At 40.1% G+C, this 72,089-nt stretch overlaps 2 protein-coding genes and 1 long non-coding RNA gene across 3 annotated transcripts; 1 reads left to right on the top strand and 2 right to left on the bottom strand.

Annotated features, from left to right (window-relative positions):
* The first annotated feature begins 18,081 nt into the window (after positions 1–18,081).
* On the top strand, positions 18,082–24,950 carry errfi1a (ERBB receptor feedback inhibitor 1a). Its single transcript, XM_017686216.2, has 4 exons — positions 18,082–18,249; positions 22,457–22,658; positions 22,868–22,947; positions 23,141–24,950. Exons 2-4 carry the CDS (start codon positions 22,507–22,509, stop codon positions 24,283–24,285), a joined length of 1,377 nt encoding a protein of 458 aa, XP_017541705.1. The 5' UTR covers positions 18,082–18,249; positions 22,457–22,506; the 3' UTR covers positions 24,286–24,950.
* A 5,470-nt stretch (positions 24,951–30,420) lies between these two features.
* LOC108413608 lies at positions 30,421–32,293 on the bottom strand. Its single transcript, XR_001856784.1, has 3 exons — positions 32,261–32,293; positions 31,766–31,987; positions 30,421–31,207 (listed from the first exon to the last, which is right to left on the bottom strand). It is a non-coding gene; the product is annotated as an uncharacterized LOC108413608 (long non-coding RNA).
* A 5,493-nt stretch (positions 32,294–37,786) lies between these two features.
* LOC108413605 (mucin-17) lies at positions 37,787–51,448 on the bottom strand. The gene is made up of 9 exons (XM_017686214.2): positions 44,501–51,448; positions 43,861–43,982; positions 43,709–43,773; positions 43,411–43,610; positions 41,222–41,387; positions 40,076–40,243; positions 39,893–39,966; positions 39,690–39,793; positions 37,787–38,657 (listed from the first exon to the last, which is right to left on the bottom strand). The coding sequence occupies exons 1-9, from the start codon at positions 51,126–51,128 to the stop codon at positions 38,625–38,627; spliced, it is 7,560 nt and encodes a 2,519-aa protein (XP_017541703.2). The 5' UTR covers positions 51,129–51,448; the 3' UTR covers positions 37,787–38,624.
* Between the last annotated feature and the right edge of the window lie 20,641 nt (positions 51,449–72,089).

A 72,089-nucleotide genomic window follows, 5' to 3' on the forward strand; every position in this document is an offset into this window, starting at 1 on the left:
AATAGCACCTATTTCCAGCAATCTTGTTGTTTTTTTTTCTCGTTTGGACTATTAACAGCTAGAAACGTATCCAAATATGGACTTCCTTCCATCTTTGCATATTTCAGCATTTTTCCTCCTTTGTCCTGCTCTTGGCTCTGGACCCTGAAAGTAAGAGGCTTAATTGTACAGGGACATTTCTGATTAGGCAGCAGTGGTTGGGTTTTACAGCCTCCCTGTGCACAGTCCTTTCTCTGGAAAGCAGAAGCAGCAGATACACATGTGTTTACATCTGGACAGCAGTCATCCACACATGCTGACGAGGAAGGTGAGGAGAAACGGTTGGACGGAAATCAGGAAAGATGTTGACATTTCTAGAATTCCACACTTAAATATAAGGATTGTTAATGCTTCTTGGCTGTTTAGAAGTTTAATTAATGGAGTTTTGCCATGTTATTTAATATTATTACACAGTTATACATGGTTAATTACACAGTTAATTAGATTTGATTTACATTAAAAATGTACATTCTGTATCAACAGAATTACTATTCAGTTGTATTTTTTCTGTTTGACTTACAATGACAAAAGCATGGAAAAAATTTAAGCCCCTAACATTCCAGGTTTATTTCAGGCTAAATATTAATTGACTACAGGGATGTTAACTTTAAACTGGTTGCACTTTAAAGGCGTTCATTTATGTGCATCCCATTTGCATCAGTTTACTCAATGAATTACCTATAAGGCTATGTTCACATTATCAGGCTCAAGTCGATTTTTGGCCCTAATGTGACTCAGATCTGATGTTTTCAAAGCTGTGTGGACACACAAATCTATTCATATCCGTCCTAAGCCATTTTCATATGTGGTCCTAGATCGGTTTTGCATCTGATTAATCTTAATCTGACACTCATATCAGAATTCATGTGCTTTTATTTCGCATGCAGCATCATTACTTTGGTGACTATGTGACAATAAAGGCTGCATTCATTCATTCATTCATTCATTCATTCATTCATTCATTCATTAATTTGGTGTTACCATGGCAGCAGCACCGAACAGAAGTTAATGCCTGTAAAACGGTGGAAAAGCAACATCTCACCTTTTTCTCCTTCGTCTGGCTCTAATAATGAAGCTTAGAACTGATCAGAGTTAACTATCTTCTCGGTGATGCTCTTTCTGCTCGGTAGTTTGAGCTGATGATGCTTGCGATTCATTCATGTGATGTTACTGAGCAGGATGTGTGCATGCGGGTCATTTCAGGACGCCGGTTTGTTCATATTAATGACTGATCTGAATCACTTACCTAACCGAATGTGAACCATCATGTCAGGGAGATCGGATTTGAGCAAGAAATTGGATTTGAACAATGAGGCTTGTAATGTGAACATAGCCTAAGGTGCACTCTTGAGCTAAGGCAGTGATCACTGACACTCATGGAGATCAGCCTTCCTGAAGGTTTCAATTCCAACTTCAGTTTAACAGACCTCATTCAATTAATCAAGGATTTTAAAAGGCAATGATTGGATGGATCAGGTGCGATCAATTAGGGTTGGACTCCATAAACAGAAGTAGCAAGAAAGCAAGCAAAATTTATTTATATAGCGCTTTTTACAACAGGTGTTGTCACAAAGCAGCTTTACAGAACAATCAGTATTACAGAGAGAAGAGAAAAGAAGAAAGAAATGGGGGGACCCATCCTCCTATGGTCGACACCGGACAGCAAACATTATTAGTATGAAGTATTATAGTAAAGTGGGAAAAGAAAGAGAGAGATCTGAGGGTGAGGACTGCACAGCGCTGTACAGCAAGAAGCTCAGTGGTGGTCAAACCGGTCCAGAAGGCTGGTGAGCAGCGGCACCAATCAAGGCAGTAGAGGCAACAGCATCAGGCGCACAGGATGGGCAGCTGATCAGCTCGGCAGAGAAAGGAGAAGAAAAAACAGAGTTAGTACTGTAAAGAGTGGCTGTCCACAGATTACAGTAAAACAGAGCAGTGTAGACTCCAGCAGGTCTAGACCTGACAGGGAAGACTAGTCACCAAATGCTTGACTGTACAAATAAATTTTTAGCCTAGACTTAAAGATTGGGGCTGTGTCTGATTCCCGAACATTGGCAGGAAGATTATCCCAGAGCTGGGGGGCTTTGTATGAGAAAGCTCTCCCCCCTGATGTAGCTTTATTTATTCTAGGTACCAGTAGTAAGCCAGCACCTTGTGATCTAAGTAGGCGTGATGGTTCATAGTGGGAGAGGAGCTCACTCAGGTACTGAGGGGCGAGTCCGTTTAGAGCTTTATAGGTCAGTAATAGAATTTTATAATCAATGCGAAATTTAACTGGTAACCAGTGCAGGGCTGATAAAACTGGACTATGGTCAAACTTCCTAGTTCTTGTGAGGACTCTGGCTGCAGCGTTCTGGACTAGCTGAAGCTTGTTAAGGCTTTTGCTGTGACATCCAGACAGCAGGGCATTACAATAATCTAGCCTTGAAGTGATAAATGCATGAACTAGCTTTTCTGCATCCTGTAGAGATAATGAATTTCTTAATTTAGCAATATTGCGGAGATGCAGGAAGGCTGTTCTAGTGATATTAGATATATGTGTGTCGAAGGAGAGATCAGCGTCTATCATGACACCAAGATTTTTAACAGATAGGCTTGATGAAACTGAGAGATTGTTAAGTTTTAGTGTTGAGTTAGACAGTCTGTGTCTGGCTAATTTTGGACCAAGAAGCAGGACCTCTGTTTTATCTGAGTTAAGTAACAGAAAATTATTTGACATCCAATCTTTTATGTCTTTTATACAGTCCTCAATCTTGCCAAGTTTAATTTTATCATCCGGTTTACTTGATATATATAACTGGGTGTCATCTGCATAACAGTGGAAATTTATGCCGTGTTTACTGATAATGGTGCCTAGTGGTAGCATATATATTGTAAATAATATAGGTCCTAAAACAGAGCCTTGTGGAACACCATAAATTACTTTTGCTTACTTAAGTGATGACCATGGACCTAAGATGACTATGCCCAGTGCTAAGCATCAGCCATAGCTGCCTGATCCAAAACTAATTATCCAATATGAGTACCTGACCTCACTGAAGCTCTTGTGGCTGAAAGCAATCAAGTCCTCACTGCAATGCTACAACATCTAGTGTGAAGAAGTAATGAAGTGAAGTAGCCTCCCAAGAAGAATAAAGGCTATTAGAGGAGCCAAATCTCCACATCTATACTCTTGATTTCAGAAACAACAATGTATCAGCTAGTGTCCACAAACTTCTGGACACATAGTGCACCTTTGCCTTTCCTTGGTTCTTTATTTCACCAAGCAACAACACTGTACTCTAGCATAGAATCACCGCACTCTACCCACTTCTGCATAATTGCCTGTAATTCTTGGTTCTTGTCCTGCCAAGGTACATAACACGCCCAGTCAGTCAAAAGCTCATGCGCCTCCCCCTTACTGTCTGGCAATTCTTAAACTCATGAATAGGACTTCAACCCCTAGGCTGTGTCTTCAATGGCTGAGCCAGTGGACAGGTATCTATTATCTGTTTAATTCCCAATGATTTCCAGGAAATCGACCCACTAATAGCAACTGAGGAAATGATTAATAATGGAGGTGGGTGGAAAAGGAGGCTGAGTAAGATTTGTGTAATCATTCCCAATGTTGTAATATGATAATATTTACATTTTCATGAGAGATGACAGCCTGTGGGTCTTGGATTTGTGTCATGTCTCTGTGGCTGAGAAAGAGTAAGGCAGACTGTGTGTGTGTGTGTGTGTGTGTGTGTTGCCTCAAACCATATGGCTGACTCTCAGACATTTCCAGTCCCCCACAGTATTGACTAAACACAGGAATATGAAGCCGCCTGGCTCAGTGACCTGATTTGTCATCGTTCTTACCACAGCTGCTAGTCCTGGCCATATAGCATGGCGGCTAGATTTAGCAAATCAGACTAAATTGTTGAGGAGAGGAATGTAATCACACTTGAACATGTAACTTTAGACACAGCAAGTTTTTAGAACACGACTGTTTGTCCTCATCAAAAAAAGGTTCTCTCTTTCAAGATGAAAGATATGTTTTCTTACACTGACTTGATCTGTCAACCTTCTAAGCTTTGGCCGTATAGTATTTTGGCTGGATTTAGTCTATCAGACTAAATTGTTGGCGAGAGGAGTGCAATCATATTTGAATATGCAATTTTAGTCATAGGTTTGTGTAGACAAACTTTGTGTGTACAGTGTTTTTTCTTGTCCTGATCTAAAAAGGTTTCGTTTTTCTAGGTGTTTTTTCATACATTGACTTGATTTGTCAACCTTCTAAGCTTTGGCCGTATAGTATTTTGGCTGGATTTAGTCTATTAGACTAAATTGTTGGGAAGAGAAATGCAATCATTCAAATATGCAAGTTTCAATTTACAGCATTTGGCAGAGGCTCTTATCCAGAGCTACTAACAATTGGATCATTTTACACAGGTAGGCAAGGGTAGTGTTAGGAGTCTTGCCCAAGGACTCTTATTGGCATAGTGCAGTGTGTTTACCCAGGCAGGGACTGAACCCAGTCTACAGCACTGAAGGCAGAGGGCACTACACCATACCAACCACATACTCGTTCAGTCCTAATAAGTTTGTATAGATGTTTTTACGCCCTAAGTGTTTGTTCTAGTCGTAATCAAATTACTTTTTTTTCCAAGATGAAAAGTTTTCTTGCTCTGACTTGACTTATCATTCTTAGCTCTGTCCATATATATCATTATGATTAGATTTAGTGTATCCAGATGAATATATATATATATATATATATATATATTTAAATATTATTTATATAATATCTAAAAATGATAACGGTTGGGACATAACCTCATTTTTATTTTATTTTTTTTAATTCAGCAATATTACCCCAACTTAATCATATCCATCTCCTCCTACGAGCTAGATCTCTACAAATCACAAGAAACACTGCAAGCGCTAGGAGGATGAATGGTAGCACATGTTTTCTCTAATTCATGTAAAAGCACCACTGCATCTTTTTCACACTGCCAGTGTCATTGCACAGCTGAAGGTGCTTAGAGGAGAATGCTTACTACCAATTCTCTTAAATCAGCTAACAGATGTCTGCCCTGGCTAACATCACACTGACCAATTGAAAGAGAGGGAGGGGCATCCTACCCACCCAGAGAGAGTGAGGCCAACTGTATTCCCTTGGACTCCCAGATACAGATGTATGTGGCATAACCAGTAATCAAACTCGTGATCACCTGTTTATAGGGCCGGCACTTAGACAGCTGTGCCATGTAATTTTTAAACACCAGCTGCCATTTACATTGTGTGAACATTTCACAAGAAATGGACCAATAGAAACGATCCAAAATTGAAAAAAACTTCCATGACAGCTGCACTGTGTAAGATTTGGAGATTTGGAGCCCTCTCTGGTGGAAATGTGTAACTGCACGCAACATATGGAAGAACATTTTGTAATGTGGGTTGTACTGTGGACCCCTCCTCCGAGTGGATGAATCTGATGATTGCATTGCAAATAGTCAAAACTTGGTGAAGGACGTGTTTTTCGAGGATGTGAGTGAATTATCGATCATCATCATCATTGTCGTCATCATCAACATAAATATTGATTTTGCATTTGAGACCTAAACATCGAGCCAGACTTTCTTTTCTGAGTCTGTGTTGTGTGACATTAATACGTAACGACATGGTCCAAATAACTCAGACTTTTAAATGACTATTTCAGGCTTTACAGGGCGACTCACACCCTATTTTGACACCCTATTTCCCCTGACTCAGTAAAGCTACTTCATTTTATTTTAAGAAATAACTTACATAGTGCAGCTGTACTGTACATTAAAGAAGAGAATAGTTTTTGCTTTTTCGCTGTAAAGGTACCATTTTTTAAGATACACTTTGTTCCCACAGCAACAATTCTTAAGGAGACTATAATGGGCAGTGATGATTATATATGATTAGAAGGGGCAGTCGTGGGCTGGAGTTTAGGGAACTGGCCTTGCGACTGTAAAGTCGACGGTTCGATCTGCAGAGCTGACAGTACACGATTGAGATGTCCTTGCACAAGACACCTAATCCCCAACTGCTCCTGCTGTGGATAGGTCTGCGCACTGCTCCGGGCAAGTGTGCTCACTGGCACCTAGTGTGTGTGTGGTGTTTCACTGTATGGATATCTTAAATGCGGAGGTGAAATTTCCCTGTTGTGGGACTTATAAGGGTCACTTAATCTTACCATAACTTAATAATTTACCATAACTTAACATTAAGTTAACTTAAATGTAACATAATTACCACCGTAGTTTTACACGACCTGCCTCTTATATTATATGAACATTTCTTGATGAATGGTTCATCATAACAGTGCTGTGAAAAAGTATCTGCCCCCTCGTGATTTCCTTTAGTGTTGCATATTTATAATTATGAATAGTGTCTATTAGACTAGTGCCTTTAGACTGTTGTTTAGGTGTTCTGTATCAGAGAATTATTAATTTGCCAATTTGTCAAATGACGTGAAAAGTAGTGAAGATATAAAAATATCCAGGCCATTCAGAGTGATTTGGTGTGAAACAATCTAAAGCCTGAATCGTTCACAGTGGTGCTGACGGGAACCAGGTGTTCAAAGAGCTTTAATGCCTCTAAAAGCTCCCTCAAAGAAGGTTATTACATGAAATGTTTACAGTTATGAATATGCTGCTTGACACTTAATTTTTTGAGATTTTTGAGAGAAGCTTTTGGCCTTAAAACACATTCTTTTGAAGTCCATTCATGGCTGAGAGTTACATACAGGGTGCTTTAAGGCAAAATGGTCTAATCACTATTTTACCATGACCTACATTAGAGATGCTGTGGCAGGACCTCAAACAAGGAGTTCATGCTAGAAAACCTACCAGTAGATCTTAAAGGCATTCTAAAAGAAGAGTGGCCAGTTTTTGTGGCTAAAGCTTATAAAACAAGATAATAATTTGAATAACTGTATAATTCTACATTATATTCACATGGGTCAACCACATATTTAATATGCTTTTTAAATAAATGAAAGAAGAATTGAAATTCATATTTAATGAGGGACTCTTGTTTGGCATTTTGTCAAAAGATTTGTGACAAATATGCATTAACAAAGAAAATCAGCAAGGGGCAAATACTTTTTCACTCTACATTAAATGTTAGGGATATGAGGATTGGTTAGAACAGCAATAATATGCAGATTTACACCTAGCCAGTTTGTGTATACATTAAGAATCTACATTTATTATTTGTTACTTTATTCAGTCGTGATCTAAATCTGTTCCAGTCTGTGCTCAGATCAAATGTAGAGTAGCTTGTGCACGCTAATACATTTGCACGCCTTTGTCAGTGTGTAAAATGCGATTACGGGACGTCCCATGAAGAAATTTGACCAGAAATTACCTTCCTGTTCCTCCACTTTGAACACTGACTGATGTTTTTGTCCTGCTAGGATGAGGAAATACCTCTGCAGCATGCTGGCCTTATCTTAAGGTTAGAACTTTGACCTTGCTCTTGGGAATGGCTGGAGTGAGATTACATCAACAGGTGGAGGTTTGCAACCTGGTGACCTCTGCAGGGTGGTGATTCACTCCTTTCCTCAGTGTACTGGACACACCCTTTCTCCTGGAATCTCGCGATGGTGTGCCAGGCTGTCGCGCATGTGTCTATAAGCGTTTTGTGAAGTGTGCCTCAGGGAAATTCCCTCAGGTTCACATCAGGCTCCTAGAAATCACCGGTTGTGAATTCTTGGGTAGTGGAAGTGGCTCAAGTATGCGCTGTTCTCTGGCAGGTTTTACTTTGACTGACGTGATCAAAGCCAGAAAGGACTTTTTGCACCCCTGTTATTACAGAATGTAAACCAGATGTGGCAGCAAGCTCAATTTAGCAGGAACCTTTACAACTTGGCTTGTGCTTTAGGCCTACTGGGTCCATCACCAGCAGATTTTGTTTGGCTGCAGTTTCTATACAATTCTGTTTTCATTTTAAATCAAATATTTGTTTTTTTAAACAAACAAAACTGAAATAAATAAATAAATAAACAAACGAACGAACAAACATCAGTGAGTGTTTACTTGCCCTCAATAAGCAGATCATACTCAGATTTCTGCAGCTATCATTTTATAGCAATTTTCATAGCAATTATTCAAACGGTCATGTAAACATCATAGTCCGATCTAGAAATCTGACTTAGAAATCTGATAACGAGGCTGGATTTCAGCTCAGTAAACAGGTTTCTCAGTGCATGTGATCTCTTACTCTGATTTCTTTCGGGTTTCTCAGTCTGTGCATGTTCAAAACAGACGGTGGTACCAAATAAAAGCAAGCGGCGTCACCGTGAGACACAGCAAAACACTTTTGGAGCGACTGTGAAACCAAATATGAAATAAAGGATTCAAATATTCATTTCTAAATGATTCATATTTTCATATTTTCAGGTTGATCCCATGATGTTTAAAAAAAAAAGTCATGGCAAGTTTGAGTTTTACGTTACGTTTACGTCACGTCGTCTTCTGTGAGTTTATTGGCTGGTTGCTATGCAGAAACTGTCTGACTCATGTAGACCCAGAGTTTCCCCATTATCTGATTACTCAAGAGCATATCAACGGTGTTGATCGGATTACTGACAAAATCTGATTTTCTGCAGTTATCAGATTATTAAGTGAATGTAAACACACTCAGTGCTACTGAAATGAATGTAAATGATGCACAGTGATGGCTGCATAATGCACCCCAGGAGAAAAGAATCACTTATCTAGAGGCAAAATGATTGACTATGGAACAATGTGTCTATTGAGGCCAAACTAATGCTTATAGCTTTAGCCACTAAACAACCAATTTGAAAGAAAAATACCTGAGTGAGAGAGTGATGCTGGTGTCTGTGTATTGTGTGTTTTCAAAAGGTATTTTAGATGCTAACTACTTTAAACGTTATAACTGTTATCTTTCCATATCAACTAGACTATCATACCAATATTATAGAATATACCTTTAACTCTTAAAATCTAAGGCTCAATACACCACCCTAAGGCTTATTATCCCGTAACTACATAAACTACAATCCTGTCAGACAGTCCACGGACTCCATTTCCCAGGAGTCACAGGGAACACACGTGACCAGGGACTCAGTTCAATCCTCCTATCAGCACTCACAATCACCAGAATACTAACGTGGAACACCTGTGAACTGTGTCATATGACTTTTAGGAAATAGTACTTAAGCCTGGGCTTTTAGTAAGGAGGTTGTGAAGTATTGTATCCTTGTGTATTACTGAGCGATTGTTTCATGTTTGACTCTTTGTGTATATTGACCCTTGCCTTGCCTTGCCTTGCCTTGCCTTGCCTTGACTTGCCTTGCCTTCACGTTTCTTGAGCTTTTGCCTTGTCCTTTTGATACTGTCGCCTGTCGTGATTGATCCGTGTTTTGACTTCCTGGACGGTGTTGTGACTACGAGTTTGATTTTCCCTCTGACTAAGATTAAATCTACCTTTTTTCAAGATCTGCGCTCGTCTGAACTCTGTCCTCTCGTAACAAATCCAAACAAGTTGAGTTCTTAATGAGGAAAAAAAAAAAGCCACATATATTCATATTCCAGTTGTTGACAAGTAAAGTAGTCCAGAGTGGTTTGCTGTGAGATCCCTGATTGTACAGAAACATGGCAACCAAGTGTCGCAATGTTGACAATGCAATTACAGCCATTTTATTTGCTATAAAATGTGACCAGTGAACCTACACATGCCCCGAGTTTTATATGTAATGTTGATGATAAAATAGTGGTAAATCTAAAAAAAAAAAAAAAGGTTCTTTGGAGTCTATTGGGCCTTAGAACACCTTTCATGTTCCTCTCTGCCTCAAATGTTTAACCAAAGTACGTTTTAGGCTAAAATCTCATCTCAAACTATTGTAACCTAATATTTCAGGCATGAGGCAGCATATTCATAACAATTGAATGTGATGGCTTTCTGTGGGGGAGCTTTTAGAGGCAATAAACCCTTCAGATGTCTGGTTCCCATCACCACCACTGTAAACAATTCTAAGTTTCTCTAGAGCTGAGCTTTTCAGCATGCGGCAGAAGTTTGAACCCGATGGTGGGTCCAGGCAACTGAAGCAGGCCCAAAATTTTAATATGGACTTCTATAACCTAAGAATAACTCAACCGGTTTGCATTGAACCTTGTTATGTAATAAGCCTAATAAGGATTTTAAAGGGTTAAAATATAGGTGCCAGTAAACGTTCTCCACAGCAGTTCCATAGGAGAACAACTTTTGATTATCTGAAAAGCTCTTCAGTGAAGCTATATATAGAAGGTTCTATACGAAATATAGGTTCTTCTTAGAACAATTCATCCAAGTCAGGAAAAAATTTGGGAACCTTTTTCAAGAGTGTACAATGGAAACAAGTCAGGCTGTAAGAAAACGACAGTGCAGTGAAAACTGTGGCAATGTGCATTTTATTAATAATGCCATCTAATACTATTGCACTGTTTGAAGTTTGCAAACCCGCTCCAACGCATTCATGACATGCACCACAGCTCACTTTCAAACTTGTTTAAATACAACAATATTGGGAACTGAATCGTGGGGCTGAGAGGGTTGTTACATCCCATTCTACAAGTCTGGGACATTATTGTATCGTTTGTAACAAACAAACCAACAAAAGCTGAGATCTTTAGTTACATGTCAGCAAATCCTCAGAAAGTAACATTGTTATGGTTAGATGATGAAACGCAGGCTTGACTGTGGTGTGCACCTTTCACTATCTGTGCCAGGTGTCTTCTCAAGCCTGATGTCCTGCCCACCCCATGTGCGCTGCCTGCCTGTCTGACTTTATAAGGCGCTTCCTTTCTGTATGCGTGTGTGTTTGTGTAGTGACATCATATCACCCAAGGAGTGTGTGTGTGTGTGTGTGTGTGTGTGTGTGTGGCGGGCGGCTGGAGAGCTAGAAGGAAGGATTTAACAGGAGAGAAAAGTTCACGGCCGGGTTTTCTATCAACGTGGGGCAATCTGTGCTTGCATCAGCCCTCTGCTGTTTTTTTCCAACTTGGAAAGATAAATTTATTAGGAGTAATGCAGAATAAAGGCTGCATTGTTTATATGAATCAGCGAGAGAGCAGATATTAATGACATCAGACTTTACATACTGTGCACCCTTCGTTTATTTAATTTCCATTCAAAACAAAATGAAAAAGTTATTTTCAGGAGATATTTAAAGTCAACGTCAAATAAAAAAAGGGAAAAACAAGAGTAAGAAAATGTTTTTTTTTTTTATTATTATTATAAAAATATAGAGTGCATGGAACTCCGAACAGATCTGTAGACCACCAAAGCTGTCATCATCAGATAAACAGTACTTAAAGAAACTCAAGATCCACTGTTGCTTCAGATCTGAAACAAGCCACTTCTGTTTCTGTTTCTGTCCATCTTTCCACTGTGAGAAGAAAACAATGCTGTGGATCTGAAGAAAACTTGGAAATCTAACAAAGAAACTGATGGTTCTCTCAGAACAATGGGCTGGCCACACCAGAGTCCAGACCTCAACATCTTTGAATGTGTTTGGAATGTTTTTGGATCGTGAGAAGCAGAAAATGCAGCCAACTTCTCCGACTGAACTTTACAGGTGTGGAAAAATACGTCTTTGAGAAACTGAAAGCAAGTCTTCCCCAAAAGAATGGAAGCTGTAATATATTTAGCTTTTAAGGCTTCTGTGTAATTTTCCATTAAGTATAAATATTTTCTGCTTTTTATCTGGTGCTGAAAAATGAAAACCTCACTCCCTGCTTTGGACATTGAAAAGACGAAGAGAGGACTCTGACTTTCACACACTACTGCATGTGTGGCAACCATAAAAACTTGACCCCTGTGTTGATTTCATATCGAAACCTTCTGTGTAACACAAGTTCCCTGCAAAGAACATAGTTTCATTTAACTCCATGGAAGATTCCACGCACTCAAAGTAAAGTGCGCCCACGAATACGTGCATAGACACATACAAATGCTCTCCTTCATGCATGCAGACACAGACGCATACTCCTGCCCTGCAATACACACTTATGTACACATATGCACTCACGCATGAGCGTGGCGCAAACTTACATGCCCTCACGTTGATATGCACAGTCATCGCAAACAAGCACATACACATACATACGGCTCACCTCCAACACTCCAGCTCTGCAAACACACAGCCAGAGGCCGACAGACCCTCCATTCACCCTGCTGGCCACAACTGGCCTGAAGGAATGCGAAAAATGTGCTTGAAATTATAAAAGGGGATTAACAAGAGGCCTGCCCCATCAGCGGCCAAATATCTAATGATAAGCCTGTTAGGGTTGGGGGGCCAAGGCCAGGCACGGGGATTTGCAGCACTGTAACAGAAGTACATTTTGTTCTCTCTGTCTTCTCTTTCTCAGCCTCTGTTTGCTTTAGCACTTGGCTTTATGTGGGGCATTGTGACTGCATCCTTGTTCAGCACTCACCTCATGTAGCTGGTTTGTTTGGTTTTTGTACGTCTCTGCAGCTCGTCAGCCCTCTTGCAACCTGCTGCCAAGAGGTTTGAATTGTTTTAATGTGAAACTGCCGACTTCTGTAAACACTAACTACAAGAGCATTATAAATCGCTTGTTTGGCACAACACTGTAATCAGAAGCAGAGGAACGCTGTGCAGATACTGGGGCATTTGTTTAGCTTTATATCTTGGCGCACCTTTGGGAAGCATGCTATGCTTGTATAACATGGTAGGTGAATTCGCTTCTCCTTAAAGGGGAATTGTTCATGTTGATGATGTTGATGTGGTATAATGGCAGTAAATCCAAAACAATACATTTTCTTTGGGCAGTAAATGCAGTTGTATGCAAATATTTGGATACCCCAGGTCAAGTTGTGTCCTCTTGCTTTTCAAAGAGAAAATAAATGATTAAAATATAGTATTTTTCTGCAAATTTCTATGTACGAGATCAACATAGTGGAGAAAAAAATATATATATTAATGTACCATGTGATGGACTGGTGTTCTGTCCAGGGTGTTTCCTGCCTTCCGCCCGAAGACTGCTGGGATAGGCCCCCCCCCCACACACAACCCTGACAGAGAAGCGGCTTAGAAAATGGATAGATGGATTTATGTACCATGTGATGGACTGGTGTTCTGTCCAGGGTGTTTCCTGCCTTATGCCCAGTGAGTGCTGGGATAGGCTCAAGGACACCTTGCAACCCAGGGTCATAAGCGGCTTAGAAGATGGATGAATGAAACATAAAATGTGCAAGAACTTTTACATGGGCCACAATTTGTTCATTTTGCTTTATAACATGTTAAAAACATGTCATTTGACTGGGGTGCCCAAACTTTTGCATACGACCGTCTCTCCCCCACTGTATGTGTTTAAAAAGTACATTTTAGGTCAGAAACAATGCCATCAGACTACATAAACATTTCTTGTAATAACGTTCTGTGAGGGAGCTTTTAGAGGTGGACATCTGGTTCCTATCACCACCACTGTGAACAGTTTTGACTTGGTTTATTGAAAATGGCACATTTACATCTCAAAGTCTAATCATGCAGACATTTTGTTAAACAGATTTCCCTTTTAAAAGTCAGAGTGAACTCAACGTTCTTGCTATCCGTGTTCTAGCTTTTTTTAGTTCTCAGAAAAGCCTGAGGGTAGGATGGCATAGGTAATATTCCAGCCTTTTTTTTTGAATAAACAATCCTGTTCAGAATAAAAATCGCCCACGTACATCTGAGGAGAAGCTAGCAGATGATATGGGTTCTATCTAGCAAACAGACAGATGATAGCGTGGCTCTGAATGTTTGCCGGCTACCCTCGCTTATCAGTCCTGGAGCCATCTCCATGTCTGCCTCCCACTCCTGCTCTCCCTGCCCTTTTCCTCAGGAGCAGTCTTCAAACAGCTCTCGTAGATCCAGCTGTTACTCTGGACGATATCTTCAAACAGGTCTACTGTCTGTGATGCATTTTTCCACCATGGCTCCCAAGTTCTAGTGAGCCTTTTCAAATGAGTTCTAGTGTCTAGGATGCTTGTTCTAACCAAAGCCTTGGTGTGGTTAGCCATGGTGGTGCCTCGAGTTGCTCTGAACACAGAGCTAAGCTAATGGAAGGGAGGGAACGTTTTAATTAGAAGCCTGTTTGACTCAAACGTGGCTGAACTCACTTAAAAATGATGGTTCTTCAAGAACCATGAACATCCTAAAGAGCCTTTTGCATGATTGAACGGTTCTTTAGGTTGATGAAGAATGTGCTATAGATTGTTCTACGTAGAACTTATTTGAAAAGTGTTCTGTATAGCACCAAAAAGGATTCTTTTATTTTGACGAAGTCAGGCTTATAATAGAAAAATACATTTTTGGTGCTGTACAGAACCATTTTCAAAAAGCTTTTGTGTAGAACCATCTACAGTACATTGTCCTCTGAAGGACCCTCTCACGATGCAAAAATCCATTTAAATCGTGCTATGCAGCATGCTGTATGGTTCTATACAGAACCACTGTCTTGTCTAAAGAACCATTTAAATCGTGCTATGCAGCATGCTGTATGGTTCTATACAGAACCACTGTCTTGGCTAAAGAACCATTTAAATCGTGCTATGCAGCATGCTGTATGGTTCTATACAGAACCACGGTCTTTGCTAAAGAACCATTTAAATCGTGCTATGCAGCATGCTGTATGGTTCTATACAGAACCACTGTCTTGCCTAAAGAGCCATTTAAATCATGCTATGCAGCATGCTGTATGGTTCTATACAGAACCACTGTCTTGGCTAAAGAGCCATTTAATTGTGCTATGCAGCATGCTGTATGGTTCTATACAGAACCACTGTCTTGGCTAAAGAACCATTTAAATCGTGCTATGCAGCATGCTGTATGGTTCTATACAGAACCACTGTCTTGCCTAAAGAGCCATTTAATTGTGCTATGCAGCATGCTGTATGGTTCTATACAGAACCACTGTCTTGGCTAAAGAACCATTTAAATCGTGCTATGCAGCATGCTGTATGGTTCTATACAGAACCACTGTCTTTGCTAAAGAACCATTTAAATCGTGCTATGCAGCATGCTGTATGGTTCTATACAGAACCACTGTCTTGCCTAAAGAGCCATTTAATTGTGCTATGCAGCATGCTGTATGGTTCTATACAGAACCACTGTCTTGGCTAAAGAACCATTTAAATCGTGCTATGCAGCATGCTGTATGGTTCTATACAGAACCACTGTCTTTGCTAAAGAACCATTTAAATCGTGCTATGCAGCATGCTGTATGGTTCTATACAGAACCACTGTCTTGGCTAAAGAACCATTTAAATCGTGCTATGCAGCATGCTGTATGGTTCTATACAGAACCACTGTCTTTGCTAAAGAACATCAAAGCATCGCTTATGCTTATGGTGAAAAATCTGCCAGCAGGGTGTTTATCAGGCAGCCATAAGAGTCCAGTGATGGGATGAGAGGTTAATTTGCTCTGCAGACTGGTGAGTGGATGCACACTGCCCCCCTTCATTACATTACATTACATTACATTATGAGATGAGTTAACCATAAAAAACCTGTCAGCTATCAGTCCATCAAGCTAAACTCTTAATTCAGTTGAAAACATGTATGTGTTGTAGGTTCCTTATACAGTGCCATCTGGCTCGTTTCCATGTAGAGGGCAGCCTAAATTAAAACTAAAAAATATGATGCATTTAATGTACGTGATTAAATTACATATGCAAGTATATTAACAGATTTGTCCTTCAGTTTACTTTTAGCAGTAGTTGACTTGATGTAATGCCTTATTCATGTTGAAATGAGAGACAGATTAATAGAGAAAAACAAACAATGCATCAGTTCAAATGTCATTTTAATACAGTAATTCTAATTTTTCTCAGCAGTGTGCCACTCCCCATAAACATCTCTGGTGCTTACCTGGCCATACCATTCTAAAAGTTATATGCCTGGTGTTGTGTAGTGCTAGTCCAGTCTCGGTCTCAAGACCATGAACTTGCGGCCTGGGCCTTTTTTGGACAGAGTTAGGTGGACTCAAATAGTTAGAGTGCAATGCTTCTGTCTGAGTTAACTAGAAGCTAGGAGTATTTACTTTGATAATATTTAGTGAATATTAATGAAATCAGAACAAAATGACAAAACAGTGGGCTTCATTTCACTAATGTGTTCTTGGGAAAGATCCTAAAAAAGTGCACATTAGATTTGTGACGTGTTCTTAAGCGGCAGAACTGTTATGACCTTTGAGCTATTGAGTGTGTGTAGATTCTGTTCTTACCCAAGAACAAATGTGGTTGGTTAGTGTAGTGGTTAACACTTCTGCCTTCTACACTGTAGACTGGGGTTCAATCCCCACCTGGGCAAACACCCTACACTATAACAATAAGACTCCTTGGGCAAGACTCCTAACACCGCCTTGGCCTACCTGTGTAAAATGATCAAATTGTAAGTCGCTCTGGATAAGAGCGTCAGCCAAATGCCATAAATGTAAATCCCAAATAAGAAAACCATGTAAGTGGGTTGTAAGGAGAAATTTCTTCTTAAGAACGGTTGGTGAATGAGGCCCAGTCTTTTCTCTGCATCAGGGGCTCACAAACTTTTGCAACTCGTCACCCACATAAATGACCACAAAAGCTTCCACAGATTTAACTGATTAGATCGTCTTTTTCTGACTCACGTAATGAGGAGGCTGATTTGTTCTGGCTCAATTTGACAGGTTTAGACACCTTTTCTCTATGGTTTAGTCTCGGAGTGATGGTGTAAGTTGTGGAGGTTGAATGTCTCATTTGAAAAGCCTGAGCAGGACAGAGCTGTGGTTACTCATTTTCACTTCTCACCTATGTGAAGTCCAGAGCTGCGTGTTCACCGCTGTATTTTCTTCGTTTCGGTTATGCTTGCACTGAATGTATGAACATAACTAGAAAGCATTTTCCCAGATCAAAAATGAATTGATAGAGATGCTTTATTTGTTGCAAATATCAACAAAAATTGTCGTTTTGAAAATGATATTTGGTTAAATGCTTGTATTGTTACAAATTTGTGTGCTTATAAAGCCCCTGCAGTACCAGTATGGCCCACAGGGGGCTCAACCCACAGGTTGAACCACTGTTGTAAATGTTTACATTAAATCTGCTGGTTGAGGATCTAATAGATTGTTCCAAAAAAGCCTGAGTATTACTTGTGTGCTGATGTTTATCAGCTCTAAACTTCAAAAACATCCCCTGAGGGCAGATCGGAACATCTTGACCGGAATTTAGTAGCCTCATACAAATGGATGTAGTTAGTTTATGTTCATTTGACTTCAGGTGCTGATTCTGAATATGTTTTGGAGAAGAAGGGACGAGAGAATAACCTTGTTACTGCTTCCAGCTCACAAAGCAATGTTTGACTAAGACTAAGATGATGACAATTACTCATGTTACATCATGTCAGTGATCTTTTTATTCATATATTCTGGACAAAACTTCATCTGATCTCAGTCTTGAATACTAAGTCTAAGTAAAAAATAATTTAACTGAAGTGACGCCGTCTGTTTATAGCTTATAGCTCAGATTTGGGGAAAAACGGGTCGACTTTCAGTAGAAAAACAAACTGAGAGTTCAGCTTCTTTTATTATAAGGGTTTAAAATGACATCACCGTCTATTAGACTGGAGAGAAGAGTTACAGCCTCATACGACGCCCAGCTTCGGAATGGAGCTTATGGAATATGAACGTTATGAAGAACATGATAAAGTGCATTTTGGAGCCACCGAGCAGCTGATAGGGTTAAACCATTTGGATCCTTCACCTTGTAATATTAACCAATTGAAAAAAGCCAAAACACATTGCAAACCTATAGGGAGCCAACAGAAGCACTTAATGGTTTCCATGGGTTTTTTTTTCAGCAGGGGACTGTTTCTCATTCTTCAGAATGAAAACTGAGCTTGTGTGTGCAGTAATGTAGCTCAGTGACCAGGCCATGCAAGTGCGCGTTCAGAGAGCGTTGCTCTGTGCCTTTAAGGGACGGCGGGGGGCGGAGCCAGAGCGGCCCAGCCGTGCTAGCGCTTAAAAGAAGAGCACACAGAGGAAGCGTTGTTAACGAGTCCGTGTGAGTGCTGGGACAAAGTGCTGAATGCCTCCTCTTATCTGCAGCAGCGTAACAGAGCTGACTGGAGCTTCCACACTCGCCAAACGGGATCTTTACAGCAACATGCACTTGCTTCTGTGTACGTAAGCGTGGCATAGGAAGCCAGCAGCCGCAGTCCGCTCGGAGGTTGAGGTGAGTTTTAAACGCATCTCCTTTCTGCTCGCTTGCGTTTCTCAACCAATGCGCCCGTGTTTCGGATTTGCTGATGACGACAGTCGCTCTTATCAGATTCTCTGACGAGCCATCTGATAAGAACTGCGATTGGTCTGAACCTTCATGAGAACCTAATTCATGGACTTCTCTGTCTGTATAGAGAGGTAGGGGGCATCTAAAAGTTAGATAAGGGCATTTTTACTCTCCCCTGAGTGTTTCCAAAAGACTCACCTCAGTGTATTTGTGAGACAAGCAGCCAGCCTGTTCCTGAACTCCGTTTTAGCCATTGATTTCTATTATTTTTGTAATGGATTTCGTCAGGTTTTGCCTTGCTGCTCTCACACCTGTCACTACTGAGCCTTAGTAGTTTATTTCATGCCACAGGAATGGCGAAAAAAGGAACAGGCTTCAGTTCTGCTGGCTTTACTAGAGTACTAGTTCACTGGGGAGCTCAAATGCTCGGCCTAATCCTCATTTTAATTCCTTCTACTGCTATTTTGGGTCATTATTCACTGAAGTCACAAGACCTTTACTCTGGGATGGTTTTAGGCTTCTCTGCCCACATTATATTATACACAGCAACCAGCTATGCAGCCTGAAAGGGTCACTTTAGATATAAAAACTGGATACTGTCTGACTAGCTGTACTTTATGCTATTCAAATCAGCTGCAAAATATTCCTCCTTGTGGCATGTAGCTGTGGACGGTGCAAAACAGCCAGAGCCCACATGCTGACTTACATAGGAGCTTAACTTCAGGGGAAGTAATGTTTCCAAATGTGTGCAGAATCAGATGTTCAGCATATTGAGTGGTTTGGTGTGAAACGCTCGATTCTAGCAGACTTGCAGTCAGTTGTTCACAGTGGTGGTGGTGGTGATAGGAACCAGACGGCTGAGGAGTTCAACGTCTCTAAAAGCTCCCTCACAAAAAGTTATTCCATGAAATGCTCATGGATACACTGCCTGATGCCCAAGACATTGTTTACAGTGGTTTTGTGATCAATTGACTTGAGACCATAACTTTATTTGAATCCATTCATGGTGAAGGGATACATAAAAGGGTGTTCTAAGGCAAAATAGGTCCCCCAAAACTTTTTTTTTCCTTTTTCTTTTTTTAGATTGACCCTTATTTTACCCATCATCAACGTGGCATAAAAACTCAGACATGTGTAGGTTCATTGTTGATGAATAAAATGGCTATATTGGCGTTGTAGACGTTGTGACTCCTGGTTCCTATCACCACCACTGTAAAGAACCCCGAGTATGTACGTTTCTCTACGAAGGAAGCGTTTAACACCAAGCCAATCTCAATGACTTTACATCCTTACAACCATTATATTATACAGAAATTATGAGAATTCTGGATTTCCCCTTGCTTTATTTCACTGCTGTTGGAGCAGGCTAGACGACAGTGTTTAAATGAATGAATTTGGCTTTTGATTGTTGAAAATGCAGTCAAGTGGCAACGATGACATGCTGATAAAATACAGCTATATACAGCTATTTAAAGCTGTCGTCAGTTCATGCCGAAGAAACGCTTCAATTTTATTGCATCAGGTAAATAGTCAAATTACAATAGCGCACTCCTCACATGAGTCATCCGGAAGCCAGGCGTGTTTTTTTCCACACCCGTATTCAGTCAAGCCTCGTCCTCCTGCGCTACGATTGGTTACTTGACGCACTCACGAGCGCTGTGAGTATGAACAGCGCTCTACGATTGGCTGGCCGCTTGTGTTTGATATAGTTACTGAGAAAGATGCAGCTTGTGAGTATAAACTACAAGCCAAGCGGTCTAGAACCGGGACGCGAAGGCATGGTGCTCCAGACCGGGGAAGCGTGGCCTGACCCGCGGGCGAAGCGCTCTGAAAAGGCGGGTTGCTTGCGAGCCAATCGTAGCACAGGAGGCGGGGCCTGTCGCTAAGCGACGCGTTCTAGAACGGCGGACTGTTCGTACGAGCCTACTAGCCAATCCTTCTGGCTTGTCGCGCAAGTAGAGCGGGTATGGTTGCTAAGAGACCGCGGGGAAGGTGGAGAGAGCGGGGTGTAAACTTGTCTCTCCTTAAGTCATTTCGTAAAAATATGGTTTAAAAATACACTTAAACGCATGTTTAACTATTATGAACCGGCTCCTAATGATAATGACCTGGGGAACCAGACCCAGCTCAGTATGCATGTTACCTCAGTTAATGTGTTTATATAGGCTGCATTACATTGTTTAAGGTGCTTGAACTGCTTCAGGCAGTGTCAACACAACACAACACATTTGAGGTAACCCGATGTCATCACTACTAAAACTGTGAGAGGCTGTGGTTAAACACTGATTCTCCTCAGCTTCTGAAACACTCGAGTCCCACATAAAGCCTTTAGACTAGCCTTTTGTTTTCCAATCCTGGGTCACCGTCACATCCTGCAGCCTCTTTGTCTCGTAATAACAGTAGAACATATCAGCGTTGGCTTCAGCTGCCCATAAATACAGCAGAGAAATGTCTCTCCTGACCACTGCCAGCATAGTACGCCTTGCACCTGTTGTGAAAGGAAGCGTTCGCCTCATGGGGTTCATTATCATGGATCAGGTTGCGCTGTGTGGAGTGACTGTATCCAAGGTCCAGAGCGTGCAGGATGCAGTGGGGATTTTCTTGCTTTGTCTTTCTTTTTTCGTTCCCCGTCTTTCCTTCTTTGCGTCAGTGACTTTTGCGAAACCTCTGATCTGTGCAATACCAACGTAGTGCTAAAGTAGCTCAAACTGTTCGATCTCTTTCAGAAATGGTGCTGAGGAGGACAAGAAAGTTCATTTTTACATTCTTCATAGATGATGAAATGATTAACAGGCGGAATGCAGCTTATGTAACTGTGCTGTGTTAATAATGTCGTAAAACAGCAGGCGTTACAGCTGAGTATTCAGCCGAGGAGTCCTTCTTAGGTCCCAGTATATAAAAACAGCGCTATGCTTTGTTAAATCGTATTGTGTTTAATGTATATATGTCAGGAATTTCTAATGAGAATGTTGGCAAGGACATAAAAGAAAAACAAGAGGAAGCTTGCCTCCAAGTTCTTCAGTTGATGCTCACAAGAGCCTGTTAGTCAGAATGAAGGGTGGATTGGACAAGGCTAACCTACAGGCTGCCTTTAAGCATGTGCGATGCATTTTCTTTAAAATGACAACAAACTATGCAACAAAACACTGACCAGAGGGCAGAAAAGGTTAACATAACCAATTTGAATAAAACATCCCAAGAATGTATTTCCAGTTCTAAATGTAGGCTAAAAAGGTCACATTAGTGTCCCGAGTTATCTAGCTGGTGTCCTGTTTTGATTGCCTTAACTTGATTCGGCCTGTCCTTACTTAGTCTAAAATAAAGCCATTTGAGATCGTGGCATGTATAATCTTACAAGTGTTTGTCCATAGGGAGGATTATGTAGGTCAAATCAGTGTGTAGAAATTGTTAAAATTGGTTTTAAGTCACAAGCTGCTGCATTTTGATGGAAGCAAAATTCATTCTAATCTCTTATCATGACTACTGGATCAGGCTTCCTTAGAATGCCATTTCTTGAAGTCGGGTAACTGGCTTGAAGAAAAGTGTTTTGTTGCATTAAAAATGTCACCAACACCCATGAAAAACGTAGACTCCTGAGTGTTTTTGTATTTTGTTGTGTATTAGTGTGTGACAACTGAGAACATGTGTGGATGTGTGGTGTCCTCAGGGCTTGTAGGGGCACAAGTGTCAGTCTTGTCAAACCAAGGGTTTGTCATACCACAGCTGGTGGAGTGGAGAAAATGTTGCTCAATGTTCTGTTTTTTTGGAAAGACCTCGAGCGGGGTCCACTGCACAAGGCAATAGCACTGCTTCAGTTAGTGTCAGGAAAGTCTGCCTGTATTGCAAAAGGAGAAGGAAACAGGAAAGTGCCTTGGGGATGTCCACACTCTTGACCCTAGACTTAGCAACCTTAGAGAGCACTGAGCTTCAGCCTGAAAAAAAAAAAAAAAAAACGGCATATAAAAATACTTTGCAAAAATAAATCCAGTTCACCAAAACTTTCGTAGGACAAGAAAATGGCTGAGAATCAGGGAAACACATAAAATGATTCAACACATCTTGTGCTTTCAAACGGTCCAAGTCTGAATTTAATGTTGTGGCCCCATAGCTATTTACCAGTGAATCACCTTGTTCCCCCCGGGCTGTGTTTCAGGTACAGCTCAGCAGCTGACAGCTTGGTGAGAAGAGCGTTTCCTGGCTTGAATGCGACCCGATTGCAGCTGGAGCATGTCCACTGCAGGCTTGACTGCCCAGGAGATTTGTTTACCCTCGCAAAGCCTCTTCCTGCGGGGCAGCCATTGCCATAGCATGGCCGGAGCCAAGCCCTCCTGGAAATATAACCATGATCTTGACAAGTGAGTGCCTCAGAACTGATACAATGGGCTGTTGACATGTTGTTGTTGTTGTTGTAAGGTGAGACTCGAAGATGGATTAGTGTTGTGGGACTCTTCTCTGATAATCTGACAAACAGGAAATGGCTGGTCTGAAATCCTTCACAAACTGTACCTAGATGCTTTAGACTATATGAAAGTGAGAGGCTTTTCTGCTTTTTTTCACCTTTCAGCTTGTATTTGAGCCTTGACGCCTCTATGAATTACAACCTCCAACCCCAGCAACAGGTGCAGTCATTCTTAACAGCAGGCAGTAAGTCAAACCCTTTTCCTTCTCAATTCAAATATTTAAATAACTAACTAATAAGACATCTGAAAAGGTTCCATTCATGTGTAACAAAATGGTCAACTTTAAACTCTTCTTACATGACCGATTAAAAATGCATGTTCAGTTCTCCTCTTACTGAGCATCTTTGCTATTTTTTTTTTTTTTTTTTTTTGTACAGAACAGAGATTCCATTCCCATTCCCCACAAAGTCCTGGAGCCCAGCCGCTGCCTCCTAAAAAGTCCCGTCCTACACAGCTATCCTTATCCTCCACGGTCGACACCTACACCCCGAGCCCTGTCGAAGATGACCAGGTGGTCCCTGGCTTCCAGCGCCTGTCTGTATCTGACCGCACCTCCCCACCTCAGACACCAAGCCGGGTAGCAAAGCCTCTTCCCCCAATCCCTGGCTCTGTTGAGCCATCTGCAGACCAGGCTATGGACAGTGAGGTGGAGTCCTTTACTGGGGATGACAGTCGTTGTCTGGTGCCTGATCAGGTTCCCAAATCTCCCCTACGATGCACTATGCACAGTCGTAGGAGTTTTAGGGACTGTGGACAGATCAATTATGCCTATTTTGAAGGGCCAGTGTTGTCCCACCAAAGCAAGCAACAGCAACCTCCAAAGAAAAAACAGGAACAGCAGGCTCATGAGCACCTTCAGCAGCAGCAGCGGGAGCAGGAGCTCCATGAACAGCAGCAGCAGCAGAAGGCTGTGTGCCTTCGGCAGCAAGATCGTGCCCAGCGCAAGCTTCGACGCTCCCATTCTGGCCCTGCTGGCTCCTTTAACAAACCCTCTGCCCTCCGCCTGTCCTGTCATCAGCGGAACACCCAGTGCCCAGACAAACCCGAAGTCCCTCCTCGAGTACCCATTCCTCCGAGGCCAGCTAAGGCAACCTCTGACTACCGCCGCTGGTCAGCAGAGGTATCCTCTGGGGCTTACAGTGACGAAGACAGACCTCCGAAAATTCCCCCCAGAGAACCTTTGTCCAGCGGGACATCCCGGACACCGAGCCCCAAGAGCCTCCCTCTTTACCTCAACGGAATCATGCCGCCCACCCAGAGCTTTGCCCCAGATCCTAAATATGTGAGCCGGGGCTTGCAGAGGCAGAACAGTGAAGGTTCCCCATGCATTTTACCCATCATGGAGAATGGCAGAAAGGCCAGCACCACGCACTACTTCCTGCTGCCACAACGACCCGCGTACCTAGACAAACACGAGAAGTATTTTGTGGACAGTGCGGCGAGTCGAAACACTGAAGCCTCAGGCTCCAGTCTAGACTGGGTCTGTCAAAGCAAAAGGAAAACGCACGCAGACTTTGTGTAAGGTGGAACATACAGAACATGGACTGTGCCCCATTTTACGAAAGAACCATTATCCTGCTGCCTGAGCACCTAAAGGACTCTTCTGCAGCTTGCAAGCAGTTATTAGTTTTACCCTAGTTTTTGAAAAAGTAGGGTAAGTTACATACCAATGCAGTTACTGAGAATTCTTGTTGCTGTTTTTTTGTTTTTTTCCCCTCCTCTCACAATGGAAACAAATCTCTGGCATGAAAGTGTGGCTTTGGAGGCACTGGTCACTGGACAATATTGTATAATAATTGTGTTGTATTAATTCGTTGTTCATTGTTGTGTGATACTTAAGTGTTTAAATGATGCTGTGGTGCAGTTATTAGGTATGAGCTGGTCTGGTACCTCATTTTATTCAGTGTTTTTTTTTTTTTGTTTTTGTTTTTTTCCTTCTTGTTTCTTTTTGGTAGTCAGGCTTTATATTGCTTTGAAGAATTGCTGCTTCTGTGGCTGAAAGTGTGCTTCAGAGCTTCTTCTGTGAAAATAGAGGGACAGCGAGTCAGTAGAGCATCTGTTCATTTTGTGTTGCACACGAAATATGAAGTACATAACAAGGCCAAGCTGTTTTGTGGCCACATTTTTAGTGAAGGATATTCCATGAAAATCTGTCTAATCCATTGTGAATAAATAGGCACAAAGTTTGCTGTTTAGCCTCCTGGGTCACTAATGCTCTAAGCTGTTGTCTAGAGACTGCGTGTGTGTGCGTGTGTGTGCGTGTGTGTGCGTGTGTGTGCGTGTGTGTGCGTGTGTGTGCGTGTGTGTGCGTGTGTGTGCGTGTGTGTGCGTGTGTGTGCGTGTGTGTGCGTGTGTGTGTGCGTGTGTGTGCGTGCGTGTGTCATCTGTGTTGTATTTCTCCGATTTTGATTGTGAAAACTGCAATCGGAAGTTCTGCTGACATTGTGCATGTTACATAGGATTGGTCTAAATATAGTATTCGCGTTCATTGTTGTGCATTGACAATACTTGTAATGCTGCAAAGCGTTACATACAGAATGTACAATGATACATTTTGTTGTAAATAGGTGTAGTACCAATTGGAAGTTGGTCAGCTTCTAAACAGATGAGAGTTGGCTTCTGTTAATGCTGATGTTTGATAAAATAACCAAACAATATTTTGATCAATATTTTGAAGAACAGTTTCTTATGAACACAAGGTGACGGTAATAACATACAAATTTGGCTTGGATAAACAGGGACTCCTCCCATACTTTTCTGCTTCAAATTGCATTTGGCTACCTCCTGCATGATCTGAGACTTTTGTAGCAGATATTTGAAAAATGATTGAGGGATAAACTTCTTAATTGGATTTTTTTTTTTTTTTTTTTTTTTTTTTTTGTCACCAAATCCAACGAACTTCACCACACTTTAAAATTTCAGGTGTTTTTCTCATGCAAGAAAAGAGTAGGGGTGAAAGTTTCCCGTTTTTAGCTGCTTTTCATAGTGTAGCCAACACCGTTCTTTGTTGCGCAAAAATAGGTGACCGTTTTGAAACCTGTGAAAGTGTGTAGGTCTTGTTCTCTAGCTGTTGTTTTTTGAATAGCTTAAACAAGCTGTGAGTCAGAGTTGTGAGAAGGACTGTCCCCAGTACTACCTCCCTTAACAGGAATGAAAAATACTTCTCTTCATTAATATCCCATTATCTGAGAACGATAACAAATCATGCATGGACTAAGTAGACAAAGCCTTTACTATCTCAAGCCATTTTTCTCCTCTAATGTACTTAAGGCCAGGAAAACCATTAAGTCTAATCTTTTTTTTTTTTTTTTTTTTTTTTTGGTTTTTGATTACATTGTTTTACCTTCTACTCAACCAGACAAAATCTCTCCCTGTGGTTCAGAATCCCTCAGAAACGTTTACTTAAACCCGTGTATGTAGCTATGTCCGTGTCTAGTACATTTGGCTGACCTGACAGAAACAGTCTTTCCTGTTCCTGTACATGCATACCTGTCAGACGTGATTGCTGTGGGTGTGGACCTTGGAGACTTTGGCTGCTGGCAGCACGTAAATGAGATGTTTTATTGTTATATATTGTTCCAACACCACCGTGATTACTCAGTAAATGTAGCAAGTGCATCATGGTAACCCTGAAAATAATGATAATAAAAAAGGAAAAAAAGAAAACAAACCCACGAACGTGCTGAGCTCGGAGGTCAATACATCGAGTTAAATTTCCACGTCACATCAGGAAGGGACACAAACGGAACTGATGCCACTTTTTTTTTTTTTTTTTTGTATTGTTCCTTTTTTTTTCTTTTTTTTTTTTCTCCCCTTTTTACAAATTCATTTATCAACAAAAATGTTTACATTGTGTTATTTAATCTTTTGACCTGTTTCCTGTGTCTTACCTGAAACAAATGAAGGCAAGTTCAAGAATAGCTAATAGACTGTGGTATAGAAGAAAAGCAGAAGCAAAATGCACTGAGAGAGCAGTATATTATGATGTGTAAAAGTATTTAACATAGTCCTCCTGAGTAGTGCTATGTGTAGTATAGCCTTTAAAGGAAAAAGAAAATAAACAGACTTATTTATGAATCGAGTGTGCTTCTTAATCTGATGTCCTGTTGTATTTCATTCTCTGAAAGATGGCCTATCTCTCCGGAACACAAAGATATTGCTGTTTTGCCTGTTTTATCCCGCCCACGCCTCTGCCTCATTACTGCTGGCCTAGTTCCAGACAGGAGGAAGGTGAATTACGCTGTCACTCAGCCGCTGATCGGAGATCAGTTTTGTTTGTGGCATAATGGTTAAGGTTTTGATTTCTGATAGGGGAGTTGGGCCCGGAGTGTTACCGCACGACATGTGCCAAAGACATGACACACACACACACACCCCTCAACAACCTGCTCTACTTCCTGTTAGGTATTGTGACATTTTGCCCTCCTGATTAGCTGGAGAGCGACAAAAAGGAGAATCTGGTCTGTTCAGGTCTCCACTGGGCTGATAATACTAATGCATGTTCCCTGTATAGACTAACTAAACCACTTAGACTGACCTGTGTACCACTCGGTTCACAGGTGTGCTTAGTAATGTGTTTTTTGTAGTTGGGAGACTTTAAATTCTAATTGCTTTATGCTGTGTGATAAGGCCATTAAGCTTTACAGTATAATGACTCTGGAAACGGAAAAAGGTGGTTCACCTTCCGAAACATCTCGACTTGAATGTACACTGACCCACAACGCTGGCCCTTGCCATGGTGATGGTACAATCTGTGATAATATAGTCCTCAGAAGATATAGTAGCTAGTTTGTACCTTATGATGATTACCATGTTAACTTTATCTGCAATATCTGGCTATGAATTTTTCTTCTAATCTCAAATTTTATCTATGTGTCTTGGGGGGCCAAAGTGCTGTGTTTGTGGTGGGCCGAGGGCTAAAAAGACAAAACTATTTGTATGCTATATGTTGTTCAAGTACTTCAAAAAGACATTTTGTAAACGCATATAAGAAATCAGTTATAGATATTTATATAGGATTAAAAAAAAAAGTTTCCCTCATTTGTTGGGGGAACTTGGTAACTGGAGGGACAAATCAAATCTCTCGGGTCAATTCTGCCTCACTTTGGGCAGCTCTGCCCTAGAGCAAGCTTTTTTGGGTTTAAGGCTAGGAAAGCCCCCTGTGTGATGAATCTTAACGGTGGGATGAACCTTTTTTAGCCTTTAGGGTGGAGGCTTAGGGGAATACAGTTTTAAAAACGTTAATAATTAAACCCGTGGGAAAGCAGAATGCTAAAAGGTCACTGGAGCCGAATACTGCGGCCGCATAACTGTAGTCGAAGTCTTCAAATCATCATCATCATCACTACAATGGAGAAAATGGATTATCTGACAAAGGACTCAGATAAGGAGGACAAGATGAAAGCTAAAGTTAGCGAGGTCATCATCTACATACCTCAGTTTTGCTTTCTTTTCTCTGCATGAAACATTGAAAAAAAAGGCAGAATTAAAAAAAAATAATAATAAAATAAAACACAGGCTGAGTACAGAGAGTAACTGGTTTACTTTTGATTTTATTCCACAAATGATGTAAGAGTTACACTATTGCTAGCTCGGGTTTTATCCTTTTGACTCCCTGGACACCAGTCAGGATTGCTCGATACCACAGGGATTCCCAGGAGTTGTATGATGGTGATGAATTAAATATGGATACAATATAATATACTGAATTTAAGTCAGTAATGCTGCATAATACAATGCTTTGCTACAGAAATACGGAATAAAATTACAATAACTTGCTAAACCCTAGTTTTAAGCCAAGAAGATCCTTAAGATTGGAGTTCAGATATCATTGACCATTTATATTAGAACCATATAAATAAAAAGGACATGAAACGCAGTCGAAATGATGTAAATCAATTTAAATAGTTTCAGCTGTATAGCACTTCACATGTTGTGACTGCTTGCCTCAATTACCATAAACAGAACAAAGGATCTCCCTCCATACTGTAGTAGCTAGTGCCATTAACCATAATACCCACGCTGCTGACGAGCTGTTAATGAAATACCTCAAATGATACGTGCCTAGCTTCAATCAGGCTGTGATCAAAGGAAGATGTATCACACCAATCAGACTAAAAGATGAAAGAACACATCAAAGACCAATAAACATGCCAAAGTTATGTGGTAGAAAGCAAGCCTGGAGTCAGTAGCCAACATTTAGAAAAGTTTGTGGCATTGAAAGGCCTCTGAAAGCTTTGAGTGCAGTATAAAGAAGTGCTGGTTGCAGCAGCCTTAAATGAGATGGTCTAGTCTTTCTTACCAACTTCAGAGACTTACGGCGCTTTTTGTCTTCGTTTCATTTGAGGTTACGAAATCTCATGTCATGTGGACTATAGTGTGGTTGTCAAGGTGACAAGTCACACCCATAGCCCCCCCCCCCCCCCCCCCTCGCTACAGTTCAGTAATCCCTGTCAACTCCACAGGCACAGTGACCCAAATTCATACTGAGCCTTGCTTTAGGCCATTTTGATTGAGTGCTGTGGTAGTTACAGTGCAATTTAAGGATATGGTTAAACAGTTAACCATTTGATGAATGGATTCTGCTGTGCAGGCATTGCTGGGATCCTTCTGCCCAAAGGCAGGTCTCCAGCCCTTTGAGCTGAGAGTTACACTTCTGGAACAACGCTTGGCTGTGATTTTACTTCCTATGGTGGATTAGATGCCTCTCAAAAGGACAGTGACCAGCAACAGTGTCCACCACATTGTTCACCGCCTTTATGTGAGTAGTTACTGCTTAGGGACAGTTTTATTAAAATGGGTGAAAGGTCAGTTGTGTCAAACCCTCAGTACAAACAAGCATTTGTATATGGCCATGACATCTTTTGGCAATTGTGCATGCAAACAGGTGTGGCTCACTGATAATGAATTAATATTGGAGGTTCTAATGAACTAGCCTAGAACATAAACAGTGCAGGCCTTATCAGTGCATCAGTGTACAATTATGTAAAGCCGTCTATGGTATGGTTTTTTTATCATAAGATTAGAAGATGTGTTGGATAGATGTATCTACTGTATGTACACTTGGCCCAAATGTCCAATATTTATGTAATTACATGTATTAATAGGGGGTTCCTATTGTCCTTCTTTCCTGTAGTACCAGCTTCAACACTTCTGGGAAATTTTACACTAGATGTTGGAACATTGCTGCAAGGATTTGGTTGCATTCAACCTCAGGAGCACCAGGTGTTGATGTTGGATGACTAGCTCTGGCTCAAAAAAAAAAAGACCCACCACTTCAGCTCATCTCAAAAAAGGTACTGAATGGTGCTCCTTCACTGCAAAAAATGCAGTTCAACTGCTCCCCAGCCCAATACTGGGGGGCTTTATACCCCTCTGACACTTGGTATTGGATATGATGACCTTAGGCTCATGTGTGGCTGATTCAAAGCATCCCACTTTATTGCCAATGCTTTGTCAATGCACTTTAAAGTAGCTGAATAAAATAAGGTGTCTGGTTACTTTTGGGCATATACTGCATCTGGAATCTTTCATAAAACACAGAAAAGACCTACTAAAATCACCAACATACAGCCAACACGTAAAACCTGGCTTATTAAATCCCAGTGTGGTACTTCGAGAAAAAAAGGGGGAAAAATTAATGAGGTGATGGCAACCGTTTCATAGAATTAATTTATAAAATGCAATTTAAAAAGACAGGTCTGTGGTTGGAATATAAGGATCCGTTTTCAAGGCTGTAGTGCCCCCCGGTGGCAAAAGGATATTACTGCGTCTTATGGTGCTCATCCTAATGTAGGTGGTTAACTATAGTAGGCTAAACACGACTAAACTCCGTGTTATGTGTCACATCTCATATCATATAGAATTCAGCAATAAACCACGATTAACCACCAGGGGGAGTTACTGTTTTATCACAGCCAAGGACGTTCCCACATGATTAAGTTATTAGTAATAAACAAGAAATGTAGCTAGTTCCAGCACAGCCTTCTCTGTGTGGAGTCTGCATGTTCTCCCCGTGGCTGTGTGGGTTTCCTCCAGGTTCTCAGGTTTCCCACAGTCCAAGACTGAATGCAGACGGGCCGTGTGGATGTGCTGAATTGCCCCTGGGTGTGTGTGAGTGTGACTGTCTGCCCTGCGATGTACTGGTGACCTGTCCAGGGTGTATCCTGTCTGTGTGTATGTCTAGTTCCTTTCATCAAGCTTTTTATAATAAAATGTTATATAGTAAAAATGTCGCTAGTAGCTAGAATCCCAAACCTTCCACTTGCAAGACCGGGGTTTGGAAGAAGAAGAAGAAGAAAAAAAAAAGCAAGTAGTAGAGGATGGCACAGAGCGAGGAGGCTGATACAATCCCCAAGGTCCAAGACTACAATTTGGCTCCAGATCCCACAGTTGTTGACTTGGATCTCGATGAGAACGTGTCTGTCAGAGAAGAGATCCTCCAGCTGAGGAAACAAGTTGAGAAGCTTACTATGAAGCAGTGGTTTTACATTTACGGTGTTGCTGGCTCAGAGACATTTGGACAAGGTAAGATGTACTAAAGTGAGTGAATTGTACAGACATGTTCACCTGTCCTGCTTACTAGCATAATAGCCAATAAATTCAGATTTTTGATTTAATTGAAGCACATGACAAATGCTAGGGTGATTGTATTTGCTATGCTTTAAAATAAGTTTATACAACACTTACAAAACTGATACAAATTTTAAATAGTAACTTCTAAATTGCATTTCCTTAAAATTTGCATTCTATAACCTCCTCAAGAGCTTCTGGGCCTTAATAGAACTCTTGCTGCCATCTATGGACCAGAGAGGCACCTCCATAGAGTTCTACTGCAGTAAGTACTCTTTATAATGCAAATGATTTTTATGTACCATACAGCACAACTTGACAGATCAGGGCTGATTGAAGGTAAATTAAGTTGAAACATATGTAATCTAATGTAACATTCGTTTTGAACAGGCCCATTCCCTGCAGTCCGTAGTGTAACGGGGGTGGCTTACCAGACAGAGAATGTGTGCCCATGCTGTTCAAGTTATGTCCCAAGGCCCATCAGGTAAGCCACCACAGGTTTGGGGGACGTAGGACCCAAGAGCCAAGCTTGTGTATAACAGAAGGATGAGTTAAACTTGAGCACATGAGTCTGGGGATAGATCCTGGGCCCTATAGATGCTGCACGAGCCGAGATGAAGACGGCTGAAAGGAGTGCTCTTATATGGAATTGCCTGAAAATTAGTGGGAAAAGATCTGGATTTAGAAAAACACACCCATTTCTGTCAGCCAGAAAAAAGATAAAGGATGTCAGGGGAATACTGGCCTTCTTAGAAGTGGAGAAAGAAAATTAATAACCAAAGAGACAGATGACTTTCCCAGCAGAAACGGAACAAACATTCCTTTGTTTTTTTGTTTCTTTTGAAGGAGACAGAGCAGGAAACCTCAAGGGGCAGCTGGAGAGACTCAAAAAGTGAGGGGGAGTGCAAAACTCTCAGCCCACTTACCCAAATTACCAGCTGTTTCTGCTGACTCAAGATGAGACAACGATACAACAAAGTCTGTGTAATTCTCTGTGCTTAAAAAGGCCTCTGCCCAGGTGTAGTACATTGGACTTGATTGGACCTGAGAGGAGAATGTTGTTTCCCTCTGGTGGCCGGGAGCGCCGCAGCCCTGGAGCCAGCCCTTACACATAGATGAGATATTCATGCTTCTGATCTTTCTTGCACAGGGTTCAAAACAGCGTGACCTTGCTGACCAGTATGAAGTCTTCCTGTTCACATCCAGTAGGTTTATTATAATTATGACCACCTTCTATACTCTGTCTGGATAACAGACTAGAAAGGGAACATTTGCCAAGAGAGCTCAAGGACTATGCAGACACTACAGCTGAGATGCCAGTTCCCATCATCAAGTCTTCTCCAAAGTGAAGTGTTCTCAGCATAAAAGTCCCACTGAACTCCAGAACCGCTACTTGTAGTGGCTCCATTGTATGGTGGATCTATCATTGACAAACAGATGATGTGAGAGTCTGGAATTCTCTCCCTCTTCTCTTTGAGACCTGGCCTGGCCGTCATGGTCGACTGAGGTGTTCTTGTTCACGACTTCATGCCGTGTAAGATCTGTAGGCTGACATTTCTCTCTGGCAGATCCTAGTTGTCTGTCTGTGAGGTAAAGGAGACTCTTTGTAAGGTAAAGGAGACCCACTGTGAGGTAAAGGAGACCCATTGCTCACCTCAAGGTGCCTGTGGAGTGCCTCTAATGCTGAGTGAAGGAACAGAAGTTCTTTGAGGTTCCACTCTGGCTTTTTGGCAACATTATTCAGCTCTATATTGTAGCATGTCTCCTGACAAACTATGACAACAGGCGTCTTGTGAGATCTTGGGCAAAAAAGCTGGAGTAGCACTTGTATATTGCATTTACATTTAATCAACTGAAAGATGGAAGAAGTGTTGGTCTCCCACCTTCTCCACCCTCAAAGAAGCATAACACAGGATCTATAATTTTTGAGGACAAAATAGAAATCTTGTAAATAACAATTTTCTGTATATATGTGCATGACATCTATTTTTGTGTAGTTTTTAACATTGATTTGTTCAGTTTAACTAGTGCTCTCATGTTAGTCAGTTCTGCCCTCCTACCTCTTTAGAACAATTACTGTACCAAGACACCAGAACACTCCAATGCTAATCATTTATCTTTATTACACATAATAAATACAAATTGTTTCTTAGATAAAATGCACATAAAATTATCAAATGCAATGCTTACTAACTTATTAACTGAGCTCTACTGAATTAATGAAATGGTGAAATGCACACACACACACACACACACACACACACACACACACACACACACACACACACACACACACACTGTCTAAACTGCTTATCCATCTGGATCATGGGGGGGGGTGGATAACTATTGGATAAAATTTGGTTAAATATTGCAATTTTGGTTTAATATATGTTTGGAATATTTTAAATACTGCTATTTACCAAAATCAGTCATTAGAATTTGACATTGTTTGTAATTATTTATGCTTTTCACACATTTGCAAGTCAGTCCTATCTAAACCTACACTATATTGCCAAAAGTATTTGCTCGTCTGCCTTTACACACATGTGAACTTGAGTGACATCCTGTTCTTAATCCATAGGGTTTAATATGATGTCGGCCCACCCTTTGCAGCTATAACAGCTTTAACTCTTCTGGGAAGGCTTTCCACAAGGGTTAGGGGTGTGTTTATGGGAATTTTTGTCCGTTCTTCCAGAAGCGCATTTGTGAGGTCAGACACTGATGTTGGATGAGAAGGCCTGGCTCACAGTCTCCGCTCTAATTCATCCCAAAGGTTGCACAGGTGACGTCCGATCACGGTACCACGCTGGAATTCACTGAGTTCCTGAGAGCGACCCATTCTTTCACTAATGTCTGTAGAAGCAGTCTGCAGGCCTAGGGGCTTGGCTTTATACACCTGTGGCCATGGAAGTGATTGGAACACCTGAATTCAATGATTTGGATGGGTGACTGAATACTTTTGGCAATATAGTGTATTTATCTAGGGAAGCATGGGGTGTGCCCCATGAGGTGCCCCAGCCTGAAGTGAAGTAGCACTGAAGTGGCAGCTGCAAAAGAGAAGGGGCATCTGTGTGTGGACAGGTTTTCAGCGCACTCTTTGTTGGCGTGTGATATGATATCACACTTACATGTTTCACTTTTCCAAAAACAGAGTCAGCCAGAGGCATATTATTGGCTTTAATAATAGTTGTTATCAACAGAGCCACATCGCTGAGAAGGTCATGGTAGACTTCATCCGCCCCAGTGTGGAAAGTTCAGGCAAAGGTGAACCGACTCAATTATACAGTTTGCTCCAACAAAAAAAGGAACTTATTGTGTGCATAAAGTGAGCTAAAGGACAAGTTGAAATGAAACATCTTTGAGTAAAGAAAGACCTTATTCATATTTAAGGAGGAGGAGAAAGATCTTATTTGTATGAAAAGCCTGAAGAGATCAGATTTGGGCTTCTTGTTTTATGGACTGACAGTATAAATGCTGACAATAAGTGCTAAAATAATGTGTCCTAATAATAAAAATATATTCTACAATGTAACAGATGATTACTTTTTTCTGATATCCTACTGATATGATTCATTTATTGATCTCGCTTTACATATTTAAAATAACAAGAAACACAGATTGTGTGTAAAGAAAGTGACAAAACTCAGAGGATTTAAGGGACTTTGAACTTGGCGTGGTTGTTGGTGCCAGACGGGCTGGTCTGAGTATTTCAGAAACTGCTGATCTGCTGGGATTTTCACACACAACCATCTCTAGGGTTTACAGAGAACGGCCCGAAAAAGAGGAAATATCCAGTGAGCGGTCAGTTGTGTGGACGAAAATGCCTTGTTGATGTGAGAGGTCAGAGGAGAACGGGCAGACTGGTTCCAGATGATAGAAAGACAGCAGGAACTCAAATAACCAACCAGAATCTCTGAGGAACGTTTCCAACACCTTGTTGAAAGTATGTGTGTGTGTGTGTGTGTGTGTGTGTGTGTATGTATATATGCTATATACTATATACTAAGTAGCCTTTAGCACTAGTACATTCATAGCATTGTTATCATTCACTGAAACTTGATTTGAGGAACAGGAACCTAGCTTATGAACCAGCCTCCACCGAACCTTTTGTGAGACGTTTAGCTTTTCCTCATTGATCTATAGCACTCACCCCTAATGGTTATTTCTCCTCGAATCCTTGTTTGAAGATCGACCATGATGTTTTTGAAATTTTAAGTGATTGGTACACAATATTAGCAGTCACACTACGCTAGTTCTGGCTAGTACACAAACATGACACATCTGGACCTTTCCTTCGTAACTGTGGACGTAGCTTGAAATATATCTCTGCTGTTGAGAGAAAACCTCGTATCTCCATTTTTTGTCATTTTTCAGTTTTTGAAATCATTTGAAAATACCTGTTGCTCTTTACATTGTTTGTAAATTTCATGAAGAATGGACCTAAAGAAACGGCCCGAAATGACTTGGAAAAAAATCTGGTTCCATTGACTTACATTAGAAGTACAGTAGGTTTTTTCCTCCCTGTGTAAAGTTAACATTTTTGGGATACAAGTTTTTCTTCCGACAACACTGTTGCTGATATGTGGCCAGAAGCTTAAATAATGCAACTAACGTCATTGACCACAAGTCTTGAAGTGACCAAGAGAAAAACATCATGGCTAGTCTGTTGGATATGAGCACCAGAAGTGCTACAGCTTGCTGACTTGGAATGCGGTAGAGAGCGTGCGTATAGCCAGAGAACTTGTAGAGAGGATAATTACTGCTCTGTAACGTCTTCTGGGATTCTCAAGCACTGGAGGGCTGTAAAAGAAAACATTAATTTCCTGAACACAGAACAGCATTAAATATTTTAGCTCCAGTGTTATATTTCTTTGAATGTTTTGAACTCGAGATATTGAAGTTTAAAACAGCGCCTCATGTACGTTCATGACATCAGTGAGCCCGAACAGTCAATGAGCTTCTTCGCTCATCAACACTCAGTAGCAGTAATGTTAGTCCTGCTGCCCAAAACTGGTTTGCTGAAGAAAAAAGAAACATACAAATACGTTTTGTTTTTTTTTGTGTTTGTGTGAAATACATCCTTCTACTTTTTATAATGCAATGAAAGTCCTGGGTGTGTGATTAGAAACTAGTTTAACGTTTCCTTTTTCAACCAATTAGCTCCCTTTGCCCCTGTTCGGAGGGGCTGTCAAAAAGTACATGGGTGTATAATTTATGAAAGGTTTTCCACAAAATGCACTACACCATGATAGCAGTTGATCATTATAAGCTAAGAAAATGGCTGCATGAGGGAAGGCGCATACACTCCTAGGCAAATAAGTCTGTAATTAGCCAAACAAACTAGCAGCTACATTACGTATGTTAATGTTATTCAGTTTTTAAAGGTGACACATCACTTTATTCATTTATTCACTGACTGAAATAAGAAAGAGATGTCAGATGTTTGTAGAACCAGTATATCGCTGTTGTCAGAACAAAACCTTGCATCTCCAAAATGGTAACTTTACAAAAGAAGCAAAAACATACTTTACTTTTAATGTAAGTCAATGGAACCAGACATTTTTCTAAGGCTACGTTTACACAGCAGGTAAAAGTGGCCCAAATCCGATCTTTTTCCTCATATGTGGCACAGATTTGTCATGTGTGTCAGTTTGAACAGCAAAAAGCTCATTGAATCTGATATTTTCAATTCCGATTTGAGAAGCTGTGGTACTGAAATCCGATACTTATCCACTCTGTGGCAATGCAACTCAGTCTGAACAGCCAGATCGGAATTCATGTGACTTTTACATCAGTCCAACTCGACATTTGTCATAATTTTGCGCTGCTGAGGCTCATAATTATTTAGACTGATGTTTCTGTACCAAAAAAATTAGAAGAGACTCATCCAAATCATTAGGTGTTTGAAGAGGTTTTGAACGAAACGGCCGAACGTGGCAGGAGGAAACAGTTTAAAGAATCCGAGGACACGAACCAGAGAAGTGGCCGTTCTCCGGCCGTCAGGCCTCGTGAAGTATTGTTATTTTGCACATGTGGGTCGGTTTAGGAGCTGATCTGTTCAGACTGACGTGGCATACAGGTCACATTTAAAAGATAGTGTGAACAGTCAAACAAAAAAATCGGATTTGGTGAGAAAATCAGATTCAGGCCTTTTCTTGTACCTGCTAAACGTAGCCTAAGAAATGACTAAGTAATGGGGTTGTTTCTTTTGGTCCATTCATCATAAAATGTATTGACAAAGTAAAGAGCAAACAAGTTATGTCAGTAACTGAAAAATGACAAAATCTGACATACAAGGTTTTATTCCGACAGCAACAATATGTTGTGTTTTTGGATGCTGGCCATGCTGAGTGACCAGCTAAAACAGTACTAGACCAGCATGGAATTCATGCAGCTGTGTTGTTTTGTCAGCATTTAAAACTCAAAGTAAATACAAAATAGTTAGTTCTCAATTTGTTTATTTATGGTCAGCAGTGTCATGTTCATCCATGCATTTGATAGGCACCATATGAGATAATGTTACAACCCCCTGGCAGAAATCGAGGGTATTAACAGACAGTTTTTCACATTTTTGGTGCAAAAACAACCTCTGATCTTCTGGGAAACCTTGACAGTAGACAATGCAACGTTGCTGTGAGAATTTGATCGCATTCAGCCATGGGAGCATCAGGTTCTGATGTTGGATGATTCGTTCTGGATCTCAAACGCCACTCCAGCTCATCCCAGAGGTTGCATGGTGGTGCTCCTTAATTGCAGAGAACACCAGTCCACTGCTCCTCTGCCCAGTGCAGTGGGGGTTTGTAGCTGACGCTTTGCGTAGCTCCAGAACATCTCATTTAATTGACAATGCTTTTCTATAGAGATTATACAAGCTTTGTGTGTGCAATTGAATGTCTGTTTCAGCAATGGCTGCACCTTAAAACAACTTAAATCTTTAATTAGAAGATTAGAAGCTTTAATTAGTATTAGCTCTTTAATTAGAAGATGTGTCTGGACATATAGTGTAGCATGTATTCACTTTTTTAATTAAATTAATCACAATGCTGATGATATTATCTTGGATTTCTAAACCTGCCCAAGTTATTGTTTAATGGCCTACATAAGTTATTATCAGTTACGCAGTAAAAACAGTGACGTATAAAACTGTAAACGGTCTCATGACAGCCTGTCAATTTGTCCTTTCATTTGACAGACATCTCACTCCACGTTTGCACAAAAATAAATTATTTGAAACAGTGACACTCCAGCAAAGACTTATGTGACTATAACACCAAAACCTCCACCCGAAAACTATGGGTTAGCTTCTGGGCGGTTTGTTGTCAACTAGAAGAGAGGGGAGAAAAGAGAAAACATTTAAATTAAGACATTTGAAGGACAGAACACCATCCATGCTACGCATTCTTTTGCAGCAGCATGCTGACAAAAATCCCCTTCGGCCCTATTAAATACTGTAGTACACAACTCAGTTCAGACTGTCTTATTAGGTTCACCAGATTTTTATGTTGCATCAGATTTTTGACGCGTGAAAGTTCAGCTGATCATAATCTCTCAGATCTCTGGGTGGTATGCGATCACTCACATCCAAATTCAGTCAGTAAGGCCTATCTCTGAACTACACAGCGCTTTCACTGGTTAAGCATTGTGGAAACTCACTGGCTGAAATTTTAGAACTGCCTCATTATTTCACAGGGATTATTCTTATCTTTATTTTTTCTCAACTTTACAAAGTAAACTGTTTGACAGAAGAGTCATTGCATGAGATTGGTCTCAAAAGGACATGTTAATTTGCCATTTTTAATGTCACTAAATCAGTTTTTGTCCATTATAATTAAAATACTGCTTGTGCCCATTGTTTCCCATCTCTCTAATCATTACATTTTTCTGTGCAAAAAATCAATACGACTTATAACCCCATAACATTGAACGTGTGAGGGAAGGGAATTTGGCAGGGTGGAATATTTCAAGCTAAACTAACCTCCACACTTTAGACTTTCTAGTTAGGGTTAGACTTTCTATGTCACTTTTTAAACAGTTAATTTTAAATTTTAAAATCAGAAGCTGTTTTCTCTACATATTTCATATGACAAGGTGGACAGACCCTGTCAAAAAAGTTAAATTGACCAGCTTTTTAAAGCTCTGATGACTTCAATGATGTCACTTATTGTTCATTGTGACAGTCAATTATTTTCTTAGTTAAATAAGTTGGTGTGGCAGGGCAGAAAGCAAGTTTCAAGCTTGAAAAATTTTCATTAGCAGATTTCTGCCTCTGCCTCTAATACAAGGCAGTGAATGTTGTGGACCTTTCATAGAATGAACAAGAAAATGAGGTGTAAGTGACAAAGGTAATTGACTTACATCTACTATTGTGTCAACATTCTCAAGATGTGGCATGAAAGTTCCAACAGATGTCTCCTCAGCCACATTGCCATTTTCACCTAGGTTGTATGTTCCAAAACGACCTTCAAATAATAAGTCAAGCAAAATAACATTTATTGTGTGGTTATTAGAAGATTTGTTTTTGGTTAAATAACAAATTTATGTTGAATAAGTAGCTTGACCTCTGTCTCTGAAGTCAAAGAAATCATTGTCAAACAATGACAGCCTCTTCAAGTCAGACTTGCTGTTCATGGACCTACAAGAAGGTGGATTACTATGTATATATATGTGCATTGCATACAGTATGTAAATGTTACAGAAGGTAGACACTCACATTTAACAGTATATTTCAGACTTAAACCTACCACTTTCCAGCATTCCGTTTTCGCAGAACCAAAATCATTGTTGTCAGAATGATAAGAAGCATTATGGCACCTGCTAAACTCCCAAAAAGTGCAGCATAAAACCCTGCAGCTCTGCGGTAAAGTTCACACTGTGGCCCATAGTATTCTTCAACATAATTCTTATTGCATCTGAATGAATAAAAACACATGTAATTTTGTCATAAAGTGAGTTCATTCATCTTAGTCTTTACAGGAAATGGTACATTTGGGGCCCATTATCTATGTTTACAAGTACACAATAGTCAGAATTCTAAGTCTTAGAAAATGGATCTAATCAGTTCTCCTTGAATACATTTTCAACACGCTCACAATCAGATTCATCCTCTCAGGGAAGGGGTCCAGAGAACAACCAATGTTACTAAATGTTCATCCACATGTTGCGTGTAATTACATATTTCCACCAAAGAGTTCTCCAAAACACCAAAACTTGCATAGTGTAGCTTTTAATCTAATATCTGTTTGTTACACTACAGTGGTTCTTCTGAAATAAACGTAAAATATTGCAAAATCTCTAGTGTGAGTCAGTGCAGCGATCTAAGCATTTAAATTTGTGTCAAATAGTCCAGCCAATATTGGTCTGGGAGTATTTTATTCAAGCTAGGTCGACTAAGTGTCTGGACACATAATGTCAACGTTAAAGAATTAGCAACAACTGTGACCTGAAGATTGCCTCCCAATAGTAGACTGTTGTCTCATGGGTTTGCACTCAAACACACCACAAAGACTACAGCTGATGACAAACACACGTTTGTAGTGCTCACCACACAGCACACAGTACAAACTACACTGATGCTCACCAATGACCTGACAACATCCGTTGGTTGACAGTTGGCTTTGTGTGTCCCAGGCTTAAAACCTTAATCAGATCATAACAATCTAACCATGATCATTGCTTGGTTAGACTTAGATTCTTAGAGTATCAATCCATTGCTGTGCATGTAAATGTAGTTATAGTATTTCTCAAGATATGGCTGGTGAGTTGTACAACCATGACAAAATAGGTTGTCATAAGGCTCGTTCGTTTTGCTAGCTACTGAAAATTGTACAGTTTTTAAGATGCAGGCTTAATATTACATTTGTTGTCAGAAGTTTAAACCCTGTACTTACTCGCATATTGGCCCTCTTATTTCATTTAGGCATTTCCCATTACCATTGCAGTAGCTGGTGTTACTTTTGCATGGACCCTCACATGTCCAGAAGCCTTCTCCAAGAATCATTGTAAAGTTGGCAAAATCCAAACTGCAGTTCAAGAATGGTCTTAATTCAGAAACGTCTTTAAAAAAAGAAACAAACCAAAAAAAGTTGAGATCTTGCTTCTAAAGTAATAATTCATATTATTTATATGTATACAGTCGTATAAGCCCCTGGTCAAATGACATGTTTTTGTTGATTTTGTAAGTGAATTTAAGTTAACGCATCTTCTGCAATTGTGCATTTTAATGCACAATTACTGTATACTTACTGAATTCAATATATAAAGTAAAACAAAATATGGCCAGTTCAAAAGTTATGGTACATTTTGTGTTTAAGTTTTATTTTTGTGTGCAGTAAAATTGGCAGAAAATGCTATGTTTAAGTTTGTTACATGTAGAGAATTGACTAACTTATTTTCACTTAGAAAATCTACAAAACTTTTGCATACGTATATATATATATATATATATATATATATGTATATGTATATATATATATATATATATATATGTATATATATATATATATATATATATATATATATATATATATATATATATATAAAAGCCCAATTTCCAAAAAAGTGCAAAACACTACAAAATGTAAATAAACACAGAAAGCAATGATGTGCAAATAACTGAAACCTTATATCTAATTAAACATATTACAAAGACAAGATATTAAATCTTGAAACTGAAGAATTTTATTGTATTTTTAAGAATATTTGGCCATTTGGAATTCAATGTCACAAAACACTAGTAAAGTTGTGTAATGCAAAAAAAAAAAACACACCTGGTGGAAAATCTCACAACTAAGTAGGCTAATTGACAACAGATCAGTAAAATGATTGGGTATGAAAAAGAAACATATCAGTGACACTGAGTCTTTCAGAGGTAAAGGTGCTCTGTGAAAGACTTTGTGTGCATGTAGTACAGCAATTCAAGAAATAACATTTCTCTATATAATATAGCAAAGAACTTGGGAATTTCATCATTTACGGCAAATAAAATGATTCAAAGTTTAGGAGAGCTCTCAAAAGACCAATATTGGCTGGCCGTGATCTTCGGACCCTCAACACTGTATTAAAAACAAACATGATTCTGTAGTTGAAATTACTGCATGGGCTCAGAAACACTTCTGAAAACCACTGTCTTTGTGACAAGTTTTGTCGCTGCATCCACAGTGCAAGTTAAAACTATACCAGACTATATAGACTTTTTTTTGGAAATCATGGACATTGCATCCTCTGGGCAAAAGAGGGGAGGAATCATCCGGCTTGTTATCAGCACACTGTTCAAAAGCATCTATGATACTATTGGGGTACACTAGTGCACATCTGTGAGTGCATCATTAATGCTGAATAATACATACAGGTTTTGGAGCAGCATATATTGCCGTCCACCAACGTGGTTGGTTAGTGTAGTGGTTAACACCTTTGCCTTCTACACTGTAGACTGTGGTTCAATCCCCCACCAGGGCAAGCACCCTACACTATACCAATAAGGGTCCTTGGGCAAGACTCCTAACACCACCTTGGCCTACCTGTGTAAAAATGATCAAACTGTAAGTCGCTCTGGATAAGAGCGTCAGCCAAATGCAGTAAATGTAGTATTTTTCAAGGAATGGCCTTGATTATTTCAGCAAGACAATGCCAAATGACATTCTGCACCTGTTAGCATGTAACAGCATTGCTCCATAGTAAAAAGGTATGGGTGCTAAACTGGCATGCCTGCAGTTCAGACCTGTTCCCCACTAAAATATTTCTTTGTGTGTATACGACATAGGAGACCTTGAATTGTTGAGCAGCTAAAATCCTATATCAAGCAAGAAGAGGAAAACATTTCACTTTCAAAACTACAGCAATTGGTCCTCTTTTTTCTCAAATGTCATTAGAAGTGTTGTTAGAAGAAGAGGTGATGCAGTACAGTTGTGCCCCTGTCTCACCTTTTTTGAAATGTGTTGCTGGCATGAGATTCCAAATGGGCATATATTTTTTGAAAATCAATAAAACTTCTCACTTTCAAGATTGGGGTTTAAATGATTTGCACATCATGCATTCTCTTATTTTTTTAAAGTATTTTACCACAGGAATCATTACTTACTTGCTATTCCAACTGCTTGCAGAGTAATTTCTGTAAGCGAAACATCTCCTCCAAACGCTTCACTTAGATTTTTATGCAAATCAGAATTATTAAATGTTATCTTCAGTGAGGTTTCTAGATTGTTGTTGAGAAAATTAATTTGTGATTGATTGTTGGGATAGTTGTATCGTGCAGTGCTGTTGACGATGATGCTGCCTTGCCTGAAAAAATAGTCATGAACAGATTGAAATAGATCATAATATAGCCTTGCAGTATCAATAAATAATAAGTAAATAATAAAAATAATCATGTAACTTACATTAAACTAACAATAATTACATCCTTGAAGTTTTGTGGGTCTACTCTTTTGAAAATAACTGAAAGCTGCAAAGCAATAAAGAGTATGTAGAGTTATAGAACAGAATACTTAGATTAGATTTGTATTTACAGAATGCAAACAGCTTTACATACCTCATGTGTTAAAATGGCTATCATGTTTTTGGATGCCTGAGAGTTCAAATTTTCAAAGTCAGGATTATAAACTTTCGCAATTCTCAGAATAATATTTGCATTCCTGGTAGGTCTGTTCTGAGCTGTAATGAAATTTTAACAGTTATAAGTGATTCACATGATTCACATAATGATAACAGACAGTATTTCCAATCTCTCTTTATCACTTAGAATTTGTTTGCTGTGAATGTAAAATGGACATATGTTAACGAGCTGAGTTCTGACTGGTTGCCCTGTATTGCATCTTTTTTAAAATGCTGCCCAAGCTTAAACACACATTTGTCACAAACATTAATTGGTGGGTCAAAACTGTTGTAGTCTGAATATACAGATACATGTAAGTGTGCTAACATTTCATGACAATGAAACAGGCTGTTTTTGCAGCTTTACTTATATATATGAACTGGTAAATGAGTGGAATGTTTTGAAACTTTAACAGTTTTATATATTACATCAAACCTCCCACCCAAAGCAAAGAATGTTTCACAACATATGGGCTATTCAAAGGTGTACAAATTAAAGAGAACATAACAGACAAAATAATACAAAGCATTGTTGGTTTTTTACTAGTCTATTAATTAAAAGTTAGTGGTATACTTACCGTATATAACAGTTGTAGTGTTAACTGCCAACTCACAGGAATCTCCATATGTGAAATTACGGCACTTACATTCACAACGTTCAGAGGTCACATTCAGAAAACATGGAGAACCATTGCACTGGCAGTCTGTGTCTTTACAGCTCTGTACAGTCACAGTGGTGATGTTTGTTGGTAGAGCAGATTCACTTGGTAAAATGGAAGAATGTAAACTGGTAGAAAGGTATGTCGTAGATTCTTGAAGGGTGGAGAAATGTGTGGTAAAAGAAGTAGGGGACTTTGAAGACTGATTTGTAAATTCAGTGGATGGCTGATTAGTTGCCAGAGCCTGTTTAGTAGTGTTGGTCTGAGGAGATGTTATGACTTCAGTAGTAGATCTGGTCAATGATGATGATGATGCATTTATGGTAGAAGACTGGGAGGCCTGAGATGTGAAAGACAATTTTTCTGATGTAGTGACCAACAAAGTTGTGTGTGATGGGCTTATTGAGTTTGTTGTCAGTGTTGGGTGTCCGATGGTTGGTGAAAATGTCCCTTTTGTTGTACTAGTTTTGCTATACATAGTTGAAGATTCTTGACTTGACTGACTTGGAGTGGACTGTGGTAGTTGTGATGTTTCAGAGTGATGTTTCTGTGTGGATTCTTCTGTTATAGGGATTGTCACCGGTGTTGTAACTTCTGCTGTGGAGCTGACTTCAGTTGTGGACATTGACGACTGTTGATTTGTTCCACTTGATACTTTTGAAGTTTGTAAGGCCTGTCTAGTTGTTGTTGATGTTGATGATTGGTCTTGTTCAGTAGAGGTTTCAGACACTGCAGATACAAAACTGACTGAAGAAATAGATGTTAAAGCTGATGTTGAGTGAGATGATGGAGATGGAAAATGTTGATCAGTTGTGGACAATGGATTGGTATGTGTGAATTTTAGTGTTGTAGAGGTTGATACATCTGATTCAGAACTAAGGGATGTAATATGTGTTGAGGTTTTTGATGTTGAAAGGGCAGATGCTGATGAAGGTGCTTGTTCTGTTGAGGAGAATGCAAAGGTCTGTGTGGATTTTTCTGCTGTAGCAATTGTCACCATTGTGTCTATGGGGCTTCCTGTCACTTGTGTAGGTCCATATGTGTGGCTTAATTCTGTTGTTGACAGTGAAGTAACAGATTTATCAGTGCTGGGGTTGACTGAAGCCTGCTGTGTTGTTATCCCTGTACCTTCAGAGGTTTCAAAAGATAGGTCAGTTGTCTCTGTTGATGTTGGTTCTTTTGTAGTATGAATGACAGGTATCTCAGACGTTACTGAGGTGAAAGGTAACAATGTAGAATATGCTGAACTTTCTGTTGCTTGTGTAAACACTGAATTTGAGCTGAAAGGAGTTGGTGAAGAGGAAGCAAAAGTTTCTTTTGTGCGAGTAGAAATTGATGATATCTGGGTTGTTTGGACTGGTGCTTCTGAAGGTTCTCTTGATATGTATGCTGTTGCGCTTGCAGTGGTAGATGCATCTGAAACAGAACTAAGTGATGTAAAAGGAGATGAAGTCTTTGATGTTAAAAGGGTGGATAGGGATGAAAATGATTGTTCTGTTGAGGAGAATGCTATGGTGTGTGTGGATAATTCTGTTGCAGAGAGTGTCACAACTGTTTCTGTTGGGCTTCTTGTTGATTGAGTTGGCTCTGTGTCAGGTGTTGAAGTTTTTAATGTTATAAGAGTGGATGGTGATGAAAATGACTGTTCGGTTGAGAAGAATGCATAGGTCTGTGTTGAACCTTCTGTTGGAGAGAGCGTCAGAATTGTTTGTATTGGGCTTCCTGTTGCTTGAGTTGACTCAGTGTCACTTCCAGTTGCCTGTGTGAACACTGAATTTGAGATTAATTGAGGTGTTGAAAATGAAGCTAAGGTTTCATCTGTGCGAGTAGAACTTGGCGATACCTGAACTGTCTGGAATGGTGTTTCTGAAGGTTCTTCTGATGTGACTTCTGTTCTACGTGCAGAGGTAGATACATCAGATTCAGAACTAAGAGATGAAAGAGGCATTGAGGATTTTGATGTTGACAGAGTGGAAGGTGATAAAAGTGGCTGTTCTGTTGAGAAAACTGTAAGGGTCTGTGTGGACTTTTCTGTTGTAGACATTGTCACAGTTGTTTCTCTTGGGCTTCCAGATGCCAGAGTTGACTGTGTGAACACTGAATTTGAACTGAACTGAGGTGCTGAAAAGGAAGTAAAAGTTTCATCTGTGTGAGTAGAAGTTGGTGATACCTGAGTCGACTGCACTGGTGTTTCTGAAGTTTCTCCGGATGTGTATTCTGTTCTTTTTGAAGTGGTAGATATATCTGATTCAGAACTAAGCGATGTCACAGGTGTTGAGGTCCTTAATGTTATAAGAGTGGATGGTGATGAAAGTGGTTGCTCGGTTGAAGAGAACTCAACAGTTTGTGTTGATTCTTCTGTTGTAGAGAATGTCACAATTGTTTCTATTGAGCTTCCTGTTGATTGAATTAACTCTGTGGGACTTCCAGTTGTTTGCGTGGACACCGATATTGAGCTGAATCCAGGTGTTGAAAATGAACCTAAGGGGTTATCAGTGTAAGTGGAACTTGGCAATACCTGAGTCGTCTGGACTGGTGTTTCTGAAGGTTCTCCTGATGTGTTTTCGGTTCGACTTGACGTGGTAGATATATCTGATTCAGAAGTAAGGGGTATCACAGGTGTTAAGGTGTTGAATGTTGTAAGAGTGGATGGTGATGAAAGAGGTTGCTCGGTTGAGGAGAATGGAATGGTCAGTGAGGATTCTTCTGTTGTAGACATTGTCACAGTTGTTTCTTTTGGGCTTCCGGTTGCTAGAGTTGACTGTGTGTCACTTCCAGTTGCTTGTGGGGACAATGAATTTGAGCTGAATCCAGGTGTTGAAAATGAAGCAAAAGTTTCATCTGTTTGAGTAGAACTTGGCGATACCTGAGGCGTTTGAACTGGTGCTTTTGAAGGTTCTTCTGATATGTATTCTGCTCTGCTTGAAGTGGTAGATATATCTGATTCAGAACTAAGGGATGTCACAGGTGTTGAGGTTTTTAGTGTTATAGGAGTGGATGGTGATGAAAGCGTTTGCTCGGTTGAGGAGAATGCAATGGTCTGTGTTGATTCTTCTGTTGTAGAGAGTGTCACAATCCTTTCTTTTGGGTTTCCGTTTGATTGAGTTAACTCTGTGCCACTTCCAGTTGCTTGTGGGGACACTGAATTTGAGCTGAAATCAGGTGTTGAAAATGAAGCAAAAGACTCATCTGTGTGAGTAGACCTTGGTGATACCTGAGTCGTCTGGACTGTTGTTTCTGAAGATTCTTCTGATGTGTATTCTGTTCTGCTTGAAGTAGCAGACATATCTGATTCAGAACTAAGGGATGTCACAGATGTTGAGGTTTTTAGTGTTATAAGAGTGGATGGTGATAACAGTGTTTGATCGGTTGAGGAGAATGCTATGGTCTGTGTGGATTCTTCTGTTGTAGAGAGTGTCGCAATTGTTTCCATTGGGCTTCCTGTTGATTGAGTTAACTCTGTGTCACTTCCAGTTGCTTGTGAGGACAATGAATTTGAGCTGAAGCCAGGTGTTGAAAATGAAGCAAATGGTTTATCAGTGTCCGTGGAACTTGGCAATACCTGAGTCGTCTGCACTGGTGTTTCTGAAGTTTCTCCGGATGTGTATTCTGTTCTTTTTGAAGTGGTAGATATATCTGATTCAGAACTAAGCGATGTCACAGGTGTTGAGGTGCTTAATGTTATAAGAGTGGATGGTGATGAAAGTGGTTGCTCGGTTGAAGAGAACTCAACAGTTTGTGTTGATCCTTCTGTTGTAGAGAATGTCACAACTGTTTCTATTGAGCTTCCTGTTGATTGAGTTAACTCTGTGGGACTTCCAGTTGTTTGCGTGGACACCGATATTGAGCTGAATCCAGGTGTTGAAAATGAACCTAAGGGGTTATCAGTGTAAGTGGAACTTGGCAATACCCGAGTCGTCTGGACTGGTGTTTCTGAAGGTTCTCCTGATGTGTTTTCGGTTCGACTTGACGTGGTAGATATATCTGATTCAGAAGTAAGGGGTATCACAGGTGTTAAGGTGTTGAATGTTGTAAGAGTGGGTGGTGATGAAAGAGGTTGCTCGGTTGAGGAGAATGGAATGGTCTGTGAGGATTCTTCTGTTGTAGACATTGTCACAGTTGTTTCTTTTGGGCTTCCGGTTGCTAGAGTTGACTGTGTGTCACTTCCAGTTGCTTGTGGGGACAATGAATTTGAGCTGAATCCAGGTGTTGAAAATGAAGCAAAAGTTTCATCTGTTTGAGTAGAACTTGGCGATACCTGAGTCGTCTGGACTGTTGTTTCTGAAGATTCTCCTGATGTGTATTCTGTTCTGCTTGAAGTAGCAGACATATCTGATTCAGAACTAAGGGATGTCACAGATGTTGAGGTTTTTAGTGTTATAAGAGTGGATGGTGATAAAAGTGTTTGATCGGTTGAGGAGAATGCTATGGTCTGTGTGGATTCTTCTGTTGTAGAGAGTGTCGCAATTGTTTCTATTGGGCTTCCTGTTGATTGAGTTAACTCTGTGTCACTTCCAGTTGCTTGTGAGGACACTGAATTTGAGCTGAATCCAGGTGTTGAAAATGAAGCAAATGGTTTATCAGTGTCCGTGGAACTTGGCAATACCTGAGTCGTCTGCACTGGTGTTTCTGAAGTTTCTCCGGATGTGTATTCTGTTCTTTTTGAAGTGGTAGATATATCTGATTCAGAACTAAGCGATGTCACAGGTGTTGAGGTCCTTAATGTTATAAGAGTGGATGGTGATGAAAGTGGTTGCTCGGTTGAAGAGAACTCAACAGTTTGTGTTGATCCTTCTGTTGTAGAGAATGTCACAACTGTTTCTATTGAGCTTCCTGTTGATTGAGTTAACTCTGTGGGACTTCCAGTTGTTTGCGTGGACACCGATATTGAGCTGAATCCAGGTGTTGAAAATGAACCTAAGGGGTTATCAGTGTAAGTGGAACTTGGCAATACCTGAGTCATCTGGACTGGTGTTTCTGAAGGTTCTCCTGATGTGTTTTCGGTTCGACTTGACGTGGTAGATATATCTGATTCAGAAGTAAGGGGTATCACAGGTGTTAAGGTGTTGAATGTTGTAAGAGTGGATGGTGATGAAAGAGGTTGCTCGGTTGAGGAGAATGGAATGGTCTGTGAGGATTCTTCTGTTGTAGACATTGTCACAGTTGTTTCTTTTGGGCTTCCGGTTGCTAGAGTTGACTGTGTGTCACTTCTAGTTGCTTGTGGGGACAATGAATTTGAGCTGAATCCAGGTGTTGAAAATGAAGCAAAAGTTTCATCTGTTTGAGTAGAACTTGGCGATACCTGAGGCGTTTGAACTGGTGCTTTTGAAGGTTCTTCTGATATGTATTCTGTTCTGCTTGAAGTGGTAGATATATCTGATTCAGAACTAAGGGATGTCACAGGTGTTGAGGTTTTTAGTGTTATAGGAGTGGATGGTGATGAAAGTGTTTGCTCGGTTGAGGAGAATGCAATGGTCTGTGTTGATTCTTCTGTTGTAGAGAGTGTCACAATTGTTTCTTTTGGGTTTCCTGTTGATTGAGTTAACTCTGTGTCACTTCCAGTTGCTTGTGGGGACACTGAATTTGAGCTGAAATCAGGTGTTGAAAATGAAGCAAAAGATTCATCTGTGTGAGTAGACCTTGGTGATACCTGGGTCGTCTGGACTGTTGTTTCTGAAGATTCTCCTGATGTGTATTCTGTTCTGCTTGAAGTAGCAGACATATCTGATTCAGAACTAAGGGATGTCACAGATGTTGAGGTTTTTAGTGTTATAAGAGTGGATGGTGATAAAAGTGTTTGATCGGTTGAGGAGAATGCTATGGTCTGTGTGGATTCTTCTGTTGTAGAGAGTGTCGCAATTGTTTCTATTGGGCTTCCTGTTGATTGAGTTAACTCTGTGTCACTTCCAGTTGCTTGTGAGGACACTGAATTTGAGCTGAATCCAGGTGTTGAAAATGAAGCAAATGGTTTATCAGTGTCCGTGGAACTTGGCAATACCTGAGTCGTCTGCACTGGTGTTTCTGAAGTTTCTCCGGATGTGTATTCTGTTCTTTTTGAAGTGGTAGATATATCTGATTCAGAACTAAGCGATGTCACAGGTGTTGAGGTCCTTAATGTTATAAGAGTGGATGGTGATGAAAGTGGTTGCTCGGTTGAAGAGAACTCAACAGTTTGTGTTGATCCTTCTGTTGTAGAGAATGTCACAACTGTTTCTATTGAGCTTCCTGTTGATTGAGTTAACTCTGTGGGACTTCCAGTTGTTTGCGTGGACACCGATATTGAGCTGAATCCAGGTGTTGAAAATGAACCTAAGGGGTTATCAGTGTAAGTGGAACTTGGCAATACCCGAGTCGTCTGGACTGGTGTTTCTGAAGGTTCTCCTGATGTGTTTTCGGTTCGACTTGACGTGGTAGATATATCTGATTCAGAAGTAAGGGGTATCACAGGTGTTAAGGTGTTGAATGTTGTAAGAGTGGATGGTGATGAAAGTGTTTGCTCGGTTGAGGAGAATGGAATGGTCTGTGAGGATTCTTCTGTTGTAGACATTGTCACAGTTGTTTCTTTTGGGCTTCCGGTTGCTAGAGTTGACTGTGTGTCACTTCCAGTTGCTTGTGGGGACAATGAATTTGAGCTGAATCCAGGTGTTGAAAATGAAGCAAAAGTTTCATCTGTTTGAGTAGAACTTGGCGATACCTGAGGCGTTTGAACTGGTGCTTTTGAAGGTTCTTCTGATATGTATTCTGTTCTGCTTGAAGTGGTAGATATATCTGATTCAGAACTAAGGGATGTCACAGGTGTTGAGGTTTTTAGTGTTATAGGAGTGGATGGTGATGAAAGTGTTTGCTCGGTTGAGGAGAATGGAATGGTCTGTGTTGATTCTTCTGTTGTAGACATTGTCACAGTTGTTTCTTTTGGGTTTCCTGTTGATTGAGTTAACTGTGTGTCACTTCCAGTTGCTTGTGGGGACACTGAATTTGAGCTGAAATCAGGTGTTGAAAATGAAGCAAAAGATTCATCTGTGTGAGTAGACCTTGGTGATACCTGAGTCGTCTGGACTGTTGTTTCTGAAGATTCTTCTGATGTGTATTCTGTTCTGCTTGAAGTAGCAGACATATCTGATTCAGAACTAAGGGATGTCACAGATGTTGAGGTTTTTAGTGTTATAAGAGTGGATGGTGATAAAAGTGTTTGATCGGTTGAGGAGAATGCTATGGTCTGTGTGGATTCTTCTGTTGTAGAGAGTGTCGCAATTGTTTCTATTGGGCTTCCTGTTGATTGAGTTAACTCTGTGTCACTTCCAGTTGCTTGTGAGGACACTGAATTTGAGCTGAATCCAGGTGTTGAAAATGAAGCAAATGGTTTATCAGTGTCCGTGGAACTTGGCAATACCTGAGTCGTCTGCACTGGTGTTTCTGAAGTTTCTCCGGATGTGTATTCTGTTCTTTTTGAAGTGGTAGATATATCTGATTCAGAACTAAGCGATGTCACAGGTGTTGAGGTGCTTAATGTTATAAGAGTGGATGGTGATGAAAGTGGTTGCTCGGTTGAAGAGAACTCAACAGTTTGTGTTGATCCTTCTGTTGTAGAGAATGTCACAACTGTTTCTATTGAGCTTCCTGTTGATTGAGTTAACTCTGTGGGACTTCCAGTTGTTTGCGTGGACACCGATATTGAGCTGAATCCAGGTGTTGAAAATGAACCTAAGGGGTTATCAGTGTAAGTGGAACTTGGCAATACCTGAGTCGTCTGGACTGGTGTTTCTGAAGGTTCTCCTGATGTGTTTTCGGTTCGACTTGACGTGGTAGATATATCTGATTCAGAAGTAAGGGGTATCACAGGTGTTAAGGTGTTGAATGTTGTAAGAGTGGATGGTGATGAAAGAGGTTGCTCGGTTGAGGAGAATGGAATGGTCTGTGAGGATTCTTCTGTTGTAGACATTGTCACAGTTGTTTCTTTTGGGCTTCCGGTTGCTAGAGTTGACTGTGTGTCACTTCCAGTTGCTTGTGGGGACAATGAATTTGAGCTGAATCCAGGTGTTGAAAATGAAGCAAAAGTTTCATCTGTTTGAGTAGAACTTGGCGATACCTGAGGCGTTTGAACTGGTGCTTTTGAAGGTTCTTCTGATATGTATTCTGTTCTGCTTGAAGTGGTAGATATATCTGATTCAGAACTAAGGGATGTCACAGGTGTTGAGGTTTTTAGTGTTATAGGAGTGGATGGTGATGAAAGTGTTTGCTCGGTTGAGGAGAATGCAATGGTCTGTGTTGATTCTTCTGTTGTAGAGAGTGTCACAATTGTTTCTTTTGGGTTTCCTGTTGATTGAGTTAACTCTGTGTCACTTCCAGTTGCTTGTGGGGACACTGAATTTGAGCTGAAATCAGGTGTTGAAAATGAAGCAAAAGATTCATCTGTGTGAGTAGACCTTGGTGATACCTGAGTCGTCTGGACTGTTGTTTCTGAAGATTCTCCTGATGTGTATTCTGTTCTGCTTGAAGTAGCAGACATATCTGATTCAGAACTAAGGGATGTCACAGATGTTGAGGTTTTTAGTGTTATAAGAGTGGATGGTGATAAAAGTGTTTGAGCGGTTGAGGAGAATGCAATGGTCTGTGTTGATTCTTCTGTTGTAGAGAGTGTCACAATTGTTTCTTTTGGGTTTCCTGTTGATTGAGTTAACTCTGTGTCACTTCCAGTTGCTTGTGGGGACACTGAATTTGAGCTGAAATCAGGTGTTGAAAATGAAGCAAAAGATTCATCTGTGTGAGTAGACCTTGGTGATACCTGAGTCGTCTGGACTGTTGTTTCTGAAGATTCTCCTGATGTGTATTCTGTTCTGCTTGAAGTAGCAGACATATCTGATTCAGAACTAAGGGATGTCACAGATGTTGAGGTTTTTAGTGTTATAAGAGTGGATGGTGATAAAAGTGTTTGATCGGTTGAGGAGAATGCTATGGTCTGTGTGGATTCTTCTGTTGTAGAGAGTGTCGCAATTGTTTCTATTGGGCTTCCTGTTGATTGAGTTAACTCTGTGTCACTTCCAGTTGCTTGTGAGGACACTGAATTTGAGCTGAATCCAGGTGTTGAAAATGAAGCAAATGGTTTATCAGTGTCCGTGGAACTTGGCAATACCTGAGTCGTCTGCACTGGTGTTTCTGAAGTTTCTCCGGATGTGTATTCTGTTCTTTTTGAAGTGGTAGATATATCTGATTCAGAACTAAGCGATGTCACAGGTGTTGAGGTCCTTAATGTTATAAGAGTGGATGGTGATGAAAGTGGTTGCTCGGTTGAAGAGAACTCAACAGTTTGTGTTGATCCTTCTGTTGTAGAGAATGTCACAACTGTTTCTATTGAGCTTCCTGTTGATTGAGTTAACTCTGTGGGACTTCCAGTTGTTTGCGTGGACACCGATATTGAGCTGAATCCAGGTGTTGAAAATGAACCTAAGGGGTTATCAGTGTAAGTGGAACTTGGCAATACCCGAGTCGTCTGGACTGGTGTTTCTGAAGGTTCTCCTGATGTGTTTTCGGTTCGACTTGACGTGGTAGATATATCTGATTCAGAAGTAAGGGGTATCACAGGTGTTAAGGTGTTGAATGTTGTAAGAGTGGATGGTGATGAAAGAGGTTGCTCAGTTGAGGAGAATGGAATGGTCTGTGAGGATTCTTCTGTTGTAGACATTGTCACAGTTGTTTCTTTTGGGCTTCCGGTTGCTAGAGTTGACTGTGTGACACTTCCAGTTGCTTGTGGGGACAATGAATTTGAGCTGAATCCAGGTGTTGAAAATGAAGCAAAAGTTTCATCTGTTTGAGTAGAACTTGACGATACCTGAGGCGTTTGAACTGGTGCTTTTGAAGGTTCTTCTGATATGTATTCTGTTCTGCTTGAAGTGGTAGATATATCTGATTCAGAACTAAGGGATGTCACAGGTGTTGAGGTTTTTAGTGTTATAGGAGTGGATGGTGATGAAAGTGTTTGCTCGGTTGAGGAGAATGCAATGGTCTGTGTTGATTCTTCTGTTGTAGAGAGTGTCACAATTGTTTCTTTTGGGTTTCCTGTTGATTGAGTTAACTCTGTGTCACTTCCAGTTGCTTGTGGGGACACTGAATTTGAGCTGAAATCAGGTGTTGAAAATGAAGCAAAAGATTCATCTGTGTGAGTAGACCTTGGTGATACCTGAGTCGTCTGGACTGTTGTTTCTGAAGATTCTCCTGATGTGTATTCTGTTCTGCTTGAAGTAGCAGACATATCTGATTCAGAACTAAGGGATGTCACAGATGTTGAGGTTTTTAGTGTTATAAGAGTGGATGGTGATAAAAGTGTTTGATCGGTTGAGGAGAATGCAATGGTCTGTGTTGATTCTTCTGTTGTAGAGAGTGTCACAATTGTTTCTTTTGGGTTTCCTGTTGATTGAGTTAACTCTGTGTCACTTCCAGTTGCTTGTGGGGACACTGAATTTGAGCTGAAATCAGGTGTTGAAAATGAAGCAAAAGATTCATCTGTGTGAGTAGACCTTGGTGATACCTGAGTCGTCTGGACTGTTGTTTCTGAAGATTCTCCTGATGTGTATTCTGTTCTGCTTGAAGTAGCAGATATATCTGATTCAGAACTAAGCGATGTCACAGATGTTGAGGTCCTTAATGTTATAAGAGTGGATGGTGATGAAAGTGGTTGCTCGGTTGAAGAGAACTCAACAGTTTGTGTTGATCCTTCTGTTGTAGAGAATGTCACAACTGTTTCTATTGAGCTTCCTGTTGATTGAGTTAACTCTGTGGGACTTCCAGTTGTTTGCGTGGACACCGATATTGAGCTGAATCCAGGTGTTGAAAATGAACCTAAGGGGTTATCAGTGTAAGTGGAACTTGGCAAAACCTGAGTCGTCTGGACTGGTGTTTCTGAAGGTTCTCCTGATGTGTTTTCGGTTCGACTTGACGTGGTAGATATATCTGATTCAGAAGTAAGGGGTATCACAGGTGTTAAGGTGTTGAATGTTGTAAGAGTGGATGGTGATGAAAGAGGTTGCTCGGTTGAGGAGAATGGAATGGTCAGTGAGGATTCTTCTGTTGTAGACATTGTCACAGTTGTTTCTTTTGAGCTTCCTGTTGATTGAGTTAACTCTGTGGGACTTCCAGTTGCTTTGCGTGGACACCTGATATTGAGCTGAATCCAGGTGTTGAAAATGAACCTAAGGGGTTATCAGTGTAAGTGGAACTTGGCAATACCCGAGTCGTATGGACTGGTGTTTCTGAAGGTTCTCCTGATGTGTTTTCGGTTCGACTTGACGTGGTAGATATATCTGATTCAGAACTAAGGGATGTCACAGGTGTTGAGGTTTTTAGTGTTATAGGAGTGGATGGTGATGAAAGTGTTTGCTCGGTTGAGGAGAATGCAATGGTCTGTGTTGATTCTTCTGTTGTAGAGAGTGTCACAATTGTTTCTTTTGGGTTTCCTGTTGATTGAGTTAACTCTGTGTCACTTCCAGTTGCTTGTGGGGACACTGAATTTGAGCTGAAATCAGGTGTTGAAAATGAAGCAAAAGATTCATCTGTGTGAGTAGACCTTGGTGATACCTGAGTCGTCTGGACTGTTGTTTCTGAAGATTCTCCTGATGTGTATTCTGTTCTGCTTGAAGTAGCAGACATATCTGATTCAGAACTAAGGGATGTCACAGATGTTGAGGTTTTTAGTGTTATAAGAGTGGATGGTGATAAAAGTGTTTGATCGGTTGAGGAGAATGCTATGGTCTGTGTGGATTCTTCTGTTGTAGAGAGTGTCGCAATTGTTTCTATTGGGCTTCCTGTTGATTGAGTTAACTCTGTGTCACTTCCAGTTGCTTGTGAGGACACTGAATTTGAGCTGAATCCAGGTGTTGAAAATGAAGCAAATGGTTTATCAGTGTCCGTGGAACTTGGCAATACCTGAGTCGTCTGCACTGGTGTTTCTGAAGTTTCTCCGGATGTGTATTCTGTTCTTTTTGAAGTGGTAGATATATCTGATTCAGAACTAAGCGATGTCACAGGTGTTGAGGTCCTTAATGTTATAAGAGTGGATGGTGATGAAAGTGGTTGCTCGGTTGAAGAGAACTCAACAGTTTGTGTTGATCCTTCTGTTGTAGAGAATGTCACAATTGTTTCTATTGAGCTTCCTGTTGATTGAGTTAACTCTGTGGGACTTCCAGTTGTTTGCGTGGACACCGATATTGAGCTGAATCCAGGTGTTGAAAATGAACCTAAGGGGTTATCAGTGTAAGTGGAACTTGGCAATACCCGAGTCGTCTGGACTGGTGTTTCTGAAGGTTCTCCTGATGTGTTTTCGGTTCGACTTGACGTGGTAGATATATCTGATTCAGAAGTAAGGGGTATCACAGGTGTTAAGGTGTTGAATGTTGTAAGAGTGGATGGTGATGAAAGAGGTTGCTCGGTTGAGGAGAATGGAATGGTCTGTGAGGATTCTTCTGTTGTAGACATTGTCACAGTTGTTTCTTTTGGGCTTCCGGTTGCTAGAGTTGACTGTGTGTCACTTCCAGTTGCTTGTGGGGACAATGAATTTGAGCTGAATCCAGGTGTTGAAAATGAAGCAAAAGTTTCATCTGTTTGAGTAGAACTTGGCGATACCTGAGGCGTTTGAACTGGTGCTTTTGAAGGTTCTTCTGATATGTATTCTGTTCTGCTTGAAGTGGTAGATATATCTGATTCAGAACTAAGGGATGTCACAGGTGTTGAGGTTTTTAGTGTTATAGGAGTGGATGGTGATGAAAGTGTTTGCTCGGTTGAGGAGAATGCAATGGTCTGTGTTGATTCTTCTGTTGTAGAGAGTGTCACAATTGTTTCTTTTGGGTTTCCTGTTGATTGAGTTAACTCTGTGTCACTTCCAGTTGCTTGTGGGGACACTGAATTTGAGCTGAAATCAGGTGTTGAAAATGAAGCAAAAGATTCATCTGTGTGAGTAGACCTTGGTGATACCTGAGTCGTCTGGACTGTTGTTTCTGAAGATTCTCCTGATGTGTATTCTGTTCTGCTTGAAGTAGCAGACATATCTGATTCAGAACTAAGGGATGTCACAGATGTTGAGGTTTTTAGTGTTATAAGAGTGGATGGTGATAAAAGTGTTTGATCGGTTGAGGAGAATGCTATGGTCTGTGTGGATTCTTCTGTTGTAGAGAGTGTCGCAATTGTTTCTATTGGGCTTCCTGTTGATTGAGTTAACTCTGTGTCACTTCCAGTTGCTTGTGAGGACACTGAATTTGAGCTGAATCCAGGTGTTGAAAATGAAGCAAATGGTTTATCAGTGTCCGTGGAACTTGGCAATACCTGAGTCGTCTGCACTGGTGTTTCTGAAGTTTCTCCGGATGTGTATTCTGTTCTTTTTGAAGTGGTAGATATATCTGATTCAGAACTAAGCGATGTCACAGGTGTTGAGGTGCTTAATGTTATAAGAGTGGATGGTGATGAAAGTGGTTGCTCGGTTGAAGAGAACTCAACAGTTTGTGTTGATCCTTCTGTTGTAGAGAATGTCACAACTGTTTCTATTGAGCTTCCTGTTGATTGAGTTAACTCTGTGGGACTTCCAGTTGTTTGCGTGGACACCGATATTGAGCTGAATCCAGGTGTTGAAAATGAACCTAAGGGGTTATCAGTGTAAGTGGAACTTGGCAATACCCGAGTCGTCTGGACTGGTGTTTCTGAAGGTTCTCCTGATGTGTTTTCGGTTCGACTTGACGTGGTAGATATATCTGATTCAGAAGTAAGGGGTATCACAGGTGTTAAGGTGTTGAATGTTGTAAGAGTGGATGGTGATGAAAGAGGTTGCTCGGTTGAGGAGAATGGAATGGTCTGTGAGGATTCTTCTGTTGTAGACATTGTCACAGTTGTTTCTTTTGGGCTTCCGGTTGCTAGAGTTGACTGTGTGTCACTTCCAGTTGCTTGTGGGGACAATGAATTTGAGCTGAATCCAGGTGTTGAAAATGAAGCAAAAGTTTCATCTGTTTGAGTAGAACTTGGCGATACCTGAGTCGTCTGGACTGTTGTTTCTGAAGATTCTCCTGATGTGTATTCTGTTCTGCTTGAAGTAGCAGACATATCTGATTCAGAACTAAGGGATGTCACAGGTGTTGAGGTTTTTAGTGTTATAGGAGTGGATGGTGATGAAAGTGTTTGCTCGGTTGAGGAGAATGCAATGGTCTGTGTTGATTCTTCTGTTGTAGAGAGTGTCACAATTGTTTCTTTTGGGTTTCCTGTTGATTGAGTTAACTCTGTGTCACTTCCAGTTGCTTGTGGGGACACTGAATTTGAGCTGAAATCAGGTGTTGAAAATGAAGCAAAAGATTCATCTGTGTGAGTAGACCTTGGTGATACCTGAGTCGTCTGGACTGTTGTTTCTGAAGATTCTCCTGATGTGTATTCTGTTCTGCTTGAAGTAGCAGACATATCTGATTCAGAACTAAGGGATGTCACAGATGTTGAGGTTTTTAGTGTTATAAGAGTGGATGGTGATAAAAGTGTTTGATCGGTTGAGGAGAATGCTATGGTCTGTGTGGATTCTTCTGTTGTAGAGAGTGTCGCAATTGTTTCTATTGGGCTTCCTGTTGATTGAGTTAACTCTGTGTCACTTCCAGTTGCTTGTGAGGACACTGAATTTGAGCTGAATCCAGGTGTTGAAAATGAAGCAAATGGTTTATCAGTGTCCGTGGAACTTGGCAATACCTGAGTCGTCTGCACTGGTGTTTCTGAAGTTTCTCCGGATGTGTATTCTGTTCTTTTTGAAGTGGTAGATATATCTGATTCAGAACTAAGCGATGTCACAGGTGTTGAGGTCCTTAATGTTATAAGAGTGGATGGTGATGAAAGTGGTTGCTCGGTTGAAGAGAACTCAACAGTTTGTGTTGATCCTTCTGTTGTAGAGAATGTCACAACTGTTTCTATTGAGCTTCCTGTTGATTGAGTTAACTCTGTGGGACTTCCAGTTGTTTGCGTGGACACAGATATTGAGCTGAATCCAGGTGTTGAATATGAACCTAAGGGGTTATCAGTGTAAGTGGAACTTGGCAATACCTGAGTCGTCTGGACTGGTGTTTCTGAAGGTTCTCCTGATGTGTTTTCGTTTCGACTTGACGTGGTAGATATATCTGATTCAGAAGTAAGGGGTATCACAGGTGTTAAGGTGTTGAATGTTGTAAGAGTGGATGGTGATGAAAGAGGTTGCTCGGTTGAGGAGAATGGAATGGTCTGTGAGGATTCTTCTGTTGTAGACATTGTTACAGTTGTTTCTTTTGGGCTTCCGGTTGCTAGAGTTGACTGTGTGTCACTTCTAGTTGCTTGTGGGGACAATGAATTTGAGCTGAATCCAGGTGTTGAAAATGAAGCAAAAGTTTCATCTGTTTGAGTAGAACTTGGCGATACCTGAGGCGTTTGAACTGGTGCTTTTGAAGGTTCTTCTGATATGTATTCTGTTCTGCTTGAAGTGGTAGATATATCTGATTCAGAACTAAGGGATGTCAGAGGTGTTGAGGTTTTTAGTGTTATAGGAGTGGATGGTGATGAAAGCGTTTGCTCGGTTGAGGAGAATGCAATGGTCTGTGTTGATTCTTCTGTTGTAGAGAGTGTCACAATTGTTTCTTTTGGGTTTCCTGTTGATTGAGTTAACTCTGTGTCACTTCCAGTTGCTTGTGGGGACACTGAATTTGAGCTGAAATCAGGTGTTGAAAATGAAGCAAAAGATTCATCTGTGTGAGTAGACCTTGGTGATACCTGAGTCGTCTGGACTGTTGTTTCTGAAGATTCTCCTGATGTGTATTCTGTTCTGCTTGAAGTAGCAGACATATCTGATTCAGAACTAAGGGATGTCACAGATGTTGAGGTTTTTAGTGTTATAAGAGTGGATGGTGATAAAAGTGTTTGATCGGTTGAGGAGAATGCTATGGTCTGTGTGGATTCTTCTGTTGTAGAGAGTGTCGCAATTGTTTCTATTGGGCTTCCTGTTGATTGAGTTAACTCTGTGTCACTTCCAGTTGCTTGTGAGGACACTGAATTTGAGCTGAATCCAGGTGTTGAAAATGAAGCAAAAGTTTCATCTGTTTGAGTAGAACTTGGCGATACCTGAGGCGTTTGAACTGGTGCTTTTGAAGGTTCTTCTGATATGTATTCTGTTCTTTTTGAAGTGGTAGATATATCTGATTCAGAACTAAGCGATGTCACAGGTGTTGAGGTCCTTAATGTTATAAGAGTGGATGGTGATGAAAGTGGTTGCTCGGTTGAAGAGAACTCAACAGTTTGTGTTGATCCTTCTGTTGTAGAGAATGTCACAACTGTTTCTATTGAGCTTCCTGTTGATTGAGTTAACTCTGTGGGACTTCCAGTTGTTTGCGTGGACACAGATATTGAGCTGAATCCAGGTGTTGAATATGAACCTAAGGGGTTATCAGTGTAAGTGGAACTTGGCAATACCTGAGTCGTCTGGACTGGTGTTTCTGAAGGTTCTCCTGATGTGTTTTCGTTTCGACTTGACGTGGTAGATATATCTGATTCAGAAGTAAGGGGTATCACAGGTGTTAAGGTGTTGAATGTTGTAAGAGTGGATGGTGATGAAAGAGGTTGCTCGGTTGAGGAGAATGGAATGGTCTGTGAGGATTCTTCTGTTGTAGACATTGTTACAGTTGTTTCTTTTGGGCTTCCGGTTGCTAGAGTTGACTGTGTGTCACTTCTAGTTGCTTGTGGGGACAATGAATTTGAGCTGAATCCAGGTGTTGAAAATGAAGCAAAAGTTTCATCTGTTTGAGTAGAACTTGGCGATACCTGAGGCGTTTGAACTGGTGCTTTTGAAGGTTCTTCTGATATGTATTCTGTTCTGCTTGAAGTGGTAGATATATCTGATTCAGAACTAAGGGATGTCAGAGGTGTTGAGGTTTTTAGTGTTATAGGAGTGGATGGTGATGAAAGCGTTTGCTCGGTTGAGGAGAATGCAATGGTCTGTGTTGATTCTTCTGTTGTAGAGAGTGTCACAATTGTTTCTTTTGGGTTTCCTGTTGATTGAGTTAACTCTGTGTCACTTCCAGTTGCTTGTGGGGACACTGAATTTGAGCTGAAATCAGGTGTTGAAAATGAAGCAAAAGATTCATCTGTGTGAGTAGACCTTGGTGATACCTGAGTCGTCTGGACTGTTGTTTCTGAAGATTCTCCTGATGTGTATTCTGTTCTGCTTGAAGTAGCAGACATATCTGATTCAGAACTAAGGGATGTCACAGATGTTGAGGTTTTTAGTGTTATAAGAGTGGATGGTGATAAAAGTGTTTGATCGGTTGAGGAGAATGCTATGGTCTGTGTGGATTCTTCTGTTGTAGAGAGTGTCGCAATTGTTTCTATTGGGCTTCCTGTTGATTGAGTTAACTCTGTGTCACTTCCAGTTGCTTGTGAGGACACTGAATTTGAGCTGAATCCAGGTGTTGAAAATGAAGCAAAAGTTTCATCTGTTTGAGTAGAACTTGGCGATACCTGAGGCGTTTGAACTGGTGCTTTTGAAGGTTCTTCTGATATGTATTCTGTTCTGCTTGAAGTGGTAGATATATCTGATTCAGAACTAAGGGATGTCACAGGTGTTGAGGTTTTTAGTGTTATAGGAGTGGATGGTGATGAAAGTGTTTGCTCGGTTGAGGAGAATGCAATGGTCTGTGTTGATTCTTCTGTTGTAGAGAGTGTCACAATTGTTTCTTTTGGGTTTCCTGTTGATTGAGTTAACTCTGTGTCACTTCCAGTTGCTTGTGGGGACACTGAATTTGAGCTGAAATCAGGTGTTGAAAATGAAGCAAAAGATTCATCTGTGTGAGTAGACCTTGGTGATACCTGAGTCGTCTGGACTGTTGTTTCTGAAGATTCTCCTGATGTGTATTCTGTTCTGCTTGAAGTAGCAGACATATCTGATTCAGAACTAAGGGATGTCACAGATGTTGAGGTTTTTAGTGTTATAAGAGTGGATGGTGATAAAAGTGTTTGATCGGTTGAGGAGAATGCTATGGTCTGTGTGGATTCTTCTGTTGTAGAGAGTGTCACAATTGTTTCTTTTGGGTTTCCTGTTGATTGAGTTAACTCTGTGTCACTTCCAGTTGCTTGTGGGGACACTGAATTTGAGCTGAAATCAGGTGTTGAAAATGAAGCAAAAGATTCATCTGTGTGAGTAGACCTTGGTGATACCTGAGTCGTCTGGACTGTTGTTTCTGAAGATTCTCCTGATGTGTATTCTGTTCTGCTTGAAGTAGCAGACATATCTGATTCAGAACTAAGGGATGTCACAGATGTTGAGGTTTTTAGTGTTATAAGAGTGGATGGTGATAAAAGTGTTTGATCGGTTGAGGAGAATGCTATGGTCTGTGTGGATTCTTCTGTTGTAGAGAGTGTCGCAATTGTTTCTATTGGGCTTCCTGTTGATTGAGTTAACTCTGTGTCACTTCCAGTTGCTTGTGGGGCCTTTGAAGTTGAGCTGAATCCAGGTGTTGAAAATGAAGAAAAAGTTTCATTTGTGTGAGTAGAATTTGGCGACAACTGAGTCGTCTTGACTGGTGCTTCTGAAGGTTCTCCTGATGTGTATTCTGTTCTGCTTGAAATGGTAGACATATCTGATTCATAACTAAGAGATATTACAGGTGTTGCGGTTCCTGATGTTATAAGAGTGGGTGTTGGCGATAGTGATTCCTCGTTTGAGGAGAATCCAAGGGTCTGTGTGGATTCTTTTGTTGTAGAGAGTGTCACAGTTGTTTCTCTTGGGCTTCCTGTTGATTGAGTTAACTCTGTGTCATTTCCTTTTGTTTCTAATGACTCTCTTAATGTGTGATCCATTGTACTGCTACTGGTAGGTGCTTCAGAACTGAAAACCGACTGTTTTGCTTTTAGCCTCATACCTTCTGAAGTTTGGTAGCTTTTCCCAGTTGTTTCAGTTGATGTTCGTTCCATTGCAGTTTGAATGGAAGATGTTTGAGTTGTAGTCGTTATTGATGTGAACAACAATAAATTAGTATATGCTGTTGAACGGACCACATGAGTTGACCCAGTAAAAGTGCTGAGTGATGTAAAAGGAGCTGAGGAGCTCACTTCTGTTGTTGATAGTGTACCATCTGTGCTAAGTGATGACTGCTGTGTTGTCAGCCCTGTAGTTTTTGACATTGCTTCTTCAGTTTGAGTAGTAGATTCCTCTGAATTTCCTGACATAATTGATGAGGTTGTAAATGCTACATGAATAGATAGCAAAACTCAAGTTATCTTTAAGTTCAATATATTTTTTCCAATATTTCATAATTACTTTTAAAGCTCTTTAAACTTTTTTTATTATTATTTACCACCTTTCCAGCTGCTTCTTAAAAGGCAGTAGCAAATTTTTAGTATTTTACCTTTCTTTAGGCCCATAAAAGTTGAAACTCTATAGCCAAGAAAATAACTGTAGTGTTGTATGGTCAACTACAAAAATGATGTCTACATTTCAAATATTGAGTGTACAAGATATTCTTGTAAAAATACCTAAGGAAAACTTCAAGATGAGACGACTAAAGCTGAATAAATATTCATACACGTAGTAGAGAATGGCAGTATTACTCAAACCTTCTCATAGTCTTGCAAGACTAATGAATGTAACTGCTTGTCCTAACAGAAGCAAAGAAATGCTGTTATAAAGTTATAAAATTAAGTGCATATGCCAGCTGCACATCTTTACAATCAATGCAGAAACCTTTTTATTTTTATTTTCGCAGAATAGCTGCCAACATTTTTGATATTGAACAACTGACTGAACAAATGTCTACTTGTCATGTTCATGGTCAGTGACACAGTGGCCTGGAGTGTTTTTCTTTAATGACATTGACCTGCTTTGTTGTATATTAACATTTAATTGGTTGATTTCACTGTTAATTCCTATTTATGTTGGTGGTTTATTAAATGTTCTTCCTTACAGCTCCTGATGTCTAAAACAATGTGTTAGCTTAAGTATATCTTCTTAGACTGTCTTTGTGTAAAAGAATCCAGGAGTTTGTTAGATGTTTGTAGACTTTTAAACTTTCATCATCGTCTTTCATCATTTTTGAGTTCAGGATTTTTACGGTAGACCTGAAAACATGGCTCAATTACTTCCCTGGAAAACTGTACGTTATAAAATCAAAAGTTCATTATCATCAGTGGTTCTCCTGTTCAGCTATCAGCTACATGATACTTTGGCCAATTGTTGTTGAAGTAGAGGGATAGGGTGAAGTGTTAGGACTACATGGCCCTTCAAATGGAGGTTTTTCACAGACTCTAAATGGAGAATTATGAGAAAAAAAGAAAACACGGCAAGATGGCTGCGCAAGAAACCCTGAAATGTAAGTATTTTCTCAGTTAAAATCATGGTAATCATTGTATTATCTTTAGTTTAATGTCATTGCAATGTATAATGCTTGCTTTCTTCATAACAAGCATAAAAATCACTAAAAGTATGCTAATGTTTCGGTAGCTAGCTAGCTAACTTTCCCATTCCACCTTAAATAGTCCAGCAGTTCTGACACTGTCACCTGAAACGCCAGAATGTATCTGCTGCACCATTTAAGGTGGATCAGGAAAATTTGAACAAGAAGCTGGTGAATAGCTTCAGCTTTGTATCACCAAAGAATTAGCTGCGATAATACATAATTATCTTATAGCCCCTCTTTGAAGGCATATGATGCCCTAATTGTAAATAAAGCCCAGCATTATGGTTGCTGAACTTTTCCCTTCTCTGCTATCAGATGGGTCAGGGTGCCCACAGAGCAGTGCTAGTGGCCTGTTAATGAAGCAATGTTTGTTTGTTTTTTTTAATATGAGGGTCGTATCATTTCATAGGGCAATGTTTCAACCACTACCCTCTGTAAGTCAGTTCCAAAGGGTTAGGGTGGCACTTGAAAACAAGGGGTAGGGGTAAAAAGAAGAGATGTGATTGGGCCTTTGAGTAGCCAAACCTGCCCAACTGGAAAACCACATGCAGAACGGCCACTTATGGAACTGGTACTTCTTCGTTGGTTCACGCTATTTATGCTTTGCATAAATGGAAGACAAAAAAATTAACCATTCTGTTGCAAACAGAGAGGAACGAAGTTGATTCTCTCATAGGTCAGTGTTCTCTGGCTCCAAATTGGATTCTGGTCCTCGTGGAATTTAGCACTTTAGAGAGGCTGCACTGCTTATACTGCTTATTTTTTCATGATTTTGAAACATAATTTTATATACTTTATATACTTGCCTTTTTTTATAACTGAATAATAAAAAAAATTGGGTGGGTGCTTCATAACACATTTAGTTTGAAAAACGCAGAAAACATTTATTACTGATTTTACATGGCTTTTAAAAACACTTATTGCGATGATTCTGTGAAATAACTTTTAAACATGTAGATTTTTTTCGTTTTATACTTTCAACTTGGCACAAGAATCATAAAACCTTTTTTTTGGCCAAGACAGTGACCTGATTTATTACATTCAAATCACTCTTGATGTCCTGATGAACATGTCAAATAAAATAAGCTTTTAGTTCAGTAAAGTTATTAGCTGCAGGCATTGCATTGCACAAAATTAACCCCTCATTAAAATGGTCAGTTTTGATAAAGCTTCAAATAATGAACCTAAAACCAGTAAGTTGTCTTCTGATCTGATGATCTTTGACAGTTGTGACAGTGCGCATATGATATGAATATGATGAATATGAAATGATCTGTTGTAGAGAGACGTTCAGAGACAAAGTTCTTTACAGTGGTGATAAGAACCATGTCTGAAGTAAAAGCTGGTTATATATATAGATAGTTTTATTATAGTTCTGAGATAAGCTTTTTAAAAGGTTAATTTGTACTCCATTCATGTAAGAGAGGTACATGCAGGATGTTGTATGCAAGATTTAACATTGTTTTTCTGTTATATAAACATAGTGACTCCAGGTTCCAATCACTACCACTGTAAAGAAATCAAGATTTGGTTCCATTTTTCTACATTGAACCACTTCACGTTGTAACTGAATGACTTTGTTTAGGTCTGAACCACTGAATTATGCAGACATTCAGAAAAATTGGTGAATTCCTCTTTAATCACACACTACAGATTACAGTCATGTGTGTATCACAAATGCAACTAGTTATTATGTATAAAATATTGCATATACATAATAGAATCACTTCCACTATTAAAATAGTTATAATATTGACAAAAAAAAGTGACTTACTTGCTGCTTGCGCCAGAATTATTAGAGCCAATAGGGCAGGGTGGAGTGTCCATTTATAATGGAGAATGAATCCTGAGAAAGTACCCATATTAACTGGAGCTATTCCTTTACATTGATTAAAAGAAGTCCTGTTGTTGTTTAAGCATGTGTTTTTTTCTCCGGTCTTTAAAGTCAGGCTCTGGACAAGTTCCAAGGCGGCTTCACGTCTCTGGAACTAATCTGCTCATGATGAAAGGATGAGTATGAGTATAGACTGTATGTCATCAAGCATGAGCACTTCGTAGTTGAGGAAGGTAATGTTCACACCTTAAGTAAACCACTGTAATTGGGAGGAACGCAAGGATATCCACCCACTGAAATGTCACTAAATCAGAGTTAATAAATAAACCATAACAGAGTTCCCTAATTTAGTTAGAGAATAATTAATAAAGACATAAATATATCCAAAGGGGGGTGTAGAAGGTCATCTATCTTCAAGTAGAAAAAATACCCCATTTAACTGTGAAATAAAGCTAGTAGTATACTTGCTTATCATTGAATACTACCCAGAACACTAAAGATGATTTGTCATATTACTCCAAGTGTTTATTATCTGGCGACAACATACAAAACACATTTAAAAAAACAAAGTATTAAAGCTTAAAGTCTAAATATAGCCACTCTTAAGGTTAACCATTCAGTCAATACAGTAATGAGACTCCTGATTACATTTTTTAATTCAAGCATCTAGCACAGTTTCGATAAACACCTTAGAATATTTGGATATGATGCAGAAAACACATTTTAGATTCAAATGTCCATGTTGCCCATGTCAGAATTGTAGTACTCATTAAATCTTTTCAGAAACATAGCGAATGTAATCTTATATGATGCTCTGCTTTATGAAATAGCTTTGACAAGTAGAATAATATTCAAATCTGGTAAATTTGGAAGATGAAAATCTTTGCGTCTACTTGCCGTTTCTCTGCCCAAATGTCGGTAATGTAGTGTGCCTGTATAAATTCTCAAATCAAAGCCATAAAGGACTGTTATGTAATATCTTGAGGATTCCTGTAATGTGCTGGAAGTAGCACCATAATGATTGTGAACGGTGTGACCAGAAACAAGACACATGGCTTTGGCAGTTTGCATAATCGCAGTGTTCTTTCCATGAAGACACACAGGTTACACATAACCTTGCAGAGATAATACACCAGCCTGTACTCATGTACATCCCCAAGCAGAAAATTAGGTTGATTTGCATAAAGAGGCATGGTAAATGTTATTCCAGATTTATCATTGCTATTACCAAACTCAGCCAGCAGCTCAGTCATAACCTTACACCCAGCCAACACAAGCATCCATTACACCCACCCCAGGACCTGCATAGGCTACATGGAACTTGTTTTTTAAAGTAATGTTATTTAGTAGTCAGACGATTCATGCATCCCTGATGACTCCGCTGTTCTTTTCTCAGAAAACATCACACAATAAAAACAAGAACTGATATATCCAGCAAGAGGTCTGTGCATGGTAACTCTTTAGATTGTATTGCCTAATAGGACTTGACAGCATTTGGCATCAGAGATAGACATATTGATTTTGACTGACTTGCAACTCGACTTGCCCTTAAGTGAGTCTAGACTGGTTTCGGACTCATCTGTAACTGACTCTATATCAAGACTGAAGGCTCATGAAAATTTAGCTTGAGAGAAAAAACACAAACAAAACTGATTAGATTAGAACTACTAACCTAACTAACAAGATGAAGAAAATGATCTTTTGTCTCCAGCCTTACGTGTGTGACTTTGCCACAGTCTTGCTACATATGCTCATATGCTGTCATTACTGCAAAGCTAGTCTCCCTCAGCTCACATCAGTGTCGGGTTAAAATATCTAATTATAGAAAATCTTCACTTCTACTGGACACAACAAAGCGCTATGTGTAGTAAATGCTAAAGGAAAGTGAAATGACTGGCTAGCATGTAGTTTGGATAGCATGTATGCTAGCTAGCCCAATAATTCAGAACCATTAGTCAACTGTGTTTTGCACACAGAGGAATTAGACCTCCACACTTAACTCATCCATGCAGTGAAACACCTACAGACATGCACACTAGTGAACAAACACTAGGGGCCAGTGAATACACTTGCCCAGAGCGGTGGGCAGCCTTATCCACAGCGCCCGGGGAGCAGTTGGGGGTTAGGTGCCTTGCTCAAGGGCACTTCAGTCACGTACAGTCGGCCAAGGGGATCAAACTGATGACCTTCCGGTCACAAGGCTGGTTCCCTAACCTCCAGCCCACTACTGCCCCCAATAGCTTTTCAGATGCCATTCCCTCGTTGCTCTACAAACTACGGACTACCCAACTGTTTCAAGTTGTTGTTTCTCTTTTCTCTTTCCTGTGAACATCGGATTTCCTGTGTGCTGTCCTTCAGATAAAGGATTTTCAGTACTGAAAGGCTTGTTATTTAAAGCTGTGTTAAACCTGCTTTTAGTGGTGGCTTCATTTTAAACAGCTAGCCTACAGCTAATAAAGAGACTAAACTAAAATTCTCAGAATTGAACGCCAAAGACTCAAGAGCTGACTCATTTTAATTGTAACCCAGAAGAGCATCTTATTGCTAAAGTGTTGCTCTTTGATGATTCAGGACACTTAATGGGGATTCTCCTTAAATTCTTGAGATACAGGAGAGATGATAGTTCATTTACAGACAGAGATGAGTGTTGGCATCTTGACAAATCAGAGCACAATGCATGACTATTAAAATCTCTACTAAAATACAAGATGAGACACATTGTGTTTACTTGGTTGTTATTTTTGAGAGAAATATCTGAGCAGCAGGCGAGTTCAGCATTGTTGTCTACAACTTCAGATACATTAAAGAGATCTCTTTTAAATGTTTCATTCCAGTGGAAAAGAAACAATTAAAAGGTTTGTTCCAAACCATACAATGGGCCGTTTTCGATGCTTTTCTCATCCAGCGCTTCCCAAATGCTCCATCCTAGTGAAACTGATGCTTAACCACACAATTCCTCAACACAATATGCCCACAGGTATACACCCATGTATTGTTCCACACTGTAATCTACTGCCTGTATGAGTCAAATTTCCAAAGCACATTTTACAACACAGTTCAGCTTCATATAAGAGAGTAAACTGAAAAAAACCTACGTGTACCTCTACCTCTCAACTCGCAGATTATCAGCTAAACTGTAGAAACACAAACAATACAAAAGCGAAGATATAAACATCATCTGTGATACAAAAAAACTCTTTTTTTAAAAAGAATGCCAAGTTGGTACACCGTGTTCTGGCATCATTTTACTATATCCGTGCTGCGTAACATTGACATACCAATTCCAGAAACGTGTCATGGTAGATGTAAGATGCTGTCAGATTGGTGGATTTTATTCAGTTATATAAGTGTTGTTTTAATACAGGCAACAGTAATGATGCCATAGTGCCTAAAGCTCTCCAGGTTCTCCAGGTTAGTAAATTGCAATGGTTATACACAGAACCATCACAGCTCAAAGAACCATTTGAATGTTTCCATGTTTACCTGCAGGACTACATGCTTCTTCTCTATGATGGAGGAAGTGGTGTATGTGATTCTTTTTAGAATTAAAAAAAATTTAAATCAGTTCTTTACAGCACCGAAAAGGTTTCCAGACCTTGTTTTGGTATTATACAGAACTGTTTTAGCCAAATGCATCACCAGTCAATGTGCTGTCCAGTCCACTACAGTCTTAACCCTAGTGTGGTGTTGATGTGTTTGTTACTCAGTGGTCTGGTGGACCCACCACATTATTGTTTTTTAAATCAATACAGCCAAAACAGTTTATGTAAAAATGCCAGATGTTTAAAATATCACAAGTGGCCAGTGTAGGTTCTCCTTTAGCAGCTGTAGCCAGTCAGCAGCCTGTCCATGTTGTTCACCCTCTCTCTCTCTCTCTCTCTCTCTCTCTCTCACACACACACACACACATATACAAACACGTACACACACACTAACAGCAGGCCATGTAGGAGGAGAACAGAGTGAAGGACACAGCACCTCCACTTTTACTCCCCACAGGTTCAGCCCCACACCTCATGTGTAATATAAATGTGTGGGGGGTGAACAGAGTGAAGACACTGAAAATGGGTTATTTTATATGTTCTTCACAGAAAATGAGCAAAGGCTACGAATCTGAGGTTGAAATCTTTTGCTAAACACTGAAAATGGGACAACACAGACCTGAACACCACACAGGGTTAAATAAGGCTCTCCTCTATACATTAAAAGCAAATATACACTGTATATACACTGTAAACAAAATCTGTGATATCTACAATAATATACTGTGTTGAATCCATTATGATACTTTAAAAGTGTTTAACAGCTTTATACATCTTAACTCTGTCTAGAAAACATCTATAGCACAGGCAGATTACATGGTATCAAACACTGGTTAATGCAGTATTATTTGAACAGTCATGGTTGGGAGGGTTATTTTAAAAAGGTGTTCAGTTTCAGTCACAGATTACTGATCACCTACTAAAAATGTAATTGTGACCTAATCAAAAGGTTTTGTTACTTATAGATTACTGGTCTTTTAAAAGACAAAAAAGGGAAAAAGGCCCTCAGAGCTTTCAAGAGATTAACTTAAAACAGTGTAGTCCTTGCCTTGTGTTATGAAATATATGATTATAGAAGAAAAGAAAAAAAACAGATCATGTTGTGCCTCAAACCAACAGTCTGATCTCACTTTTAGAGAAATGGCCAAATCTAAGTGGAGTAACGTATATGGAAATATTTCTAACATAAGGATGACATATTTGTACAGTATAAATTGTTTGAGTATAGCAGTGATCATGAAGACATGAAGCACAACCTATACCAACACAAAATAAAGCAATGAGTGGTCAAGGGTGTTTACAGACATTCATATCATACATGACATCATACAGAAGCCTTTGATGTAAAAAATATTAGCACTGCTATGATGATGCTAATTTCATTATCGTGTCAGCTATGGGATTTGCTGTGTCATGTTGGCACCAAGCTAATAGTGGTGTATATTCACTTTCCCACAATCGGTTTAATATTATGCAGACTCTTTTAGTAAATACTCCAACTTAAGGTTTAACTTTGAGTGCTGTTAGAGGAGCTGTTAGCCTGTTAGCTTTCGAAAGAACCGCTGATTGTATTTCTAAAAACAGAAATGACTCAATCGATTTTGTTAATATTTGTAAATGTATTTAGGATGCAATTTCACAGCAAATATAGAAATCCTAAGATGCACACACAAGTGATATATTGTGTATATATATATATATATATATATATATAT

The sequence above is a fragment of the Pygocentrus nattereri genome, chromosome 21 (assembly GCF_015220715.1).
Source record: "Pygocentrus nattereri isolate fPygNat1 chromosome 21, fPygNat1.pri, whole genome shotgun sequence".
In the NCBI taxonomy this organism is placed as follows: domain Eukaryota; kingdom Metazoa; phylum Chordata; class Actinopteri; order Characiformes; family Serrasalmidae; genus Pygocentrus; species Pygocentrus nattereri.

Coding starts and splice junctions, on each gene's coding strand:
- errfi1a (XM_017686216.2), top strand. CDS start 22,507: ATGCGACCCGATTGCAGCTGGAGCATGTCCACTGCAGGCTTGACTGCC. Junction 22,659..22,867: donor TATAACCATGATCTTGACAA/GTGAGTGCCTCA, acceptor TTCACCTTTCAG/CTTGTATTTGAGCCTTGACG. Junction 22,948..23,140: donor GTCATTCTTAACAGCAGGCA/GTAAGTCAAACC, acceptor TTTTTTGTACAG/AACAGAGATTCCATTCCCAT.
- LOC108413605 (XM_017686214.2), bottom strand. CDS start 51,128: ATGTCTACAACAGAAGAATCCTCACAGACCATTCCATTCTCCTCAACC. Junction 41,388..43,410: donor GCAAGCAGTTGGAATAGCAA/GTAAGTAATGAT, acceptor CTTTTTTTAAAG/ACGTTTCTGAATTAAGACCA. Junction 38,658..39,689: donor ATGTTGACACAATAGTAGAT/GTAAGTCAATTA, acceptor CCTCTCTTCTAG/TTGACAACAAACCGCCCAGA.